Source organism: Schistocerca americana, chromosome 8 (assembly GCF_021461395.2).
Source record: "Schistocerca americana isolate TAMUIC-IGC-003095 chromosome 8, iqSchAmer2.1, whole genome shotgun sequence".
NCBI classification, from domain to species: Eukaryota; Metazoa; Arthropoda; class Insecta; order Orthoptera; family Acrididae; genus Schistocerca; species Schistocerca americana.
This window is the reverse complement of record NC_060126.1, coordinates 395,098,683-395,170,771: the sequence shown is the minus strand read 5'-3', so window position 1 is coordinate 395,170,771 and position 72,089 is coordinate 395,098,683. Positions and strand designations below refer to the sequence as shown.

Sequence of the window (72,089 nt, the reverse complement as noted above, 5' to 3'; positions counted from 1 at the left end):
TATAGATACTGTACATAAACTAAATATAGTTTTAAAAATTAATGTTAGATTCTAGTTTGTAATTTTTGATGTGTCTCCTGTACCATAATCACATGATTTGTAAGTGTATGTTATGAGACTAATAAATCACAATTCAAAAGGCTACGAGTGCAATAGTGGCTTCAGACAGCATCTTGGCAGTGGCCAACCAACATGATGGCAGTGCAGATTTTGTTCACAGTTCAGTGGCTGGTTAGCTAACTACACAACCACACAGTGGTGCATTGATACATCACTTCACCCACAAACAATGCATCAGAAGCATGGTGCACCTACCTGTACAACTAATTAGTTGAGATGTATCTAGCACTGACTTCAGAATTTAGCTTAGTGGCATATCATGCAAAGCTAACAGCCTTGCCACAGTGGTGACAATGATTCCTGTCATATCAACAAACTTAAACACTGTCAGGCTTGGATAGCACTTGGATGGATGACTGTCTGGATCTGTCAAGTGCTGTTAGCAAGTGGGGTGCACCCAGGTCTTGTGAGGCAAATTGAGCAGCTGTTTGATTGAGAGGTAGTGGCTCTGGTCTGGTAAACTGACAACATGCAGGAGTGTGGTGTGCTGACCACATGCCCCTCCATTCAGTATCCAATGATGCCTGTGGACTGAGAATAACTTGGCAGTCGGTCAGTACCATTGGACCTTCAGGTCCTGTTCAGACAATGTTAGTTAATAAGTTAGTTATTTAGTTACTTAGTATATTGTGTTAAAAAAAGTTCTTGAAACACATTTCAGTGGTTGGGGACTGTGGTGTTCAAACAGTGTAATATTATAGAAGTGCTACTAAGAGAATGTATTGTGGTCTACACTGTATGCCTGTCACCACATGTATAACAGAAGGGTTAATATCTCTCATGAAAGTTTAAGTGGAGGGACTAGAAAAAAAAATCTTAGAGACACTAAACATGAATTATCTGATAGTCTGAAAGCCAATAAAGAAGAGTTCTCATATAGTATTATGGATTTAAAAAAACACAAGGAAAAGAGGTGGCTATGACATTAATAAAATTAGCTAAGTAGTTACAGCTGGAAGTAGAAACTAATATGATTTAGTCAGGCAGGAGGTTGTAGAGCAGTTTAAAGAGGTAGATGATAAGATGGAACATATAAAGGAATTATCCACCCAGGAATTCAAAGATATTCATTATCAAATCTCTGATATGCAAGGTTGGGTAAAAACATTAGAAGAAAATAGAGATTTTGGTGAAGTAGTTAGTGCCTCAAATACTTCAACTAGTTTGGAGCTAATTGAACTAATGGAACTAACTGAACCAAAAATATAAAAGAATGTTAGAGCTACCAGAGCTGTCATCAACCAGATGACTCTGTTGTAACATGCAAGAAGCCGTTACTTACGATCGTATCCTTTTTCCAATCTTATTTGAAGTGTTTCAAACTGCGACTGTATAATATGTTGTGCTAGCACAATTAACCACTGTGAACAAAAAAAATTCATAAAATTACTGTATTAGAAAAAGATATATTTTGTTTATGTGAATATATGTTATCATAGTCTTTCTATTGTGCTGTTGAGTGAATTTCATTTTCTGTAAATTATTTTTGATTTAGTGTTCTGTGCTCTATGTTTCGATCTTAGTATGACTACATATTTACTAATGTACTTTGGAACGATGTTAACTGGGCACGAGTTGGTTGGATGTTGTCTGATGGGAAGGAAGGAAGAAAGGAGAGATGTAAAGTTTTCTGGAGTTGTGTGCAAATGGATTGTGTTTCACTGAGTGAATATTGTAATTGATGGCAGCAAGGTATCTAGGACTACTAAAAAAATGAAAATTATATACGAATCAGTTTGTTATCTATCGTATTTCAAGAAACACATCAGCCTATGGGGTTTCCAGACCTACAAGAGAACCTGGCATCCAGACAGAAGAAATTCAAGCAATGGATTGAAGGAGATCCTTAAAAAACAAGATGAGTATTTTTTCTTTAAAACTACCACTAGACCTGGTCAACAATATTTTTAACTCCATGAACATTTATTACAATTAACGGTCTTCCAGTTGTGCATAACAAAGGAGGTCATTAAAGTGGTGCCATTGCAATCAGCATACTTGTATGTTTGGATTTTTGACAGTGTTTATGTTACATGTGACCAAAGAGCATATAATTGTGTTGCATAGTGGAATGATTTTAAACCAAATATAATTTGACATAGTACATGTGGTGAGGTTTTGGAATGACGAAACACTACCATCATTCATGGTTGCAAAAGTTGAAGCATTATTACTGAAGTTGACACTACCTACTCAATCCAGGACAATAACACGCTAAGTACCAATTAAAACATTTATTTTTGTATTTTCACAGTGCAGTGTTGTGTGGACATTTTGACCAGCATTTTTTTTAGCATTGATAATTTACGAACAAATTTACGAAAAATGGATCATGATCAGAACAATGAAATAAATATGCCAAACCTATCAGCTTTAACTAGTGACTTTAAGTAGGACATAGCCGATAAAGACATGTTTCAGGATGTATTAGACAACAGTCAACCAAAACAGTTAAATGAAATCAGTGCAGACTTGGGATTTTAAGACAGTAGTGTGTTAGATTTGAGTCCAGACCATGAGAAACAAGGAGTTACATGTAAGTGAAACAATGTCGAGTGAAAAAACCAAACAGTTAAATTTACAAGACATGTTTGCTGCATTAATGTCATCAATGGAAAAAATAGGGAAAAAGTAGAAAAAAACTAACACTAATGACTGAAAAATAAAAAAAACTTGAAAAGTCAATAGTCTCAGAATGTAATCTCATTAGATCAGAGCTTAATGCACAAATTTCAAATATTCAAAAAGGCTTAGTTGGTGTGTGCTCTCAAGAGAAAACTATAGATGAATGTGTGAAACAAGTAGAGGGGATGGTAGAGACTTCAGAGTCCAAAATACAATCTTTAGAGACAAAAATAGGGGAAAAAACAGTTACAATATGGGGCTTATCTATAAACATTCTGTAATGTAAGACACCCAAGCTTTCCTACTATGTCACTAAATTGTTTCCCCAGCGAAAAGCATTTTCATCCAGTTGATTTTATATAACATTGCCACGTTAGTTTTCTCGCTGGTGTGGGTGATGAATTAAAAATTAATTCATTAAAAGATCATTAGAAGGGGAAGCCTTGTTATGGGCCAACCAACTTGACTGTAGCAATTTATCCATAGATGAATTTGAAAAGTGTTTCTTGAAAAAGTTTTGATCTGACACTGAACAGGCAAGGATAAAGAATGAGATTTTAAATGGTACGATGTACAGGGAGCAGAGAGGGGGTATGAAAGAGTTTTGCAAAGACCATATCATGAAACCTGAACACTTAGACCAACCTTTGATGAATTAACTCAAATAGATCCACTAAGAGAAGGCTACTTGAAAGAATTCAAATGGGGTTAGTTTATGGGCCAGATGATTCTGTAGACCAGTCCCTAAAATATGTAGAAAAGTTGGACAGCGCATATAACAGGTTTGGCCAACATAGTACTGATTTCAGAAGGTCAAACTGGAGTAATCACAATCATAATAGAAATACTAATAATAATGACAATTTTAACCAAAGACATAACAACACCACCATGGGGAGGAATGACAGAAATCCAAATAATTTTAGAAATTATCAGTATGGGGAAAAAAATTTTCAGTTATACCAAAAAGGTAAGGTAATGGAATTTTACAAAATGTATAAGTATATCAAGTTGAACATTCCGAGTAACCAGTAAAATGAAAGTGTAAAAGGTTGTATAATTGCAGGAGTCATGAGATTAGTGTACAGCGTATACACAATTTTTGGTAAATTGAGGAAGTATATGGTATACATAATCTATTAGTAGAAGGGTACACTTGAGATGTTTGCTGTCATGTTCTAGTTTTCAAAGTGTTTGTACAATGTAACAAGTGAAAGTACAGTTGCCTAGTGAAGTGTATTTGAAAGTAATGAAGTGATTGTAGGAGTGTTACCTTTCTGAACCTTAAGTTGAGACAATATGATTGTATACAGTAATGAGTTGTGCAAGCAATGCAATGATTACATACAGTAAAGTAATACAACATGTAAATAGTATAATGTGTTTCTATTGTTAGAGGAAAAGCCATCCCAGTTGTGAGGGCTGCTGCTATGTGATGTCATTTTTTGAGGTTCATCTATTGTGTAATATGAAGCAGGTGATTTTTCTTAGATGATTATTATTATTATGGAGTACATAGTGGAGTAATGAGGTGATATTATGAGGATTGAGGTGAAGTAATTATGTTGATGCAATGAGGAGATATTTGATGTATTTAATGAAGTACTGATATATTACTGATGTAATGAGGAGAATGAGGTTAGGTAAAATCTGGTTAGGGAACCTATTTTTTTCTTACTATGGAGAAAGTTTATGAAAGACACTCATAGTCAACAAGGTTTCTAATGCAAATTGTTTTTGGTTTGAAGTAACAGATGCATGTAAATATTCAGTTATATTTATGCAGAAAGATTGATTCTATGTGAAGTGTGACATCTTTTGTAACTAGGCAACATGTCAGTAATCTGTATGCTGAAAAGTGATTAAGCATCTTGTTAGTAATTAATGTGAAGAACATGACACTTGAAAATAGGAAGTAAACTGGAGAATGTTTTTAGTGAATTAACAACTGTACCTATACACCACTACATACTTGTACACTGTTAAAAGCTAACGAGAAGTGAAAACTGTTTATTTCTGAACTTTTAATACACTGAACCATATAAGGCAAGTCAAGATGACACATTTGAGCACTTGATGGTTGATGTATTCCATACTCAAAAGGCTTTATGAATTGAACTGCTTATTATATCAGACTATACACATGAGTTACATAAATTTTGTTGCTGTTTCCGAAAGTCTGATGAGAGGTGGGAGTTATATTGTTACTTTTCTGAAAATATGATGAGGTATATACTAAGTTTTTGAAACATTTTACCCCAGATGGGAGACTCTATATTGAATTTGTGTTGTGCTTGATGTGCACCAAGAGTTACAACCATACAGTGACTTACTGAAACATGTAATGATCAATATTTATTTGTACAGAAATTCTAGTTGTTAGGTGTACACAACCATATCCCACACAATGACTTGTAAATATCTAAGTGCTATAACAGATTTTCTTTGATGTTTTGTTGTTTATGTAACAACTATGAGTATGGGAGTCATTCTTGAAAGATATTAACTGGTACAAAGACAACTTTTCCATTGAATACTATACCCACACCTTATAAAAAACTGCATGATATTTTATCATTTCTGTAAATACCTTGAAGATGCTGTCTGATAACTAGTAATACACACACACACACACACACACACACACACACACACACACACACACACACACACACACTCACTCTCTCTCTCTCTCTCTCTCTCTCTCTCTCTCTCTCTCTCTCTCTATCTATCTATCTATTCTTTGTCCTTGAATTTACATAGATGTCTATGATACAGAACTCTGAAACAAACAAATCCTATCTTCACTGAAGTGTATAAAAAAATATCAGGAGAGTAACTGAAATCTGTGGACACTTGCTTCCCAAAATTTGATACATAATATCACCTGTGTACAGTATATAATTCTGTGTATTACCTAAGTGGACATTTTCCAATTCTATCTAGTTTTAAGTGAATTTTCAACCAGAAATAATATTTCAGACAACCCCATGATCTGGAGAGGACGTTTTCGTTTTTGTGCTTTAATTGTTAGTTACAGGACATGTTTCTATGGACATTCACCATAGTGCTTATAAATATAAGTTATTTCATTGATGTTGTGCAGTATCCTCAACCATGAGTTGAACCAAATTGATAGTGAACTTAGCTGTGTGTTTAAACATGCTACATGGTATCCCCAACTGGACTTGAACTTAAATTGTCATAAAGAACTTTTAGTTATATGATAGATTGAAGTTGTGCCATGTTAGCACACCTGACGTATATTTGAACTACCGTACACATAATCTAGTATCCTGGAACTGAGTAGTGCTTATGTAGCACACAGAATTCATCAGATGCTTTGACATTTTAGTAGTGTCTATGCTGCACACAGTACTTCATGAACTATTTGACAATGTAAAATTGTAAGCCATGGTAGTGCTGAAAAGGCACAGACGACTTGCTTCTGAGATATGGTATCGCATTTTTCGGTAGTGAAATTGGTATCGTAAACTACAATATTGCAAGTGGTATCATATTTTACAGTTATGATGAAAGTAACAGAAAAGACTGTTTTCAAAATAATATTAACTTTTCAAAAATTGAGTAACTTTAGGAAGTCAAGTGTGTAAGAGAAGAAATCATTTATCTTATTATTTCCTGCATCCAACTTAAAATTTACTGATTGTTGAGTGCTAGTTTTAGTCTTGTTACCCCTAATACATTAATATTTGCTGTACAATTTTGTCTTGGTATAAGTATTTTTTCTTTAATATTGCTAATTAGTATTTGTACAAAATTCAACAGCATAATTACATCTAACAAACTCTAAACATTTTTTTTGGTGAGAAGTAAACTTTTTCAGTTTTTTTTTTCAAGATGTGTTAGTATTTGCTTTTACCTAAGAGTTTGCAAAGTATTCTTTTCACTTGACTTCAAATCAGTTAAGAAGTCATTTTGATATTTCTGGTTTTTTTCCCCACCAAAATTCAGATTCTGAGAACCTTGTTTATCTTGCAATTTTTCTCATGAAATATTTCATGAATGTAATTAGGGAACTTTGGATTCTGAAGGTGATACGCTGCAAAATGTTGTAGGAAATATACTGGGAGCTGTGTTCACTCCTTTGAATATACATGAAGAACCACTTACCACCACCCTCCAATTCAGCGTACATTAGATGCCTCTTTTTACCAGCCTTCAACTATTCAGACCACAGACACATATGAGTTCATAAACTCTTGTTTAACTGCTTGTTCTACTTTTCAGATTTGTAAACCTTGTGCACACCTGTGAGACTTTCCCTCACAGTGGAAATGTGAGCGAAACTCTCAGGGTGTGTGTAATGTGCATTAAGCTGTTTGGGCCATGAATATTCTCAAATTTATGATCTTATCCTTTCTTCAATCTTATTTGAAATGTTTTAAACTCTGACTGCATAATATGTCGTGCTAGCACAATTAACCCCTGTGATAAAAGTTGCTTCGTCAGGAAAGAGGGAAGGAGAGGGAAAGACGAAAGGATTTGGGTTTTAAGAGAGAGGGTAAGGAGTCATTCCAATCCCGGGAGCAGAAAGACTTACCTTATGGGGGAAAAAGGACGGGTATACACTCGCACACACACACATATCCAGCCACACACGTACAGACACAAGCAGACATATTTAAAGACCAAATATTTATTTATATACACTCCTGGAAATTGAAATAAGAACACCGTGAATTCATTGTCCCAGGAAGGGGAAACTTTATTGACACATTCCTGGGGTCAGATACATCACATGATCACACTGACAGAACCACAGGCACATAGACACAGGCAACAGAGCATGCACAATGTCGTCGGCACTAGTACAGTGTATATCCACCTTTCGCAGCAATGCAGGCTGCTATTCTCCCATGGAGACGATCGTAGAGATGCTGGATGTAGTCCTGTGGAATGGCTTGCCATGCCATTTCCACCTGGCGCCTCAGTTGGACCAGCGTTCGTGCTGGACGTGCAGACCGCGTGAGACGACGCTTCATCCAGTCCCAAACATGCTCAATGGGGGACAGATCCGGAGATCTTGCTGGCCAGGGTAGTTGACTTACACCTTCTAGAGCACGTTGGGTGGCACGGGATACATGCGGACGTGCATTGTCCTGTTGGAACAGCAAGTTCCCTTGCCGGTCTAGGAATGGTAGAACGATGGGTTCGATGACGGTTTGGATGTACCGTGCACTATTCAGTGTCCCCTCGACGATCACCAGTGGTGTACGGCCAGTGTAGGAGATCGCTCCCAACACCATGATGCCGGGTGTTGGCCCTGTGTGCCTCGGTCGTATGCAGTCCTGATTGTGGCACTCACCTGCACGGTGCCAAACACGCATACGACCATCATTGGCACCAAGGCAGAAGCGACTCTCATCGCTGAAGACGACACGTCTCCATTCGTCCCTCCATTCACGCCTGTCGGGACACCACTGGAGGCGGGCTGCACGATGTTGGGGCGTGAGCGGAAGACGGCCTAACGGTGTGCAGGACCGTAGCCCAGCTTCATGGAGACGGTTGCGAATGGTCCTCGCCGATACCCCAGGAGCAACAGTGTCCCTAATTTGCTGGGAAGTGGCGGTGCAGTCCCCTACAGCACTGCGTAGGATCCTACGGTCTTGGTGTGCATCCGTGCGTCGCTGCGGTCCGGTCCCAGGTCGACGGGCACGTGCACCTTCCGCCGACCACTGGCGACAACATCGATGTACTGTGGAGACCTCACGCCCCACGGGTTGAGCAATTCGGCGGTACGTCCACCCGGCCTCCCGCATGCCCACTATACGCCCTCGCTCAAAGTCCGTCAACTGCACGTACGGTTCACGTCAACGCTGTCGCGGCATGCTACCAGTGTTAAAGACTGCGATGGAGCTCCGTATGCCACGGCAAACTGGCTGACACTGACGCCAGCGGTGCACAAATGCTGCGCAGCTAGCGCCATTCAACGGCCTACACCGCGGTTCCTGGTGTGTCCGCTGTGCCGTGCGTGTGATCATTGCTTGTACAGCCCTCTCGCAGTGTCCGGAGCAAGTATGGTGGGTCTGACACACCGGTGTCAATGTGTTCTTTTTTCCATTTCCAGGAGTGTATTTATATATCTCTGCCCAAACTCTTTGCCTCTGTATATGTATGCTTGCGTCTGTATATGTGTGGATGGATATGTGTGTGTGTGTGTGTGCGAGTGTATACCCGTCCTTTTTTCCCTCTAAGGTAAGTCTTTCCGCTCCCGGGATTGGAATGATTCCTTACCCTCTCCCTTAAAACCCAAATCCTTTTGTCTTTCCCTCTCCTTCCCTCTTTCCTGACGAAGCAACCGTTGGTTGCGAAAGCTAGAATTTTGTGTGTATGTTTGTGTGTCTATCAACGTGCCAGCACTTTCGTTTGGTAAGTCACATCATCTTTGTTTATATTACTGTACTACAAAAATATATATTTTTGTTTATGTGAATATATGCTATCATCGTTGTTCTATTGTGCTGTTGGGAGAATTTCATTTTCTGTAAATTATTTTCGATTTAATGTTCTATTTTTCAATCTTAGTATGACTATATCTTTACTGATATACTTAGGAATGATGTTAACGATGTGTGAGTTGGTTGTTTGTTGTCTGGCGGGAAGGAAGGAAGGAGAGACTTTTCCGGAGTTGCGTTCAAATGGATTATATTTCGCTGAGTGAACATTGTAATTGAAGGCAGCAAGGCGTCTATGACTACTAAAAAAACGAAAATTATATACAAATCAGTTTGTCATCTATGTTATTTGAAGAAACACACCAGTCTATATGGTTTCCAGACCTACAAGAGGACCTGGCTTCCAGACGGTATAAATTCAAGCAACGGATTGAAGGAGATAATAGTGCCACTAGACCTGGCCAACAATATTTTTAACTCAATGAACGTTTATTACAATTAACGGTCTTCCAATTGTGTGTAACAAAGGAGGTCATTAAATTGTACACTCAATGGCATTTTTGAAGAAATTTAAGAAAATGTTATCCAAGGATTGGGCAGATACCATGAAAAATCACTTTACTGTTAAAACATTTACAATTGGAAGTTGTAAATTGGAATTCCAAATGCAGAAATAAGTTTCAGACTTTGAGCAGTTTGAAGTAGCATTTAAGCAAGAGTTCACATGTCCTAGTGAGCATACTAAAGTCTATGATGTTGCCAGCTTTATTTTGAAATACATTTAAGATATAATGAGTATGATGATGACTCATATCTGTGAAAGTTGCGTATCTGGATATAGTACATATAGTGACAGTAATGTGTGTGTGTGTTTTAAGGTTTATGGCTATAAATTTGTGTGCCTTATGGATTACCTGAAGGAAGTTTTATATTATAATTATCTAGTACGTAAACTGTCATGTTATTTATTGTTAACTGAAGGAGGAAAGCTCATTATTAGTGAAATCTGTGCTGTATGAGACATTCTGCATTAAGTAGGTGTCCTGTACTTACTCGGAAGAAGTGTACTAAATAACAGAGATGTAGGTGGGAAAGATTTACAATACATTTTCTCACCTGATCCAGGCAGAAGTTATAATAGTTAATTTAGATGATGTTACTAACCAGAACAAACACAATATGCCTCATGTTAACTGTCACAGAGCTTGAAAAAGGACTTTTCTATTTTAGTTATACATTACATTAACTTTAATTACTTACCTGAGGCAAGTTAGTGATTTTATTGTTTACTGATTCATGAATAAAAACAGATTTAATTGAAAAAGTTTATGCATTTACATAACATGGGGAATGTTGTTAACTGTTCATCTACTTTTGTCTGCTGTAGCAGAAAGTCTAATTTTACATATAATCATTGGTACAGCAGCAGAGCATAAGTTCAAAGTTTGACAAATTAATCACAGGAGCTAAGGCATTTCTATTTATCAAATATGAAATTCAAGTTAGTAAAACTGGACATTACAGAAATATTATAAGTGTAAGGGGATTAAACATTATCACTGGAGCAATGGTGGTAATACCATAGTATTATGTAATCTGTAGTAGAAAAGATGCAATATGTCATGGGGTAAGTACTCTATTATACAGAACTGATATGCTAAGGAAATTCAAACCCTCAGGAAAATCTGCTACATTTGTAGATTAGACAGAATGACAACTACCAGGTTCTGAGTTAGCTGCTTCCACATTCATATTTCATTTTCCCTGGAGCAGTTTCTTCCACTCTTATTAACCTATGATCTTTAACACTTTTTGCATGGGAGATTACATACCATAAGCCAGTAGCAGCTCATGGAGATAGTGATAATACACTGACTGACTTGTAATTATGACTGCTCAGTGACTAACAAATGTGTTGTTACTCCATACATTCATGATTGCAAAAGAGGTATGTTAGTATCAACTTTTGAGGCCTTTACAGGGTAAGCCAAGACAAGTCCATTATGTAGGATACGCTGACCACAGCCTCTTGGTGAAGAACCCAACAGGAAGGGATTCTGGGGTGGAGAGTGGTATGGAATTCTGCGTTAGGGGTTCTATCTTCTTTCTTTCTTTGATCCTAGCAAGCCCAATCTTAATTTTCATTTTCATTCTTCATCAAGAAGAGTACCAATTCTATCCTCCCTCTTTCCACATTCATGTTTTTCTATTACTGAAACCCTTCTTTTCTGCAGACCACATCATGGTGATCACAACCTACTATCATACGATACCTTGAGGCAGTAACACATTCACCAATGACACAGTTATACAGGAAAGTGACACAGAAATCCTTCTTTCCTGCAGATCACATTGTGGTGATCACAACCTACTAATGTAGGATAGCATGGGGCAGTAACACGCATTCGCGGACGACACAACTGCACAGTAAATTTTCACAGATGTCTTGTCTGGTGATAATACACATTAGTCACATCATGAAAAAGTGGGAAATGGATAGCAAAGGAAACCATTCCCTAGGTGAAATCAATTATGATTTGCTAAGATGAAAGGATTTTGAAGATTTCAAGTCATTAAGTACAAGTTTCATATCTTATAACTATAGAGAAGAGCAAATACAGCTTAGGATCAATTGTAGAATTATTATCAACAGGACTTGGGAAAATGCTTTTAATTTATAGTGTGTGTATGCAACTGAAAGAAGTAAGAAAAGATTATGTTGCCTGTCATTGCAAATTACACTTTTGCATGATTTTTAGTATGAGAAGAATGTGTCCTCTGAGATAATAAAGAAAATAAATCATATAATCAAGTGATATTTATGCATAAGTAACTTATAACACTGCATGGAGAATAAGTTGAAATTATAAAGGAAGGAGCCAGGAAACATATGTTTGGAATAACAGGATAGAGTTAATAGGCTGTGGAGCAACTTTGTCATTGGAAGTTGTAAAGGTTAGGGACAGAAGTTTGGCATACAATTAAAATTTTTAAGATGGGGTGGATCTGATTTTATGTAGGTATTGGAGAGAGGAAGGATAGGCAAATCCAGAGAAGAGATGTTCTGATCCTTGTCAGGTGAATTCACAGAAGGAATGACATGAACCATTTTTGTATGGAAGGATGAAAGAAAAGGATACTCACATTACAAAGATGACAATGTATGTACACATTATCTGACCACAGAATAAGGTATAAGTGCAGCTCTTACAGAGGCATGAAGCTGAACAGTGATGGCTACTCACACTGTTGAACTGTTCTCCAAAATAATTAGATGCTAATAGACTTATCTGGGTGCTGATGATTCTTTCCATCCACATTTCCATAAGTTTGATTTACTACAAATCTGAGATTGTAGATTGTAGAGTATGTTGTAAATTAGAATGTCAGCATGTAATTCCTTGTGGTAAAGATGAACCTAATCATTTTTCTACCTCAATATAATGAGACAGATGAGATCAAAGTAAAGAAAAGGGAGTTGCATTGGAGCAAACATAATATATCCCAATTAAACAGTACAGCTGCTGCTGATACGTGTATCTACAGAAAATAATTATCAAGTGGATCTTCATAAATAATTTTATTCACCCATGGAAATTTTAAATAATGATGAAGATTTCTTTGTAGAGTAATAAATTTATAATGATTTTTATAAATTAAGATTGTTTTTGTTCTTTTTTTGATACATTGTATATCTCTCTGGCACATATCTCTGTTGATGAGTGTCTTGTACATTAAATCAATGATTTATGTATGAATGTCATGAGACAATAAAATTCAGATCCTGATTCTGGAACAGAGTATGTTCAATATTTCTCTCTACTTCATCTGAACAAACTGGATAAATTGAAGGAGATTCATCAAAACTAGAAATGGATTAAAAAAAAAAAAAAGGCTTTATGCATGTAAAATCATGATAATAGAAATAAAAACAAACCTATCATTATTTAAAGAATATTTTGTTGTTATGAGATGTTGTAATTAGTTAAACATCTTCAGTTATATGACATCTTTCATCTAAGTGGGTGGATCTATGGTGCGACGTGTAATTCTTTTGAATAACATGTTCTACCCTTATCCTCTTGGGCCAATGAAAGATGTTTGTGATAATTGAAAACATAGTTTAGTAGTTGTTAAGTGCCAGAACATTTCACTGTGGGAGGTATTAAAATATGTACAGATGGTTTGTGAAAGCTGCCTGCTCCGAACATCAGTTAGGTGTGATAGCTATTGTGCGTCTCCATCTACTGTGGAAGCTTGCTTATTCTTTGGACATTATAGCTTTGTGGTGCCTCGGAGGTTGTAAAGGGACACCCTCCTCTAGCTTTACTTTTCCTTAACAGAAGTAGTCGATAACAGAACTAATTTTCACATTTTGGACAGGTCAGTATTATCTCAACTGTTTATCTGAAAAATTTCATATACTTTTAGACACAATATGTTATATTTCAAGCTAAAACCTATGAATTGAATTACTTTATTTTTGTTGTTACAGTCAACGTGTACTAGCTCTGTACATACAGTTAATTTTTTTTTTAAGGAACATTTGAAATTATGAAATATTTAGCACACTTAAAATTTCTATTATTAATTTTGAAATATGGCACTGTTTATTATGTTTATTTGTGGATTCATTTATAAATTAATAGAAATTCATTGGTCAAGAAAATTTGTAAACTCTTTGGAATATTGTTATTACCACAGAGTGTGGAGGTAGTAGTGGGCATGCCTCTGACGTGATCAGACATGGTTTTGTATTTTTTTTGGCTTTGTTAATGTGAAAATTCAAAAGACAGTGTGATACAGTAAAATGTGAAACAAATCCAAAAAATCTCCACATGCATTCATCAAATTTATTTATGTCAATTGGAACATGAGAACCTAAAATGTGAAAATTTCAGCTTTGAGAATCAGACCCCTAGATATTAAGAACTGGAACAAACTATGAGAAAAGAAGATAAGAAAAAACATTTATTGTAAATATTACTCCTCTCATATTTTTTGAAAAGAGTTTACCATCAACAACAGTAGTGACAGCAACAACAAAGAAGGGAGGGGGAGATTACAAGGTCAAGGAGCAAAAAGACATTCACAAGAATGTAAACAGTCATAAACAACTGAGAAATCATTATAAGAACTGCCATTGACTCGATGGATAATGTCAAAGCAGCACACACATTGTTATGATCTTCATGAGCTATGAAGTAAGGTAGATCTGTTCACCCATTATTGTAACTGAGCCTCTACAAGAAAAACAATGTATGTAAAATACATAAGAGTTAACACAAAACTGTTATGTCATTTAGTAGGTTGATGGGACTGGAGCTCTCTTCCAGCACTCACTTATCGCAATAAGATGAAGATGTCCAAAGGTGCAGCTCCATGGCACTGCATATCAGAACCACAAAGGAATTAATTTTGAGAATTGCAGCCAAAAATTATTAAAGAGGTGAGGTTGACATATATGCATCTGGGTGACAGATCATACATGGAGTGTAACTCCACAACCAACCGCCAGCGGTAAAGCTCCAGTGCTAACTCACTGAAGATGTGCTTGAAGCTGTTTGAGGGTTCTGACATATTGGATAGAATTTATCGTGCATCCCTGCTCCAAAAAATCAACCATAATCACACCCTCTGCATCTCAGAATACTGTAGCCATACTTTCTCTGCCAATCACACAGTTTTGATCTTTTTCTTCTTTGGTGAGCTTCCGTGATGCCATTCCACTGACTATCTCTTTGATTCTGGTTCAAAAAGTGAACCCTTATCTCCTGTTACAGATTCCTGCAGAAATCCTACAAACAGAAGCATTGCAAGAGTTGGGAGGCAATTGCTTTTCTTGTCTCTTTGTTCTGGTTGATTAACATTCTTGGTACCCAAGTTGCACAAACCTCTGAGTATACCAGTTGTTGAATAATTGTTATCACACTGCCTTTACACAAATCATCTAGTCACCCATCAATCGCCGTGAATGATCAACTCGCTAAATTTTGTGTGGAGTCACTGCAGTCACCAGCCTGCCACTCTGTGTTCCGTCAGCCTGTGGTGTTCGTCATTCAGTTTTGTTACAGCCATGAACCCATCATCTAACAGTGCTGATATCCACTGTAGTGTCATTGTGTGCATTTTTTCAGTCTTTCATGAATGTGAATGAGGTGTTTCACCTTCTGCATTCAAGAATTATCTCACAGAACTCTGTCTAATATGAACATCAATGTCGGCCATTTTGCAGGTGACACAGAAAGTTACTACTGCAGTGGCCTGGAGAAGAGACACTGTGGAATAGTGCCAAATTCAGATTTTTGCATTTAATGATCTTTAGTTAAGGAGAAAAAATAGGAAGCTTTATTTTTTGACTGCCCTTGTAGTTTGTGTAGGATATCCCTTCAAATCTCTCTGTTATTAAACTCCCATTTCCCTTCATCTCTCTCTCTCTCTCTCTCTCTCTCTCTCTCTCTCTCTCTCTCTCTCTCCCTCCCCATCACTCCCTCTCCCTCTCTGTATCTCTTTCCCACTTCTACAACCAATCATTTTCTCTGTTTAGTCCTCATTTTATCACTGCTGCTGAGAACCATCTTTCTCCCTCCCAACTCCTCCCTAACCCAGCCTTGTCTGCATCACACATCAGTCAGCTGCACATGAGTGTTTCTTCTCCATTGTATTTGTTTACTGTTTTCATTCTAGAATACCAAGTATCATGCAGGTAGTTTTAAGGAAAAAACTAGAATGTATCATCTCAACCCACAGGGCTTGGTGGAATATTGGGTGGATATCAGAATATAAGTGCAAAGGTCCAGGGTTCAATCTGCAGATATTTTTTGTGGCACTTATCATCTCTTTCAGTGATTTGTTAATGTGAAAAATGTCAAGTCACACAGTGGTTTGTGGTCTATTTTAAATTGTAGGTATTCATGTAACTGTCTGTGTAAATCAGTTCAAAGGGTGGAGGGAGACTCAAAACAGACAACCTGTTTTCAGTTCCAATAGTAATCGACATATTCTGTATGTGATGTATGTCATTACTCTACAGCAATAACAGTACTCTATTTGATCTAAAATACCAACACATCTATGTAATGTGGAATTGACCACTAAACGTCATGAGAGTTGGACTTGCCAGTGTAAAAGCATATAGGGGTGTCAGTAGTGAAGCAGTAACAACAAAATGGGTTGGCAAGGAGAGCTCAGCGACTTTGAATGTAAGCTGAGTAACAAATCCATCTAGAACATTTAAACCTTACAAAGCTGCCCAAGCTGACTGTTGGTGATGTTACTGTGCAGTGAAGTAATAACACAGTTAAACCAAAGTCAGGCAGACCTCGTGTACTGACAGACAGTGACTTAAGTATTGCATGGAATGGTCATAAAAATTGCATAAAACCATCAAAAGGAATCACTTGTGAATTCTAAAGTGCTACCAGCAGTCCAGCTAACACAATACTGTGATTAGGGAGTTATAAAGAATAGAGTACAATGGTCATGCAGCTCCTCATAAGTCACACATTTCTACAGACAGTGCTATGTGACACTCGAGGTGATATAAAGAGTGAGGTCACTGGACAGTGGATGACTCAAAATTAGTGATTTGGATCGACAAATCACACTATACCCAACGGAAGGATTTAGGTTTGGTGAATTCCTGGAGAATGTTACCTGCCATCATGTGTAATGTCATCAGTGAAGTACAGAAGAGGTTGTGTATTGTATGGGTTGTTTTTCATGGTTAGGGTGTGATGACCTTACTGCACTTAAGAAAACATTAAATGTGGAAGGATATGAACACATTTGATAGCATTATGTTCTGTGTACAGTACAGGAACAGTTTGGAGATGATGATTGTTGGTCTCAGTATGACAATACATCCTGTCATAAAGCAGTGTGTGTGAGGCAACCATTTGTGGATAAGAACATTACTGAAATGGACTCACCTGCCCACAGTCCCAACCTGAACCTAACAGAACAGTTAAGAGGAGTTGAAACATTGACTTCACTACAGGCTCCAACATCCAACACCACTACTTTCTCTGGGTTCAGTTTTTGTGGACGAATCATCTGCCATTCCTCCACAGATATTCACACCGCGCTGAAGGTGCTCAGAGCAAAGTTCAGCCATCATATAGGGGAAGGGTGGACACACTATTTGTTAATGTCCATTAATGAGTATGTGGATACATTTGATCAGACAGCATGCGAATATTTTCGATTCATTTGTATTTTGCTGGCAGTTTTTAGCTTTATCTTTTTTGTGTTCTGTTGTTGAATCTAAAAAATTTGGTAGTAGCTGTAATAAAACCACAAAGCATTATGACAGCACAATTCAAAGAGTCCTTAAAGGTAAGTATGCATGTTTTATTGGATTAAAAAATACTATGCTAATAAATTTGATTTATTGTTTTAGATCCAGCCATCACATTAAATGGAAAACTGTAGTGGCGATTTAAAACTGGGTACAAATATGAGCCTTTGGCAAGCGTTATTGTTTTTCTCTTCTGAAGAGACAGGCTTAAATTCTTGCCTAATGTTCCAGCTTGAAGATTGCTTTTGCAATTGAGCCTTTTTTCAACTCTTCCAAGGCTTCTTTGTGCTGCTTAAGGGGGAATGTCTTTATTCCCAGTTTTTCATATTCCAGATACCTGCAACAAATTATATCTCTGGTTTCACAGTTCAGAAAATAACATTCATAAAAAACAAATTTGTCATTGATAAGATGTACAAAGCATGAAAATGAATAAATGAATGAAGACATTCTGTGCATAGGACAGAATTTCATTTTTATTCAGAAAATCTGATGGTCTTTATATTACTCTTTCAACAATTTTTGAGAATCCATACAATAATGACAGTCGTCTTTAATTTTTTATTTCATACTTGTCACATATTTTAAAATGAGGATTCACTTTTGATCTTCTTGAGATCTCTATGGGAATATTTTGGTGGAAAATGATACTAATGACACCCCTCTTCCTTCCCCTTCAACCCTTTTGCTGGAAGCTCCAATTCTTCTCTCTCCACTCCTATTCAGTGTCTCCTCATTAGTTGCATGATCAACCCCCCCCCCCCCCCCCCCCCCCCCAATCTTAAGCACTCTTCGGTACCACCACTTTCCAAAATCTTATATTCTCTTCTCGTCTAAACTGTTTATCATTCATGTTTCATTTCCATAGAAGGCTGCACTCCAGGTAAATACTTTCAGAAAAGGTTTCCTAGCACTTAAATCTATATTTGATGAAATGTCTATCTCACGAAATAAAGTCAGTAATGATGGAGATTGACATGCTGGTGGCGTAATGGTGCATATGACATATTTTCAGTGTATATTTTTACACAGATGTGAGGTATATTAAAAGAACAGAAGGAAATAAGTGCAAATGAGGAATATAAGAGTAACTTCAGCAGACTGTAGTGTTTTCATATAAAACAGTAAAAACCATAACTGTGGTGAAGAAACTTCTTGACAGATTACAGATCAAGATAGAATTATGCTACCAGTGTGCAACATGTTTATTGATTATTCTTCAGATATTTGACAGGATTTCTGGGGGAGTCTGAGATAGTATGAAACGCCTGCTACTGGATCAGTAGTGTAACTGTAACAGATGAAGGTACTGCTGTGAGGAAAGTTTGTCTCATAGTTTTCAGTATTTTAGGGAAAAAAGTGTTTCATGTGCAAAATGTGCTGCTGTTGGTGGTTTCGACATTTACTGATGTATGAAACTGCACATCTGTTAGGTGGAAATCAGACTCAAAGAAAGTGGTGAAAATTTTCAAAAATCATCAAATGAATCTTATCTATGAAAATAATATATACTACGGAATTCAGAGACTTGAAACTCATCATGAATCCAGTTAGTGAAGATATTATCAATGTGTCAAAACCAGATGAGCTGGTAAAAAGCCATTCCAAAAATCGTCAAATGAATCTTATCTATGAAAAATAAATTGATATGTTCTAGGAAATTCAGGGAGTTGAAACTCATCATGAATCCAATTAGTGAAGATACAGGGTGACAATTATTGAGCTATATGAAATAAAATCATCATAACTTTTGAACAGTTTTACAGTTGGCCATGTGGTATGATGGGAATTAGTAAGCACAAGTGCAAAGTTTGGTTTAGCGATGAAGCCCACTTTCATTTGGATAGATTCATCAATAAACAAAATTTGTGGAACCGAGAATCTGCATTTCATGATCAAGAAGTCTCTTCACTCTCAATGGGTGACTGTGTGGTGTGCAATGTCCAGTCCTCGAATAATCTGTTTTATTCTTTGATGGCATGGTGACTACCGAACAGTACATGAAGTTTTGGAAGATGATTTCATCTCCTTTATCCAAAGTGACACAGATTTCAACAACATGAGGTTCATGCAAGATGAATCTTGACCCCACCGAAGCAGGAGAGTGTTTATGTACTGGAAGAGCATATTGATGTTTGGATTCTGACTCATCAATGTTCTAACACATCAGTGGATCATGCAGAATTTTGCTATTTGTCTGTGCCACATCGTCACTAATGATGGCAGGCATATTGAACATGTTATAACCTAAATATGAATATCTGTAGTGATGTTTACATGTTGAATAAAGTGTGATGCTGTAGTTTGTAACTAATTAACATTTTTTTTCATACAGTACAATAATTGTCATTCTGTAATATCAATGTGTCAAAACCAGAGAAACTGTTGAAAGGCCATGGGCTTCAGGCTATCCTCTGAATTAGACAGAACTCCCTCATCCTTGTAAAAGGTACTTTAATCCATGTGTTATCCATCTCACTTTTATATTTTGAAGACAAAAATGAGATTCAGAATGCTGTAAGGGTACTTTGTAGGAAGATTTAATTTTTTCATCTACACTGTCTACTTCATAAACATCTCTTATCATTGGGACTGGGTTATCAGAAATATGTTATACCTCCTAAACAATTTAAACATCACAAAAATAAGGAAGGGGACAGAAAATAACTCAGATTTATAAAACATTTAGAAATAAATGTGAAAGTAAATAAACATTTTACCTTGTACCCATGGAGTCGATAAAACCCAAAGCTTTTGGAAAGCTGAATGGATTAATGTTCACTGCAATAATAGTGATTTCTTGCTTGTAGAGATGGTATGGTGATACACTGGAAGAAAAAGAGTAGTTATCAAATAATATGCTGGTGAACAGTTACACACACACACACACACACACACACACACACACACACACACACACACACACACACAAATTACACACACATTTCTGGAGCAGAAGCAGGACTAGGTGTATAGGTGTCTGTTCTGAAGGAGAATGCAAGTTTGTAGAGTGAGCTAATATGCCCAGTTGCATGCCATTACACCACTTTGCATCTTTTGTTCTTGGTGGCTCCTCTTTCTATATTTTACATCTCTATTAAAACTGTTTTGAATATATTCACTTTCTACACCTCTTCTTATATCTCACTGGTGGATTTTCCATCACTGCCATTTATAGCTTCCTGAGCTACTGATCTCAACTTTGCTGATAATTTGTTGTTACAAGTTGCTCTGCACTTGATAGACAAGTATTTTTTAGTCACTTTTGGTGTCTGTTGTCACATACACTTGTAAAAAGCTTCCTGAAAGTATTAGGTGCTTTGCCAATTTTCATGTTTATTCCATTGTCCAGAGAGAGATCTTCCGACACCTGTGAGGCAAGGTAGCAGAATTTGCCAACTACATTCAACAAGGAACCATCTAATCTTATGGCAGCCATATCCATGTATCCTTGCACCATAATCACAGTCTTCTTCACATTCACAGACATAGAGAAGAGCTTGCATGCAGTTGCAAATTTGTCTATAATCGTCTTGAGTATATGCTATGAATGCTGCATTGTCAGGTTGTTTGCAAATAAGTCCTAAAAATAGCACTTGGATATGAGTAGTGAGATGTTATGAAGTTCCCCATCAGCCCTGGTATGTGGGTGAATGCCCAGATTTGTTTGGCAAAAAAGTCTCTTTGAGAAGTATTTTGAAGAATATACCAAATAAGACAGGAGCCAGTACACAGCCTCAACAAAGCCTTCTTTACACAGAAGAGTTTATCAAGGTTGTGTACTGATGCCTACCATATTTGGTATAATCTTCTCACTGCTTCTCACAGTTGCTTTCAGTGATACAGCCTGGGCATCTGTCTGAATACTAGAACTGGTGAGAAACCTTACAACATTTTGCTGTTCATATCCAAGTGTTATTATAAGGATTTAATTGTAAGCAATGTTTCATTCACTGATGATGCAGCAAGAATTATTTACAAGACATGGTATGCACCTGATCAGATCAGGAAAAAAGCATTAGGTACACTCTTACAAACAAAAATATTGGAAGAAGTCCACAAATGTACCCCAAAGTTGGAACTAATTGCACTTAAATGGCTCCAGCCATCAAGTCAGACTCAGTTTCAAACTCAAATGTTTCAGGAAATTGTTAGTGATGAACGTACTGTGTCTGTAGCTATAGATAATTTTTTTAGGCAAAAGTTTACATCTGTCTCTAATTCCAAAGAAATGACAATTTTTCACCAAAATGTGGGAGGGCTTGGTAATAAAGTAAATGGCATTACTGTTCTGTTAGAGGAAGCACAAGGAATAAAAGCTACTGATGTATTATGTTTTAGTGAACATCATGTGAAAGATATTGAAATTTTGCAGCTAAGTGGTTTCTGTCAGGCAGTGCATTACTCTAGAACCATCATGGAAAAAGGTGGAGTGGTAATTTATGTAAAAAACAGCATATATTACAATGCATTAGATTTAAAGTGCCATTGTATAGAGCAACAAATTGAAGTATGTGGTGTTGAGATTACTGTAAATGACTTCGCAGCTATAGTGTTAGCACTGTATAGATCTCCCTCAGGGAATTTGAATGTATTTCTTAAGCACTTAGATTCTTTATTATCGAAACTGTACTCAAAGTCCAAGAACTTGATAATTACTGGAGAATTTAATATTGATTTCCTAAATGAGAGCAATAGTAAAGCTGATTTAGTACATGTAATGGGGTCTTATAATCTGATGGCAATAGTAGATTTCCCAACTAGGGTTACTGTTAACAGTAAAAGTCTGATAGATAATATATTTATAGATAAGTCTAAATGCAAGGAGATCACTGTACATCCAATCCTTGGCCTTTATGATCATGGTGGTCAATTGCTTAGGCTCAATTACATTAGTGTGTGCAACAGTTCTGAGCATTCTTGGAAATCTTTTAGGACAATAAATGAAGAGGGCCTTAAAAAAATCAATGACAGGCCAAAAGAGATAGAGTGGAGCCCAGTTTATAGGGAAACAGATGTAAACAAAAAGTAAAATTCATTTTTAAATGAATTCATGTCTGTATTTGAGTCCATCTTTCCGAAAAAAGTAGTTAGAAATAGTCATATAGGTAATGCCAATAAGTCTTGGATCACTACAGGGATAATTAGAACAAAGAGGATGTTATACAGTTCTCTCAGGACTTGTAATGATCCAAAGAAATGACAACACTACAAACTTTATTGTAGCATTCTCAAGAAGATTATAAATAAATCTAAAAGTATGTGCATAAAATCAGAAATTGAAAGCTCAGAAAATAAAATTAAAACTATACGGAATGTAATAAAGAGGGAAACTGGCAGGACAACAGTGAACATGTCTCAGGTAGAGATTAAAACAGGGGACAGTATCATAAAGAAACCGGAGTTGGTTGCAGAAATATTTAATAACCACTTTTTGAGAGCAGCAGAGATGGCAGGCTGTAATGGTTCTATGGAAGAATCACTGTCCCTCCTACAGAAAGCTATTAGCAACAGAATCCCACAATTATCTTTACCTCCAGTTACTATAAGTAAAGTCACAAGAGTAATTAGATCATAAAAAAATAAAAATTCTGCTGGTGTGGACAATATTTCTAGTAAAATACTGAAACACTGTTATAAATTTGTTGGTCCCGTCTTATGCAACATAGACAATACATCCCTACAAGAAGGGATTGTCCCTGACAGACTAAAATTGGCTGTAGCGATTCCTCTCTTTAAAAAAGGTGATAAAAGCATTGTTACAAACTATCACCCAATATCCCTATTAACTACCTTCTCAAAAATCCTTGAAAAACTCATGCACAGGAGGATTGTAGACCATCTCAACTTCCACAGTATCTTAAGCAAAAATCAGTTTGGTTTTTGTGCAGGTCTTTGTACTGAACAGGCAATATTCTCTTTCAGCAACCAAGTTTTGGAAGCCATTAACAAAAAAATGTCTCTAGTGGGTTTTTTTTGTGATCTTACGAAAGCCTTTGACTGTGTAAACCACCAAATTCTTTTGAAAAAGGCAGAATACTATGGTTTAGGTGGTACTGTTGGCTTGTGGCTACAATCATATCTAAAGGATCGGAATCAGACTGTATTGTTAAATGGCTCTTCTGGAGAACCTGCCTTGTCTGAATGGGGCACGATAACGTGTGGTGTGCCTCAAGGCTCCGTTTTGGGCCCACTGCTTTTCCTCATCTTCATTAATGATCTTCCTCTTTGTTCTGAGATAAACAGCAAATTTACCCTGTTTGCTGATGATCACAATCTTGAACAAACTACAAATACTGTTTTTAATGACATCTTAAATTGGTTCTCCTCAAATGGTCTCTCTCTCAATGCAAATAAAAGTCATTATATGAGGTTCCATACATCACAAAGTAATCTTGCTGAAATTAACATAAAATGTAGAGATCAACCATTACAGAAAGTTGAAGATACAAAATTCCTGGGTGCTTATTGTTGTTGTTGTAGTCTTCGGTCCTGAGACTGGTTTGATGCAGCTCTCCATGCTACTCTATCCTGTGCAAGCTTTTTCATCTCCCAGTACCTACTGCAACCTACATCCTTCTGAATCTGCTTAGTGTATTCATCTCTTGGTCTCCCTCTACGATTTTTACCCTCCACGCTGCCCTCCAATACTAAATTGGTGATCCCTTGATGCCTCAGAACATGTCCTACCAACCGATCCCTTCTTCTAGTCAAGTTGTGCCACAAACTTCTCTTCTCCCCAATCCTATTCAATACTTCCTCATTAGTTATGTGATCTACCCATATAATCTTCAGCATTCTTCTGTAGCACCACATTTCAAAAGCTTCTATTCTCTTCTTGTCCAAACTATTTATTGTCCATGTTTCACTTCCATACATGGCTACACTCCATACGAATACTTTCAGAAATGACTTCCTGACACTTAAATCAATACTGGATGTTAACAAATTTCTCTTCTTCAGAAACGCTTTCCTTGCCATTGCCAGCCTACATTTTATATCCTCTCTGCTTCGACCATCATCAGTTATTTTGCTCCCCAAATAGCAAAACTCCTTTACTACTTTAAGTGCCTCATTTCCTAATCTAATTCCCTCAGCATCACCCGACTTAATTCGACTACATTGCTTTATCCTCATTTTACTTTTGTTGATGTTCATCTTATATCCTCCTTTCAAGACACTGTCCATTCCCTTCAACTGCTCTTCCAAGTCCTTTGCTGTCTCTGACAGAATTACAATGTCATCGGCGAACCTCAAAGTTTTTATTTCTTCTCCATGAATTTTAATACCTACTCTGAATTTTTCTTTTGTTTCCTTTACTGCTTGCTCAATATACAGATTGAACAACATCGGGGAGAGGCTACAACCCTGTCTTACTCCCTTCCCAACCACTGCTTCCCTTTCATGTCCCTCGACTCTTATAACTGCCATCTGGTTTCTGTACAAATTGTAAATAGCCTTTCGCTCCCTGTATTTTACCCCTGCCACCTTTAGAATTTGAAAGAGAGTATTCCAGCCAACATTGTCAAAAGCTTTCTCTAAGTCTACAAATGCTAGAAACGTAGGTTTGCCTTTCCGTAATCTTTCTTCTAAGATAAGTCGTAAGGTCAGTATTGCCTCACGTGTTCCAGTGTTTCTACGGAATCCAAACTGATCTTCCCCGAGGTTGGCTTCTACTAGTTATTCCATTCGTCTGTAAAGAATTCGTGTCAGTATTTTGCAGCTGTGACTTATTAAGCTGATAGTTCAGTAATTTTCACATCTGTCAACACCTGCTTTCTTTGGGATTGGAATTATTATATTCTTCTTGAAGTCTGAGGGTATTTCACCTGTTTCATACATCTTGCTCAACAGATGGTAGAGTTTTGTCAGGACTGGCTCTCCCAAGGCCGTCAGTAGTTCCAATGGAATGTTGTCTACTCCTGGGGCCTTGTTTCGACTCAGGTCTTTCAGTGCTCTGTCAAACTCTTCACGCAGTATCATATCTCCCATTTCATCTTCATCTACATCCTCTTCCATTTCCATAATATTGTCCTCAAGTACATCACCCTTGTATAGACCCTCTATATACTCCTTCCACCTTTCTGCTTTCCCTTCTTTGCTTAGAACTGGGTTTCCATCTGAGCTCTTGATATTCATACAAGTCGTTCTCTTATCTCCAAAGGTCTCTTTAATTTTCCTGTAGGCGGTATCTATCTTACCCCTAGTGAGATAGGCCTCTACATCCTTACATTTGTCCTCTAGCCATCCCTGCTTAGCCATTTTGCACTTCCTGTCGATCTCATTTTTGAGACGTTTGTATTCCTTTTTGCCTGTTTCACTTACTGCATTTTTATATTTTCTCCTTTCATCGATTAAATTCAATATTTCTTCTGTTACCCAAGGATTTCTGTTAGCCCTCGTCTTTTTACCTATTTGATCCTCTGCTGCCTTCACTACTTCATCCCTCAAAGCTACCCATTCTTCTTATACTGTATTTATTTCCCCCATTCCTGTCAATTGCTCCCTTATGCTCTCCCTGAATCTCTGTACAACCTCTGGTTCTTTTAGTTTATCCAGGTCCCATCTCCTTAAATTCCCACCTTTTTGCAGTTTCTTCAGTTTTAATCTACAGTTCATAACCAATAGATTGTGGTCAGAGTCCACATCTGCCCCTGGAAATGTCTTACAATTTATAACCTGGTTCCTAAATCTCTGTCTTACCATTATATAATCTATCTGATACCTTTTAGTATCTCCAGGGTTCTTCCATGTATACAACCTTCTTTCATGATTCTTGAACCAAGTGTTAGCTATCATTAAGTTGTGCTCTGTGCAAAATTCTACCAGGCGGCTTCATCTTTCATTTCTTACCCCAAATCCATATTCACCTACTATGTTTCCTTCTCTCCCTTTTCCTACACTTGAATTCCAGTCACCCATGACTAATAAATTTTCGTCTCCCTGCACTATCTAAATAATTTCTTTTATTTCATCATACATTTCTTCAATTTCTTCGTCATCTGCAGAGCTAGTTGGCATATAAACTTGTACTACTGTAGTAGGTGTGGGCTTCGTATCTATCTTGGCCACAATAATGCGTTCACTATGCTGTTTGTAGTAGCTTACCCGCATTCCTATTTTCCTATTCATTATTAAACCTACTCGTGCATTACCCCTATTTGATTTTGTGTTTATAACCCTGTAGTCACCTGACCAGAAGTCTTGTTCCTCCTGCCACCGAACTTCACTAATTCCCACTATATCTAACTTCAACCTATCCATTTCCCTTTTTAAATTTTCTAACCTACCTGCCCGATTAAGGGATCTGACATTCCACGCTCTGATCCGTAGAACGCCAGTTTTCTTTCTCCTGATAACGACATCCTCTTGAGTAGTCCCCGCCCGGAGATCCGAATGGGGGACTATTTTACCTCCGGAATATTTTACCCAAGAGGACGCCATCATCATGTAATCATACAGTAAAGCTGCATGCCCTCGGGAAAAATTACGGCTGTAGTTTCCCCTTGCTTTCAGCCGTTCATAGTACCAGCACAGCAAGGCCGTTTTGGTTATTGTTACAAGGCCAGATCAGTCAATCGTCCAGACTGTTGCCCTTGCAACTACTGAAAAGGCTGCTGCCCCTCTTCAGGAACCACACGTTTGTCTGGCCTCTCAACACATACCCCTCCGTTGTGGTTGCACCTACGGTACGGCTATCTGTATCGCTGAGGCACGCAAGCCTCCCTACCAACGGCACGGTCCATGGTTCATGGGGGGGGGGGGGGGGTAGACAGCAAATGTAATTGATCAGTTCACATTCTTCACATATGTAAAAAACTTAGCTTGGCAACATTTGCATTACAGGTAATTTCTTCAGTGGCTGAAGTCAACACCACTAAGGTTGCCTACTTTGGTTACTTCCACTCATTGATGTCATATGCTATCATATTCTGGGGGAACAAACCACTGGCAAAAACAGTTTTCACCATCCAAAAAAAAAAAAAGCAATCAGAAAAATGTGTGGGGTCCATCAAAGACACTCTTGTAGGCACTTGTTTCGGAAGATAGGTATCCTAACAACTGCCTCACAGTATATTTTTTCCTTGCTGACCTTTGTGTGCAAAAATTATTCTATCTACCAAGACAACAGTAAATTCCATGGCTATAGCACCAGAAACAAAAACAATCTACATTTCGAAATGAAACGTCTCACTCTGGTACAAAAAGGAGTTTTCTACTCCAGCATTAACCTGTTCAAGGCTCTCCCACTACATATCAACATACAGAACTGCCAAAATTTAAACAAGTTCTCAAAGATCACGTGACAGAGAAATCTTTTTATACTGCGGATGAATATTTGAAAGAAAATGTATTCCATCACTAAAATTATTGTGTCTGACCAGCAGTTCTAGGTGACTTTCCCAAAATTTACCATTTGTCTTAGACCTCTCCAGTCCTTTTCCTTTGCCCTTCTTCCTTCCCCCTTAACCCTTCTGCCTGAAGAAGGAGCCACTGGCTCTGAAAGCTTGCCAATCACAACAGTCTTTTATGTGTGTGTTCTGCCGCTGCTTGGTGAGTAGATCTTTTATTTATCCAGTTAAACAATTTTATCAATAATTGACTTTTCTTTTTCAGATGCACTCCCCTCCCTCAGGGGTTGGGACTTTTAGTATGTTGTTCATGGCACTCCTTCCTACTACTGTACGAAAATTTGTGACAATTTATTTCTTGCATTTGACCTTTTCTTATCATCATTGATTGGACTATGGTGTGTTGGCTCATCAGTGTTTGTTCCCCAAGTCCAACAATGACACACAGGTGAGAAGGAGCATTTCTGTGGATGGTCATCACTGAAGTTCTTCACCATGCAGTCATCTTGAATATTTTTCTTTCTCAATTATTTTTAGTATTGAGAAGAGTGAAACCCATTGGGACACTGCACAGTAAATCATTATGAAGTGTGCCATGGATATAAATGTAATTATATATGGTATAGATTATGTGAGAAATATGGAGCAGTGATGTCATTAAACACACATATAAAATAGTTGTACCAAGAGAAAAAATGTGATTCCATACAAAATTTCAACAATTGATGTTATCAAAAAAACAAGTATCAAACATATCTGCATTTTTTAAAAGATTTAAATTAGTACAAAAGGTCCAAACCACTTTGAGCATACTGAAACACTGACTGATGAGAGGGGACTGCATTTTATTAGTTTCTATTAGTAAATTATGAAACAAAATATGTTACATTCCTTTGAGGTATCTCTATTTATTAACCTGTGACGAGACCAAGATATACCACCACACAGCAGATCATAGGTGTATCAAGAAGTCTAGAGAGGTGGTCTAGAGAGGTGTTAAGATTTTGTACATCAAATAGAAAAGTTCTGAAAACAGATTTTTTTTCTACAAAGTGCTCTTTAAGGTAGATTTCTGGTAGTAATATAGAACTAGTAATGCTACTTATTACAGTGACTCGATGGACAGGGTTCAAATAATTCAGACTTCTATAACACAGGGCTTCCTCACTTAAAATATGTTGCTCCTCCATGCCAAAGCCAATTTTCATGACATTTCACAATAGCAAAAAATATTCATCAATTGTTTTAAATTTCCACAGCTGAAGGAGGAGAAAGATAGGAAACAAAGATGGTAGTCAGCCCTTGAAGGTAGTGTGTGCATAGCTCATAAGTCTTTCAATGGAAGCAGGATTCAGAAATGCTGATCACAGTATCTTTAGAAAAATAATTATTTAATTTGTAGTAAAGAGCAAGAAATTTACATGTAGCTTTTTACCTTACTCTTGTGTCTGGAGAGGCAACACCAAAGACACACAGTTTTCCTCCACAGTTGAGCATCCAGAGAGCATCTTCCATTGCCCTGCCATTACCACTGCACTCAATAGCAACATCAAAACCAAATTCTGGATCTTTCTCTTTTTGCTTTTTCAGTTCAGCTGGGCCAACAACTTTAAATCCAGTTCCTGAAAAAGAGAGTACAACTGAAAAATTTTGATGAAATATACAGGTGATGTTTCATCAACAGATTCCCTGAGATTACCAGGTTTTACCAGCTTCCCTATCCAGATTCCCCTGAACGATATTTTAGTGTATGTGAGAACAAGTTTCACATTACTAGTTTTTTATGGCAACAACTGAAATTTTTTGAATTGTCACTTCACCTTTTAGTGATTATTTCAAGTTCACCTGGGATTTACAGTTTCATCAACAATTCTGTAAATTATAAGCTCTTGCAACCTCTGTAAATTCCACTGTTACTGTCATCTGCCACAATTCCGTGTCATGTGAGGTCATGTCACTGTGCAGTAACCTAAAGCATATGGGAAATTCTGACAGGAACATGATCTGATCTGTTCTCACTGGAATGTAATACGAATAGAGTCTGATAGCAATGACATATCTTATATCAAGCAACATGTTCTTCACACTATGATCAGTATTAAATTAATGCACAATACTGTAAGTTGGCAAAGTACTAGAGTGCACTGAAATTAGTAAAAAGGAAGTAAAGCCTGAGTATTCAGTACCAGTCTGCAAATATTATGTTTAAATATGGACACACTTTTTTTTCAGTTTAAAGTAGCATCTTTGATTTTGTGTGAACGGTGAGTTCATGGCTATATGACAATCTCATGAACACTCTTGACGATGCAATGGGAGATGGACCGGAAGCCTAAGGGCCCACAGAAAATAATGAAGATTCACACAGGCAGTGAGGATGTGACATGCAGATGTGATCTAGCAACAAACATTACGACAATTCAAAGCATTTCACTTTTTCTTACTCAGTTCCACATTGTTTCTAAAGCAGAATCTCAGAACTATTTGTAATAAGAAACTCAGAACATTTATTTCTGCCAAAAAACAGTTCAATTTCCCCTAGAGTCTCCCATAATTCTGTGAATTTATTGAATTCCCAGAGAGTTCTTGGATTTTTGACTATTTGTCACTTATTGTAAACAACTCATGAGTCAGATCTTTATGTGGCATGTCAAACAACTAGTAACTGCTCTAAATACATCTCTTGCTCTATTGCAAATGAAGATACAATGCAGGTGTAATAACATAACTGTTCTGGCAGTCAATTATAAAAACACATTTTTCTTATTGTTGTTAGGATCATCAAGTATCCTCCAACTCTTCATCACATGATGAACTCTCTCTTTCCATTTCCTCCTGGATGGTGTTTTAGTCTCAAGTTCTTCCAGCATCATTCTGATGCTTTCTTTGATGTCTTCTGTCCACCTTCTCCTTGGTTTTCTTCTGTTTCTTTGACCTTCAGTTCTTCGGAGCATTACAGCTCTTTCTAGTGAGTCTTCTGCTCTTGTGATATGCCCAATGCAATGTAATGTCATCTCCAGTACTTTGTCTCATAAGATTTTTTGGCTTTATTTTCTTTCAGAATAGTTGTTTCTGTTTTCAGCCCACAAAGTCCTCAGGATTCTTCTTCAAACCCACATCTTAAAAGAATAGATTTTCTTGGAATCCATTCTTTTTATTGTCCATGATTCACATCTGTACAAGACTACAGGAAAGATCAAAATTTCAGTGATTTAGTCATTTTTATTTTGGTTGATAGTGACAATTTCCATTCCTTTAGCAGCTTGCTGAATTTAATTGTGACAGGTTATTAAGCTGACTCTTCTTCTTATTGCTCAATGTGGAAACTACTTTTTCATGGCATATATATATATATTTTTTTGACAGCAAATTAGGGCTAAATTTAAAGGAAACAAAAATTTTGACAACAAATTCTTCAAACTTAGCCCTAGGCCAAATTTTTCACTTTCAGCATACTTTTAATGTGTCCTTTACTGCCTGCTGTACGCATCGTGTCATCTGCACATCTTAAGTTGTTGGTTCAATACACTCCCACCCTGACAATTTTTACTTAATTACCATACTAAATGAAAAGAAACTGATGTACCTTCATTCGTGATGCGCGCAATTTCAGAGATCATGCATCCATACAGTTCACAGTCTGATTTATAGAGGCCACCTGGGTCACCCCCTTGGTGCACTCTGGTGAGCTGCCAAAGAAACAGTAATATTTAAGCATTCACAAATTAGTGCTTGGCCAGTATTGCTGTTGTCCATTCAATGTGTTCAGTGCTATGTGCAACCTGTACTTAATTATATCTTACGATGACTCTATAAAATACTGTGTTCCATAAATCACATTTGTTGTTACTGTAGCAAGCTTGGCGACTAGTGAGGGTTACATTTCCATAGCATATTAGTGTCAGTGCAAAGTGACCCAACAAACATCTTGATAGAAGAAATACTCCAACATATCAATGCCCAGCAGCGAGCTTTCACAGAACAACAGCAGGCTCTCACCACCACTCTCAGTCAAGTGGCATCTGCATGTTCACAGCAGGTTACTCTTCTGTCAATGCAATCATTGCCCTTTCTGGCATGTGATGATTGGGACTCCTAGAAGACATGATTACACCAAAATTTCCAGGTCTTTTTGTATGGGCAATATAAACCTATGTAGGGCTTTCTTTCTTTCCTGATATTTCCTGTGCATGTATCACTTGTTGTGCCAACCTGCACCTTAGCATGATATGGCCAGCTTATCATTTGATGAAATGTGCAAGCTTTTCTCCATCTATTACTGTGACAGAACCCATGGAATTGCAACATGTGTGGCATTTTAATATTGTCAGAAACACCTAAGCCAATCTGACAAAGTCTATGCTGCAGAATTACATGGGTTGAGCTGTCATCGTAAATTTGTCACTAGTACCCATCACGAATCTTATACTGATCATATGGAGTGTGACATTATCTGTCTGGCCCTGAATAGGGAAGTCTGTGAAAAAGCACTTCAATGTAAGTATCCAGCACTTACAAATTTGCTCATACAGCACAGTCCTTTTAAGTGTCACGAGCCGCAGGCAATCAGATTACTGCATGGGTGGAGGTGTTGGAAGTTGTTCAATCAACACCTGTTAAGCATGCTGTAAGTGTTCAGGATGATGGGGAAGCTGCTGCAGTAGTACAACCTTTGACTCAGCCTTGGATGAGGCAGCATCAGTTATGGTCACAGCAGCAATGGGCCTTGTCACAACAGTGGCCATGTGCTCCCCTTCTGTCTTGCCCACATTGCTTCTTCCAAAATGAGCATGCTGTGTGCCTTGAGTGTTGGGCTGTTTGCAATGTCAAAAGCAAGGCCACATTAGATCAGTGTGTAGCTCCTCTTCAAATGTGATGGACACAGTAGTACCGACGAACATAAACTGTATCTCTACAATGACCATCTCCCCAAAAAAATTGTTTATTGACATGTGTGTGTTTAATAAAATGCTAAAAATGCAAGTGGACACAGTATCTGCAGTGATTTTAGTAAACCCAAAAACATACATGGACTTGTGCCCCCCTCCCCTCACACAGGTTAGCTACAATAAACAGCAGATTTTGATCCTATGTTAATTATCTATTGTTCCCCTTTCATCTTCCTTGTTGTGGATCATTCCCATACTGGAGACTTGTTTGGGTTAGATGCATTTAATGATTTTGATTTCTCCATTGCTGATGAGGTAAATTTTGTGTCAGATCGAGTTCTGTATCAACAGCTGGAATCCTTCTGCTCTGTTTTTGTCACTCTTTTACCCTTGTCTTAATTGTGGTATCAGTTTTCAGGCCTGCATTACCATGAAAGAGTCCACCCGTTCTAATGTTTTTTGGGCGTGGCAGATGCCAGTCATGTTGCGTGAGTCTATCAAGGCCGAATTAGACCATTTGACATTTTCTCAATGCCATTTAGTCTGTTTCTTCAAGTGAATGGGCTACACCAAAGGTCATTGTTAAGAAGCCGATGGGTAAGCTTTACCCCTGCAGTAACTTCAGTGTCGAGATTAATGCACAGTCCCTGACAGATACATACCATTTGCTCTGCCATGATGAATTGCTCACAAAATTGGCAGATGGCCACTACTTTTCCAAGGCTTATTTGTTAGAAGCATAACTCCAGCTCCACTTGGATGAGGCCACTGGGCACCTTATCATTGCCAGTACACCTTTCAGCCTATACCAATATCAATGGTTTCTTTTGGGTGTCGTTAGCACACCCGCAAGTTTTCAACATTTCTTAGAACAGCTGACAGCCTCTGTGCTTGGCTGCTGCAATTACCTGGACTATATTGTTGTTTCAGGTTCTTCCACTGAAGACCACCATACCAAACTCCAATCATTGTTTTCTGTTTTGCAGTCTGCAGGTGTCAAGTGCAATCTTGCAAAATCTCAATTTGCAAAATGTCAATTTAGTACCTAGGTATTGAGGTCTCTCATTCATGGGTCAAGCCGATCAGTCATCATGCTGACACAATTGCAGCTTTGCTGTGGTTCACTTCTGTTAAGGAACTGCAAGCACTTCTAGGTAAAATTTCATACTATCATAAGTTTTACTGGATGCACCCACTGTTTCTCAGCCCCTGCACACACTTTTGTGTAAGAATGAGCCTTTTTTCTGGTCCCCCTTGTGACTGAGCATTCACTTTGCTTAAATCTAAGCTCCAGCCTTTCCCCTGTCTGGTAACTTTTCAGCTGTGTCAGCATCTCGTGTTGACCTAAGCCTGGTCTTGGTGCAGTGTTGGTGCACAAATACATGGATGGGTCTGAATGACCCATTGCTTACACTTCTAAGACTTTAAATCCCACTCAGCAGTGGTATTCTCAGACTGCAAAGGAGACTTTAGCGATTGTATTCACCCTCAAGAAGTTCCACCTCTCTTTGTATGGTTCTAAGTTCCATTTAATCATGGATCACATGTCATTGGTTGCTCTTTATAACCCTTTGGCTACCGTTCTGGACACATTGTTTGTAGTGGTGGGCTCTCTTCCTCTCTTGTTATCATGATCAGATCCATTAACCAGCTAACAGTGCAACACACTAACGCCAATGACTTACCTCACCTTCTGATCCAGTCAGACCCAGCATTCAATCAGGACAAGTTACGTTTTTTCTATTTAGATACTGTGAACCAGAACATGGTTGTTGGTTTTCGCTTCACTAGTGCCACAATAGTATCGGCCGTCATTGTGGATCCTATACTTAGTTTGGTCCTATCTTTTATGCAACATGGATGGCCAGAAAAACCCTCAGTTGTGCCTTGGATCCCTTGCATAATTACTTCTCCCTTCAACATCATCTTTCTGTGTTTGACAGGGTTCTATTGCTAGCTAAGGAGGACGCTGCTCCCCAGGTTATGATTCCCATTTCCTTACACCATAAAGTACTGCAGCTTCTGCATGTCTGTCATTGGGGGATCTCTCACACCGAAGCTTTGGCCCGCCAGCATGTGTGCTGGCCAGGCATAGATGGCAACATTGCTTGTCACCACATGCACTCACTGTGTTCAGCAACAGGGGGCTCTGTGGGTATCTTTCTCCCTCTGGCCGATTCTGCAGCAGCTGTGGGTGCATCTACATGTCGAGTTTGATAGGCCCTTCCTAAATCAGTATTGGCTCATTTTAGTGGATGCCTATTCCAAGTTTCCCTATATGGCATGTTGTCCGACCATGTCCATGGCGGCCACTATTTTGGTCCTGCTTAAGATTTTTGCAAATGAGGGACTTCCATCTATCGTGGTTACTGATAACAGCCCCCAGTTTGTTTCTTAGACTTTGCATCTTTCTGTCAAGCTAGTGGTGTTTGCCAACTCACAGCTCCTCCATTTCATCTTCACTCTAATGGTGAGGTCAAACGTATGTTTTGGACATTTAAAACTCATTTGCAGTAGTATTTATTCTGGCAGGCTGTCTAAAGCTGCTTTAGACCATTTTTTGAGTTTGTACTGTTTCATACTAGTGGGGTACAAGAGCATGGCAGAGCTGGTATGTGGAGGGCAACCATAGACTCTCCTTCACCTGCTGCATATGATGCTGTATCCGCTGGCGTTGCCACGTTCTGGCTGAGTGCACCTGTCTGGGCTCGTGGGTTCGGCTGCAGGCTAAACTGGGTTCCTGCCATCATTAAGCACCTGTACATTGTCCACATTCCTGATGGGTGGACATCCCATCACTTCGAACAGATGCAGCTGCACATAGCAGGGTCTGTTCTGGTGCATTGCCTCCCCCCCCCCTCCCCCCTCCCCCCCTCCCAGCTGCTGGTGCCTGTTCCTGTGTTGCAGACAGTCCAGTTTGCATCACAGGGAGGTTGCTGCCTAGTGGAGTGCTGTCTGGGGTCTCTGCTCCACCCCCACTCCTCAACTGTCATCGTCAGTGCAGCCCCCACTGCACCTAGTGCTGCAGCTGCCTCCGCCTCCATTTCTGGTTCCTGTGTGGCCATTGTCTCTGACGCTGATGAGTGTCTTGTGCAACCTTGTCATTCCAGCTCTCCAACAGCATGGATGTGTGGATGGGATCATTTTTATGTGAGATGGTGCCCCTCTGCAAAATGCAAATCCAGTTACTGAAGCACCACTTCAGAAATGCTAGAATTATCAGCTGCCATTTCCCCACAGCCTGGCTGTCCCAATCACCTGATCTTAACCCATGTGACTTCTGGCTGTGGGGCTATCTGAAAGACGTTGTGTTCAGTGTCCTGATTGCAAATTTAGCTGCATTGAAGGCACACATTGTGCAACACACTCTGAACATGACTCTGGACGCACTTTGATCAGTTGTGGAACATGCTGTTTCTCAATTTCAACTTGTTGCAGAAAATGGTGGACACAATATTGAACATGTTTTGTGCCTGTCAGATGGAATTAATAATCCGATTTGATTTTGATTGATGCTTTTTATGTGGTTTTTGGCCTCAGGACAATTAAAAACCTATGTGATTGACGCTTTTTATGTGGTTTTTGGTCTCAGGACAATTAAAAACTGACATGAGTGATGCATTTTATGGAGTTTTTGACCTCAGGACGATTAAAAATCGAATTTTCCCATCTGATGCGATATGACCTTGCCGTGGTGGATGGGGTTACGTAACTAAAAGTATCACACCTGTACACCCATGCACACTGAGTAGTACTGTTTGTTTAATGTCAGATCTACACGTTAGGCATTGTTGTATGATTCATTAGTCATTTGCAGTCAGCCACTATTAAATTATGATGCTTACAGCACCATCTACTGCTACATTTTGTAACTATTTATTTTTCTTCTGCCATACATTTTTCCCCTTCTCTGATAATATTCGATTGCAATTTGATGTCATTCTAACCAGTGGTGTTATTTCTACAGTGGTTTGATAGTTTAACATTAATTATAATTACCCTGTACATTCCTGTCCGACGCCTTTACCTTTCCTGAAAGTTTCTTCGTATCCTTGTTGTATTTTTGCTGTTGCTTCTTACTTTTTGTACAGATTTCTGATTACCTTTATGTATGATGCTCTGGTATTCGCATAAAGCCTAGTATTTGAAACATTTTTGAAACAATTACACAGTCAAATGCTTTGTTGTTATCTTCTTGTTACACAGATAAAAATTACACTGGCATCAATTATGAGCACTGGATTAGTGAAGGAATTCTTTTTATGACATACTTACATAGATTCCATGAACACACTCCATGCTTCTGAGCATTTATGACCTAAAGAAGGGAAATATGACATGGAAAGTTTTAGACCTGTCTAAAAGTATATATTTCTATCTGATAGTCCATGCAATGTAAGATAAATATGAAAAGGCCTTAGAAATGGGGAGATCACTCAGGATGATTGTATGATCTCCTGATTTGATAAATGTTAAGAGAATGTAATATTAGAGAAAATATAAAGCTATTGGAAGAATTCTGGTTCATCCAAACTATATGAACTTCACTGCTCCAAAAGGCTCCTGGTTATAGGTTTAAGGAGATTAAACATCTAAGATCATCAGTCTTATCCTCACGCCCCGTGATCAAATCAGTGTACCCAATCTATCTACATCTAGAGGAAATTCTGTGTGCAATTTGAGAAAAATTTTCTAAATGTGTTTTGCAGCTTGTATCTGAGGTGGCACATTGGTATCAGACTGGTATTCATCTAATGAGATGTGAGAAGCTGCTTCAAAACCACATCCAGACTAGCCAGCACACTGGCCCTTTTTGTCAATATGCTGGGCAGTTTTGAACTGGTGCCAGCATGTCTCCCCCATCCTGGAAGTGGGTACTTTAACATGCATGGCTGCCGAACTGGGTTTACCACTCCATGCAGACCATTTCTATGGTCTGGTCAAAGAGGAGATGACAATGATCTCTAAAAATGTGTAATTTGAGTGATTCAGGCATGGATCTCTCTCTTGCAGGACAAACAATGCTTAATAAAGTGTTATACAAGGCCATGACAACTCAGAGGTACAGAACAACGTATTTTGACTGTTGTGCTTGCTGAGGAAAAATCAGGAAAACATTCTTGAGAATTATAATGCTCATCCAAACAGAGCATATCAAGCCAGCAAAAACTCTGAGGAGTTTTGTATTCCTGTGCACAGTGGACATATTCATTATTAAAGTTTGATTGAAATCTTTTATTGTATTATTGAGTTAATTTTATGGGAGATCAGAATTGTAGACAATGTTTCCTATGTATTTTTTTCATCACTAGATCATGCGTCTACATTTTTTTTATTAAACTGTTAGGAAATAATTTCTTTAGTGGAGTATGGCAAGCCCTATCTAGGTTTCATCATTTCTTGCAATGAATTCTAGCTCACTCATAGTCCCAAAAGTAAAGAATCATACACAGTTTAGAAACTATCCAGTTCATGAAGATAGGCTGATTGTTTTGTGGCAATACAATAGAAATATTTTCCTGCCACTAGCATTGAATAGTATATTAACATCTGGTCCACCTCACTTCACTTAAAACTGTATTAGTATCTATTACATTTCAGTTTTGTAGATCCTGCTTGAACATGTCCAACAAAAACTCCCTGCAGATGCTTAGTACTACAAAATGCACCTCTCACAGTAAGTTGGTCAAAAGCAATACTGAATGTAGGTAACACAAATCTCAAAGCTAGTCTTATTTAACTTCATTATTTTCACTCATCTGAAATCAGAGTTATATTGTTAACATGTTGGACCATCTTAGGCTGTTCTGGAGATAATTAAGATGAGTATTGAAGCAAATACCAGAAGATAAGTTCCAGAACTCTACCAGGCTTGTCCATCACATTCAGTCATATATACACAACTTTGTAAAGAGCCATGTTCATGTAGACTCTACAAAACTGTGATGGTTATAAAAAACATTTAAATTGATCTGCATGTGTAACTTACTGCTTATTACATACCCTGTGAAACAAGGTGGTGACTAAAAAATGATGGACCCTGTGGTGTATTTTTCCTTCTTTTCCTGCTGTTTATTTTGTAAGATTTGTGGTGGATCTTATACCAGTGCTAGTGGGAAGTTGTGTCCCTGGCTGATATAACAGGGCAGTATTGTGCTGACCCCAATACACCACCAGATGAAAGTAGTATTACCTTTATCCTCTCTTTTCAGAATAGTTTTTCTGTTTTGGTGGTCCGGGTCCTCCCATGCCACTTCCCTATCAACCCAACTGCGATGAAAATCCTTGGAATGCTTACACCAGTTCTCTCTATTGCACTACTAAATAAATAGCCACTCTTCTCACAAACAGGGATATATTTTGCCCAACATTTTCGTTATTACTTTTCACAACACAACTAACAATTTCTACGGTAATACCACTCTCTTGAGTACATTCAAACGTCTGTACATGCATACAGTAGGACCTGAGAGAGAAAGCAGGAAAACAACTACCACTCTGCAATTGTTCATTACATCCTTGTTGGTGCATTATTTAGTCCATGGCTCTCAGATACAGGCACTTGCTACACCATTGGACAAATGCCTCCCAGTGCTTGTAACACCATTTTTACTGGTCCCCTTCTTGCTGGCTCCACCACTGCTCCACATTCACTGGATACAAGAAAGGAAAACACACAGTTTCCCTTTCCCACAACATTTATCCTTATTCAAATTATTCATGAGCATCTCCTGTCTACAGTTTTTCAATAGCGTGTTGGAATGTTTACAAATATCCTGAAACATTACAATCCACAACTTGGATTAATAACCATTGATCAAGTACACCAGCCATCATAAGTGTTGTTTCTAGGGGTTCTCTGACATTTATCTATGCATATGCATTTTCTATCAAGTACTCTGTTAAAACAGCAGTCTCTGGCCACAAAACCGAATAAAAAAATTATGTTGAACTTTGGATACTGTGAAATAAGTTACCGGGCATTACTAACCAAGTTTTTCAGCAATTTTGCGCCTGTCCTCTAGGGGCTCACTTATTGTAACCTTTCGATGTCCTTGAACATGGAGTAGGCATGCCCATAAGTTGCCTATAATGCCAGCTCCTGTGATAAGGATACTAGAGCCCACAGGGATGGGCTGAACTCTGTCCCAGCCATGGGACAGACATGATATGGGTTCTGTTAATGCACCTGAAAAAGTAATTACCATAATTATTTATTAATACAATACTGGAAATCGTGTAGAATATGAGAAATGGAATAATAAATTAATCATTCACCATATGGTGGTGGCACAGAATGGTAGATGTGCCCATACAATAGGACACACACACACACACACACACACACACACACACACACACACAAAACAAACTGTGTTTGTTAGCTGAGCTACCATATTTACACTTATCTACAACTCAGTATCAATTCTGAGTGATTATATTTAGTCATTACATAAATTTCTGGTACTATTATGTCTAAATTAAGCTGAGTAAAACAATTATGATGGAATGTCATATACACATGTTTAAAAAATGCAAATGGAAATTTCAGTTTCAAGTTTTTCCTTCTGAGGAGTGTGATGAATAAGAGAATATAACACTCAAATAAATCTGATCCGTTTGACTGAAGGGAGTCAATTAATACCATACGTGTTATAAGAGACACGCTACACAAAAGAAACAAATCTGTGTTTCATATTCTTCTTTGTCTTTGTCTTTCCATATCTTCACAGGGTCAATGTTTATGGCAAGTTTCTCCCACCATTACTCTTCTTGGTCCTGCGTGTTGCCCTCTGTCAGTTGTTTTTCCCCCTCAAATGCAGTCTGCCCACATCATTTTAGGTTCTTCTCTTTCCATGCATCCTTCATCTGCTATCTCCATCAATCTCTTTTCAAGGTGACTTTGGTCTCTTCACATGAGATGTCCATACCACTGGAATCTTTCCTCAGTTCTGGGTGCTAGAAATTCAGTATTTACACTACTCTGCTCTCCTCCTCCCCCTTCTTCTTCTTCTTTTTCTTCTTTTAGAGGCTGCTACTGTCACTGTCATTTACTGTAGTATCATGAAATTACACCATATATTTTTCTTGTTTTGTAACAGTACATAATATGTTTTCCAATAATTATTTAATTAAATAGTGTGAAAATGTTACAGTATATTTCTACTGTAGATGTTGCTCACTGTGAATATCTGTCTAAAATTTCTACATTTTCCATTACAGTTTATCAAAGCAATTATGGCACCAATTAGAACCATTAGCAGCACATTTTTTTAGCAGATGTTTGTCCTCTCTCAGTTTTCCTTTCTTTATTATATATTTCTACATTCCAAAAGCACCTCATGGTGTGTCATGAAAAGCACTGTGTGTACCGTACTCACCCTGCCCCTCCCCCCCCCCCTTTTCCCTTCTTTCCATTACAGATATAAATGACATATGGGAAGAACAGTTGTTGATAAGTTTCTGTGTGCTTGAATCTCTCTAATTTTATCTTCATGACTTTTTTACAAGATATAGACTGAAGAGCCAGAGAAACTCGTACACCAGGCTAATATCATGTAGGGCCCCGACAAGCACACAGAAGTGCTGCAACACAACACGGCATGGACTCTACTAATGTCTGAAGTAGTGCTGGAGGCAACTTACACCACGAATCCTGCAGGGCTGTCCATAAATCCGTAAGAGTACGAGGAGGTGGAGATTTCTTCTGAAGAACACACTCCAAGGCATCCCAGATATGCTCACTAATGTTCATGTCTGGCAAGTTTGGTGGTCAGCAGAAGCATTTAAACTCAGAAGAGTGTTCCTGAAGACATTCTGTAGAAATTATTGATGTGTGAGGTGTCACACTGTCTGGCTGCAGTTGCCCAATTTTGTCAGAATACACGATGGACATGAATGGATGCAGGTGACCAGACAGGATGCTTGCATACATGTTATCTGTCAGAGTCACATCTAGACATATCAGGGGCCCCATATCACTCCAACTGCACATGCCTCACACCATTACAGAGCCTCCACTGGCTTTAAGAGTCCCCTGCTCACATTCAGATTCCATGAATTTATGAGGTTGTTTCCATACCCATACACATCCATCCACTTGATACAATTTGAAATGAGACTTGTCCGACCAGGCAACACATTTCCAGTCATCAACAGTCCAATGTCAGTTTTGACGGGCCCAGGCAAGGCATAAAGCTTTGTGTCATGCAGTCATCAAGGGTACATGAGTGGGCCTTGGGCTCCAAAAGCCCATATCGATGATGTTTCATTGAATGGTTCACACACTGACACTTGTAGATGACCCAGCATTGAAATCTGCAGCAATTTGCAGAAGGGTTTCACTTCTGTCATGTTGAACGATTCTCTTCAGTCATCATTGGTTCCATTCTTGCAGGATCTTTTTCCATCCCCAGTGAAGTCAGAGATTTGATGTTTTACCAGATTCCTGATATTCATGGTACGCTCATGAAATGGTCGTATGGGAAAATCCCCACTTAATCACTACCTCAGAGAGGCTGTGTCCAATTGCTCATGCACTGACTAAATAGCACGTTTGAACTCGCTTAAATCTTGATAATCTGCCATTGTAGCAGCCGTGACTGATCTAACAACTGCACCAGACACTTGTTGTTTTATATAGGCGTTGCTGACCTCAGTGCCATGTTCTGCCTGTTTACATAGCTTGTATTGCCTATACCAGATTTTTTTGGTGCTTCAGTGTATATAGAAGTAAGCAATATATTAGCTGAATATTCTAGCAATTTAAGCTCTCAGAATTTTAACAATAAACACTCCATGAAGAATGCTTTTCTTGCAGTGTCTGCCATTGGAATTAGATTGAAATGGGAATATGTGAACATGACTGCTTACAACTCAGCCATGTGATGATCTGGTTTTTTGCTGCACCCATGCACTTTGTTTAGTGAGGATGCAATTTTGACAGGAGCTGAAAAAGATTCGGTTTGCTAAAAATACATTTATACATCACAAATGAGTATGCAACTGACATATAAGTTCTGTATGTAAATTTCATTGCATTCATGATTATGTGCCCATGATAATTGTCATTAGCACAAATAGTTTACTCTTTTCACATGTCACAGGTCATGAGCACTGGTTCTGGAGGGTGTATACTCCCCAGTGTTGTAAGCATGTCGCCTGATTGCATGACCATAGGAAAACAATGGACTTGTGGCCTACTCAAAAACAAACTGCTACCTGCTCATTCCACATGCCATTGTGATCTTCGAGGATGTGAGAAAACAAAACAAAATGAATGGTGTCAAATAAGCTTCCTGTACACTTTTGGTGGGGAGCTCAAGGTATCTCTATGCACGTGCCCCATGGCAAGCATAATCAGATTGAGGAATCCTGCCTGCACAGTATTGATCCCAGCTTGCAATCTACTGTCTGCCTCGAGCCAATCTGCCTCACACTGTTGGCAAAATTTTTGGACAAACGTTAAGAGATTGTGCTGCAGTTGTGTTATTCACACATTTCTGTGGTAGGGCTGCTACAGGATGAGCATCTCTGTAACACTTTCATGCTTACTAAATGACCCTTTAGTGAAATATGCTGCTCTTCTTTCGATCTTCTCCATTTCCTCTATCAGTCCCATATGGTACAGATCCAAAATTGATGAGCAATGCTCAAGTATCAGTCAAATACAAGTTTCACCTCCTTGGTGAATGGACTACACTTCACAAGGATTCTTTCAATGAATCTCAGTCTGGTGTATGCCTTTTCTATGTATAGCCTTTTGTGTTTATCACAGAAAATCATGTGAAACTCCTTTTATTTTCTGTGTGAAGCAACAGGTGACAAAGCACTTAGTATTGTAATATGTTAAGTGACAGTTAATACTCCTCAGAGTGCTATAGGAGTTTCATTATTATTCTACTACACGTTTAAAGAGTTTAGCCATTCATCACCCAGAAAATGACAGTTTCTTTCTATATTATTAATGAATCACTATGCAAGATATTGGAATAAAGGGAGGTCTATTTCACAGCTGACACCTGCAGACAATGCAGACAGTACTATTTCATAAGATATATATCTCTCTCATCCCCACACCCCTGCCTTCTCATGGGTACATGCAGATGGTAGAGAAGAACATTCACAGTACTAACAAACAGTAACAGAGTGATGTACATGTTTTCAACTGTCTCTGTATAATACTGTAGTGGATAACCACCACTTGATGTAATAAATGGTTTTAAGAGACCTTGAATGTTCAAACAACTGCAAGTAAATAAGTTAGCGAAGTAAGGTGCTTCCATGAGCCGTTGATAGTTATCCCTTTTGGAAATCTACTTATTCTAGTGCTTCAATTCCGTAATGTACACTTCAGAAAACATGGCACTGTAATTGAGATCATTGTATGGTATGAAAATAAGGGTGATGCCTTCATTATGTGGAGTCATAGCAATTAAGACCTTGGATGCAAAGAAATGCATAAAAAGTTTCAAAAATGGTAACAATACATGATGATGATATGAGATAGTTTGAACACGTGATGTGTCAGTGTTCTGGATAGAGATCTGTTATGTAGACATCTCTGTTGTTGTGCCTGTATAGTGATCTCTGAAGATGGGGGAAAAAAGAAAGGAAAAAAATCATGATTAGAGCAGTGATTAAGTACTTTGTAGAGAAAGGTATGAATGCACAAAAAATTAATGCTGATTTTCAAAACACAGAGGAGGCCTGTGCTCCTTCATATTCAGTTGTTGCCAAATGGGAAAATATGTTGAAATTTGGTCGGAGTCACTTTGATAATCTGTGTAGAGGCCTGCCAAGATGTCCCATTATTTCACAAATTATTGGAACAGTGTATAAAACAGTCATGGAGGGTCGCTGACTGAAAATGTGAGAAGTTGCTAAAGCTATAGGGAAGTCCTCTAAATGGGAATGTCACACATTAAAAGTGGAATTGAATATGAGAAAATCATCTGCTAAGTGGCTGCAGTGATTATTAATACAGGATCAAAAATGCATCGGAATGGAAATGTCCAAACAATCTAACCCTTTTTCAGAGCAACAAACAAGATCTTTTTGCACTGGTATGTGAACACAGATGAAACTTTGGCCCACTACTATACCCCATAGACAAAACAACAGTCAAATGAGTGGAAACATATTGATTCACAACCACCAAAGAAACCAAAGGCAATATGGTTGGCTGGATGGGTCAAAGCGCCAGTTTTCTGGGTGTGGAAAGGATTGTGCTGATATATTATCTTCCAACTGGCCATAAAATTACTGGATGATACTATGCTAACCTCTTGGACCAGCCACAGCAAAAGATACATGAAGAAAGGCCAGGTCTGGCAAGGAAGAAAACTGTCTTTCATGAAGATAATGTGAGCAACACATATATGTTGTTGCCATTGCAAAAAATACATGAACTGTGTGTGTGTGTGTGTGTGTGTGTGTGTGTGTGTGTGTGTGTGTGTGTTGAAATTGTTGATACACCTGCCTTATTCACCTGATTTGGCTCCATCAGACTTCCATCTCTTCCCAAAACTCAAAATTTTCATCAGTGGATGGAGAATCTTTTCAAAGAAAGAACTGACAACTGAAGTTGATGGGTATTTTGCAGGCCAGAGGAATCTAATTTTTGAGCTGGGACCAAGGCATTGGAACACTGCTGCACCAAGCACATGAGAATGCATAGTGACTACACTCAAAAACAGAAAATTTTCACTGAGTTAAGTCATTTCCTTCTGTTCCATTCTGAGAAATTTTGAAACTTCAATCGTAGGTAGATAATTATTAATATCTCTCTGGATGATCTGGTCATGAGGTATGGCAATAAAAAACACCTTTTTATGGACACATTGAAAACTGATCCACACAGATTGATATCTGCTGTCTGGGTGGAGTGAACAAGTGAGAAAGAAGGGAGAAGAGGTGTGCAGTGCACAGATGGTTTTCTCACAACATACATAACAAAAAGATGCAAGGTACATTTAAAATATAATATTCAACAAATTGCCTCTTTTCTTAGAATAAATGGGTATTACACAAAGTTCATTAAACCACTGCAGAACCTTCTATTTTATAAACTAGTACGTACAACCATACCACACTAGTTGAACTTTGTGGCACATGTTCCTAGGATGATAGATAGAGTTTGTTACGTATTATGAAAGTGCAATGTGGAAACAATTTACACACAGGTTGGCACTGTTAGTGAGCAGCTCGGATGAATCAAAGACAAGTGAGATTTATTCAAATCAATATATTACACCATTTCTTGTGCAGACTGTGTACTGGTTTCTCTCAAAACAAATAAAAGATCTACTTCAAGATCATAGAGCAAATAGATTTGCAGGTTGTGAGAAATGCATTAATAGGCTGTAACTGAGTTTTAGCTGAACAGCTTCAGCCACAGAGTAAAATTTTTCAAGACACAATTTCTCACTTTGATGAGGAATTGACATTTCTTTTTAGTCAGAAAAGTAACAAAAATTACAATATCTTCATCAACAAAGATCAAAGTTGTGAGAAAAATAGACTTTAGATTAATTTTCTTATGACAATTTAATTGTAGTTTACTGGAGATAAAATCATATCATTGTAGTCTGGGAATAAAATCTGTGATCATGCCTGAACCATTATAAATAACTTAGAGCTCCAGGTTTATTGATGGTGGACAGAAACTGGCTGAAAATACTGACCAATGAGGGTTGCTTGTATGATTTTATAATGCTTTATCATAACTTAAAAAAAAAAGCAACAAGACACAATTGGTGATTGTAGTTGCAACAAGTTGTACACAACAGATGCACTATTAGAATGTCACTGCAGCAAATCCTTTTAACTTATTCACTATTTGCTTTTCACTGCTCATCCTCATCTTCAATTTGTCTAATCCACCCTTCTCCACATAATGTACAAATTCATGCTCTCACCTTGTTCTAGAGCAATGTTATCTGGCAATTTGTACACCTGTGTATCAGGAGCTGTACAGTACTGTGCCCATCCACCATTACAGTATATGCCTATTGTTGAGTTGATGCCTCCAGCGCTGCAGTAATGGTACTGTCCCCCAGAGCATGGGCCACAGGTGTTGCAACCACTGGAAAAAAAAATTGTTTCTTTAAGAACTGTAGCACAGGAAGTCCAGAAAGTGATGCATTCCATAACAAAAGCAAGAAACTTGTTTTCAAACTGCACACCACCATGCATGCACACATCACACACACCAACACACACACCAACACACATACACACACACACACCACACACCACACACCACACACCACACACACACACACACACACACACACGCAGAAACAATTAATATTACAATTTTTACAGTTACAATAATGTGACTTACTGTGTTATTAGATACTATGATTTTTAAAATTTTTAAGCTAGTTCAAAGCATAAAGACAAGCTTAAGAGATAATAAATGCATAAAAGACAAGAAATTTGATTTGAACAAAAGGAAAAATATAACTGAGTTAAGTTGTTAAAACCAAGAATAAATTTAAGAATGTGACTGTGCACAATTTAAAATCTAATATAATTCCCCAATTTGCCAAAAATTACACCAAAATTCAAAATAAGACACAGACAGGACGTATAATGGTTAAGTTATCTATAGAAAAGCAAGAGTGACAGAATGAGGAAAATATCTTAGTATAATGTCCAATGTCATGCAGGATGGCAGGCATATTTACATCAGGGAATAGACCAAAGAAATATGTACAGATGGGAGGAGGAGTACAAAGGAAAGAACAGAACAAGAAGAAGGGAGCAACATATAATTGTTAGGGACTGTTGAAAAGGTAAGATGAAGGAATAATAGAGAGAGATTGAGAAAGGTGGAGAAAAGGTTATGGGCAAAGAGAAAGAGAGGTGGAGAGAGGGTAGGTAAAGAAATAAATGGAGAAAGGGTGCAAAGAAAGTGAGTTGGTGAATGAGAAGTGGATGGGGAGAGTTTGACACACAGGAAGAAGGAGAATTAAATAATAGAGTGGAAATTCATACAGAGTTCGTGTAGCACCTGTATGGAAATTGGATTAATCAGATGTCTTTTGGCTACCATTCTGGCTAATCTGACTTCCCATCATGAATGCATTCAGCATCTTTCTTGACAGATATGATTCCATTTCTCCAAATGATGTAGCTCAATTGCAATATAATATTATACACTTTTCAAGACCTACTATTACTATCACTTCTAACACTGGTTGCTTTTATATTCTTCTTGCAAGAACTCCTCAGATATTTATTTATAACTGTAATAATAACTGATAATTGTATGACTATTTAGGAGATCAAGGTATTTACAAATTTATTGTTATCATTCCATTAACTTTCCTATAAAGAGAAAAATATCAGGCTGTTTACTTTATCTTTCCCCGGGGCACAGTACATAATCACAATAATTTGTTTCTATGCTCAATTAGTGTAGCTTTTGGATTTCACTTTTTAACTGCAAAGTGTTGCAAACATGCAAACTCAGTGACACAGATGTGTTTTAGTAAGTTTATGGAGGAAAGTTATTAATGATTGCTGAATATATGGAGGTGACTTCAGTTTTTATATTAACAGATCTTACCTGTTTGGATCAACAGCTACCTTGTCTCCCACTTTCACATTAGTTACTTTAGATCCAACTGCTGTGACTGTTCCACTAAACTCATGACCGAGTATCACTGGTTGATCAGTGCATGGGAAGGAACCCTGTGGAGAATACAATTGTTTATAATTGTTCTAAAAATATATATTTGGTATTTATCTTAACTGACACTAATTCACCTTCAAAACAACTTTGTCAATAAAAAATATGGGTTGTTCAGCAGAAAAATGCAGGAAAGTCTCTTATTGTTATTAGAAAGAGATATGTAAATGGTTATAATTGTGAAATGATTAGTACTGAAATAGGCACATCAAACTTAATGGAGTTTTCTCTAAAATCCAAAGTAACTATGCTAACGAGGCAAAATATTATTCATCACCTTAAAAGAGCATTATAGCCGCTTTGGAGAAGAGCTGCTATGAGGCAGTCATGTGACCCTCCAACTCTGGTGTAAATCATGGTTGTACCCAATCAGGCCTCTGACATGGGCTGGTGTGGAGATGTTTCAGAATGGCAGAAAGGAGGTACCATGTTTGCACATACATATGATGACACTATGAATAAAGTTACCTGATCTGTTTTATAAATATGAACTGTCTGCATCTACAATGAATATTTGCATGATGTAAGAACAGTGGCTGTTAGCATCCCAATCAGCAGGGACAGGGACAGGGGACAAGAAACATACCTTTTCAACAACAATTAGTTTCCAACCCAACAGGATTTGTTGCTGTCAGTGATTGCAGCTTCATCTCAACCAACTGTGAGTGAAGATTACAAAGAGGACCACATGCAAAGAACACTTTTAAGTCAGATTTCTTGCAAAAGGCCATTTCTCAGAAAGGCACATAAATCTACACATTTTAAATAGGTCAAAGAATACAAACCTCGAAACTATATAAGTGGAGGCAGCAGTGTGGTCCGATGGGCCACAATTTTGTCTCTTATCAACTGATCAAGGTGCCACAACAATATTATGGAAACTATAGATTGCTACACACCATGTAGAGGAGATGTTGAGTTGCAGACAGGCACAACAAAAAACCTGCTATACATTTGAGATTTTGGCCACAAGGCTTTCTTCTAAAGTAGGACACACACACATTCACACAAGCACAAATCACATACACATGACCACTATCTCTGGCTGCTGAGAGCAGACTCAGTGGCCAGAGACAGTGGTTGTGTATGTGTGAGTAAGAGTGAGTACACAGTTTGTGTTCATTAAGTCAGTAAACCAATGAGTGATAGTGTGGCAGTTCCAGGAGTGGTATGGAATGATGGTCAAATTACAGTATTTAAATGCCAAAGAATGAGATCTCCCATAAGTCACCACCGGTAACCATCATTACATGCAGTTTTCGACTAACTGTTGTAAAAAGGCAAACAAAAGTATATGGGGCTCTCTTTCTGCTATTATTTGTACCTTTCAATTTCACTGCAGAAATCACACAGGCATCTTCACTAATAAAGAGGTGCTTGATGTAAAACAAGATATAGGACTGATGTCTGGTGTTTCTGTACATGATGGTGATGATAATGAGGTTGCCCTTTCACCATATCACATTTGTTGAACAGCTTCATTGGTACAACAGGCAGGAATGAAAAAGTGAGGAAGTGAGTGAGTGACAAACAATCAGTGTTCACTAACATTTAAAATCTGTATATTTTGAGGACCATAGCTGTGTACTGTCAGAATTATGCCCCAAATTTTGATACAGGACTGATATCTGGGGCTTGAACCTTGCAAGTGTGCCTTTCTCTGCTTAAAATAAGGTGCCAAGTTGGTGAAGTTCCCTTGTAAGGTATCTCATACAACTGACTTTAAATATTAATTACTTATCTTCAACTACAAGAGCAATCAGTTGAAAGACTTCTTTTTACATAATCTGTCTTCTGACTATTTTTATGCAGTCTCCCATGAATTCCTTTCCTCTGCTCTAGAGCACTTGCCCGCGAAAGGCAAAGGTCCCGAGTTCGAGTCTCGGTCTGGCACACAGTTTTAATCTGCCAGGAAGTTTCATATCAGTGCACTCTCCACTGGAGAGAGAAAATCTCATTCTAAATCATTATTATTTGCTGGATGTACTCCAATCTCTGTCTTCGTCTGCAGTTTTTACCCTATACAACTCCCTCTTGTACCACAGAAGCTATTCCCTGATGTCTTAACAGATGTCCTATTATCCTGTCTCTACTTCTTGTCAGATGTCCTCTTATCCTGTCCCTATTTCTTGTCAGTGTTTTCTGTATATTCCTTTCCTTACCAGTTCTGCAGAGAACCTTCCCATTCATTACCTCATAAGTCCACTTAAGTTCCAACATTCTTCTGTAGCACCACACCTCAAATGTCTTGATGCTCTTCTTGCTGTGCTCCAAATGTGCATTCTCAAGAGTTTCTTCCTCAAATGATGGCCTATGTTTGATACCAGCAAGTTTCTCTGAATGAGATGAGATGAAGCTAGCATGAAGAATTTCTTAATGAGCAAGATTAAGATCTTGAGTCAGAGATGTTACAGGATTTCTTCAAATATAATGGCTGAATAGTAGAACAATTCTAGCCTTTGGGTTCAATGACATTCCTTTGACTTTTCAGAAAAAAATGAGGTTCTTATTTGCCCATAACAACACACACATTGAAGTGGTATGGGTGGAGGGGGGGGGGGGGAGGGGGGGGAGGGAGGGAATAAGAAAGAAAGAAAACCCAAAACTGTTGTCTTATAGACTGAAATAGGAAGGTTTGAAGTGTCAAAATGTGAGAGAGCTGTGTATTAGGTATTGAGACATTTTTCAGCATGTAGGCTGCACTGGCTCACTTTCCATATATGGGCAATTCCATCCTTCAATGCTTCATTTTAATACTGTTGTTGTACAGTGTGTCCCAGGAGGAACGGTAAATATTCAGGGATAGTACAGGAATGCTAATTTGAAGCAAAAGACTTGGTATGGACATATGGCCTATTCTAAAAGGTTTTTGACATAGAATATGTTTAATGTACATTTACTTTTAGGTTAGTAGCACACACACGTCTTTCCCACCACACGTCTGTGACATTTTATTCTGGCTCTACCTACCTCATTGCTTTCAACCTCTTTGCTCAGAGTGTCTTTTTTGCCATTAAACTAGACTGTTGAACCTGTAGTTGACCATGGTGTGTTGTTAGTGAAGTAGTGACAGGGACTGAGAGTGTATCCAAGAAAAGCATTAGTTAACTGTGTTTGTACATGAGTTGTCTAAAATGCCACATGTCTACACCAATGAAGAATATCCAGATATGGTAAATGTTTACAACTTATGAGATGGTAGAGCTCCTGCTGCTGTCAAAGAATTCCTGATTGTAGTATGTTTACCAGAGTTCTCACACATCACATGAAACAAGTATTCTTCCAAGTACCCATTTTTCATCCAAATGTGTAATTCAGTAACCTGTGCAGGAACAGAAACACATTTTTGAAATGATGCAATGGAGCCCTACTACTTGCACATGAAGACTTTCTGCATGTACCAATGTACAATGAATACATGTATGGTGAATATTAAATGCAGAAAACTTGTACTCATTTCACATACAGTATCTCAACAATCTTCACATTGGTGATAATGACACATGACTTGAATTTTGTTGCTGGTTGAATGACAATCATAATTTGCTTCCATTAATGCTATTCCTTGATGAAGCCACATTTACAAGGAGTGGAATAAACAACACACATAATAATCATTGATGGCCACAGGAAAATCCATGTGCTACAGTGAAAAACAATTTCCAAGTTTATTTCTTATCATGTTTGGAAAATTTGTTTGTTGATTGGCTTTGAGGGTGTTTCTTTGGCCCACAGACTGCAATGTACTTACAGCATGATGGAGCCACTCCACATTTTACCAGACATGTGAGGGAACATCTCAACCATACTTACTCTACCCACTGGATTGGTCATAGTAGTACAGTTAACCGGCCACCAATATTGCCAGACCTTACACTGCTAGATTTTTGTTTATGGAATTAGATGAAATCTGAGGTGTACAAACAGAAGGTGAATATGTGAGATGAACTGATTGGTCACATCATGGATGCTGTTGCCCTCCTTAGGGAATGTGCAGAGACTCTCAGGCAAGCAACACATGTTCCCCCAAGAGTGCATAATTACAGTGAAGTTGACAGTGGGATATTCAAATATTTATTGCAAACTGTACAAAACCTGTAATGTGATGTGTGCAATAATGCGTAGAGGTGAATGTGTTAAAAATATGTATTTTTCAACAGATACTTTGTAAAACCATGTTGTAATGTTTACTAACTGTTGTAAATGAGTAAACCTGACAATATACTGAATAATACAGAAAATAAATAACAATGAACATTAAATGTGTTCTATCCCAGAAACCATTCGCAATAGGGCATATGTCCATACAAAGTTTTTTGCTTCAAATTATCATTCCTGTCATATTCCCAAACACTGACCACTGACCATTCCTCCTGAGACACCCTGTATTGTATGCTCTCTCTCTCTCTCTCTCTCTCTCTCTCTCTCTCTCTCTCTCTCTCTCTCTCAACATTAACAAACCAAGAAATAAATTTGAAGACTTACCTCTACAATATGTAGGTCTGTTCCACAAACACCTGCATATGCAACTTTGACTAGTACTTCATTTTCTTTGACTGATGGTACTTTCTCTGTTACTAGTGAAAGTGTTTGTGTTTTGGAGTTGAACTGCAATGCTTCCATTGTCTGATTCACCATTGTACCTTGGAATTAAATAAGAAGCTTTAATTAGGTGCAGTCTGGTTACAAATAATATGAAAAGGATAAGAATGCTTACTTTAGCTTGCTAGATTAGCTCACATATGATTAATGAACATGGAAATTTTAGGGGGAAAAGGCCAGACAGTGACTCTCCTGCAAATGAGTGATGGATGGCACAAAGGAACACCAAAAGACATGAAAACTGCACTAGATTTTGAGGCAATATAATTTTCCAATCTTTTAGTGTGCCTAGGTGACTGACATAATTAATCTGTACTGTGGCTGCCTGTTTTTGTATTTTTTAGATGCAGTTCGTTATCTTAGTTTGGCTGTAGCACAGAAAGGAGAGAAGCACATACATGAATAATCATCATGTCACATGACAGATTCTGAAAAATTGTGTGTGTGTGTGTGTGTGTGTGTGTGTGTGTGTGTGTGGTGTGGTGTGGTGTATGTACTCATATGTGCATGCACATGTGTGTAGATAAACAATTTGACAGCTCATATGGCCAGCAAAAAAATGTTCAAATGTGTGTGAAATCTTATGGGACTTAACTGCTAAGGTCATCAGTTCCTAAGCTTACACACTACTTAACCTAAATTATCCTTAAGGACAAACACACACAGCCATGCCCTAGGGAGGACTCGAACCTCCGCCGGGACCAGCCTATGGCCAGCAATCTCATACTACTTGCTGTGGAATCTTTTGTGTATCGACATACTTCATCTTTGAGTGACTGTAGGTGGGTTCAGGATGAATCTGACAAAATTTCTCTGATGAAATGAATGGTAGCGTGCTTTAAATGTGGATAAATGTTAATTAATGTTGAAGGACAGAAAGAACATTCCTGCATTAATCGAATGCTGCAGTGATGTCAACCAAGTTTGTAGGTTAACTATGAAAATACTATGTGAACTTAGGTGGGAATTCTTGGTGAGGAGAAGATGTTTCCACTAAATGCTGTTGAGGAATTTTAGGGGACCAGCATTGGCAACAGACGATAGAACAATTCTACTGCCTTCAATTTCCATCCCTTACAAGGACTGTGATAGCAATATAAGCATGATCAGGGCTTATATAGAACCACACAACCAATAATTTCACTCTCACAAGGGGAAGACCTCAGACACACACATGGCCAACCAATTTGGCTCATATTTGAAAGTCGCTTGTGCACAACCTAAAATGAAATACTCTATAAGATACTTTTACTCCCTCCACTTCTGCCCCCCCCCCCTCCCCCCACCGCCTTGTTTAAGAAAATTACTGCAAAAGTTCGTGCTGTGCAGTCAATTTGGAATTGATGGGATCAATACATGACTGAAAACAGAGCATTTTTCATCAACATAGATGGGGTCCACAAGTGCAAATTTTCCTAGAAATTGAGGGAAGAAACTTTTTTGACTCCTATTTATGTACGCATAAGATAGGTGCTATTATACAAAAGTGCTGCTGGCAAGCAACCAAGGCATCTGGAAGGGAAGCAGAGAATCTGTCTTCGATTCCCAAGTGCAGTCTACATGTCTTTTTATATTTGCATTTATTTGTGCCACAAAACTGGTAGGAATAGGAAGGTTAATAAGGTAAGTACATCAGTAAGGAATAACAAACAAGTAAGAAAACTAACTACTCAAATTACTTGGATTAGCAAAGAATTAAGATTTTTAAGCCTCATTGAATGAAAACAATTAGAGATAAGATTGCTGCAAAAATAGGCAGTCAATGCCTGTCATTGCAGAAGGGAGAAAAACCCTTGTCACAGTAAGTAGTGTACACAAAATAACACATCCATAGACAGCACAATATTCCATCCTAGTATCTGGAAAATTGTTGCCATCATTTGAGAAATTTGCCTACCTTGTTGTTGTTTCCTATTGATTTACTTGCCTTATTAATTATCCTCAATCTACCAATTTCAAAACAGAAAAAATTAAAATTAAAAAAAATTTCAGACTATAACTGGGAGCCAAACACAGATTCTCTGCTCCACAGCCACATGCCTTGGTTGCCACACCAGTGGCACTATTGTTGAACAGCTCTTACCTTATGGATACATAAGTGGCAGCCAAAAAAGTATCTGCCCTTGATTTCTAGGAAAATATGCATAAGCAGGGCGCATGTATGTAGATGATAAATGCTCAGTTTTCAATTATCTATCAAGCCCATTAAGCCTGAATTGAATGTGAGTCATGAATGTTAGGGATAGTTCTCAAAAACAGGAGTTATTGAGCCAAAGCATCTTATGGTCTTTCATTTAAGGTTGTGCTCAAGCAACCTGCCAAATATGACCCAAATCACATGGTCATGTTTGAGGCCTTCCTCTTGTCATTTCATTAGTGAGTGGAGTAGAAAGTGAATAATTGACTGTGGAACAAAGTACCTTCCACAGTGCACCAAGGAATTTAACACACATTGTTATGTCTTGTGTATGGCCATTAATAGCAGTCTATGAAATCTACACACAACTTTTATTCACATAAAACTGTGTAATATAAGTCTCTGTGAGATTCAGATTAACTGTTTGCTGTGAACCAACAAAAGTCCTGCTCAAGTATCAGCTGGGTTGTGTCTGGCACAATTGAAATTGTATATTAATTTAAAAGTATGCCGGCCATTAAAATTGCTACACCACAAAGATGACGTGCTACAGACACGAAATTTAACTGACGGGAAGAAGATGCTGTGATATGCAAATGATTAGCTTTTCAGAGCATTCACACAAGGTTGGCGTCAGTGGTGACATCTACAACATGCTGACATGAGGAAAGTTTCCAATCGATTTCTCATACACAAACAGCAGTTGACTGGCGTTGCCTGGTGAAACGTTGTTGTGATGCCTCATGTAAGGAGGAGAAATGCATACCATCACGTTTCCGGCTTTGATAAAGGTCGTATTGTAGCCTATCGCGATTGCGGTTTATTGTATCGCGACAATGCTGCTGACGTTGGTCAAGACCCAATGACTACTAGCAGAATATGGAATTGGTGGGTTCAGGAGGGTAATATGGAACGCCGTGCTGGATCACAATGGCCTCGTATCACTAGCAGTCGAGATGAAAGGCATCTTATCCACATGGTTGTAACGGATTGTGCAGCCACATCTCGATCCCTGAGTCAACAGATGGTGACGTTTGCAAGACAACAACCATCTGCATGAACAGTTCAACAATGTTTGCAGCAGCAGGGACTATCAGCTCGGAGACCATGGCTGCGGTTAGCCTTGATGCTGTGTCACAGACAGGAGCGCCTGCAATGGTGTGCCCAATGACGAACCTGGGTGCCCGAATGGTAAAACGTCATTTTTTCGGATGAATCCAGGTTCTGTTTACAGCATCATCATGGTAGCATCCATGTTTGGCGACATTGCGGTGAACGTACATTGGAAGCGTGTATTCATTATCGCCATACTGGCATATCACCTGGCATGATGGTATGGGGTGCCATTGGTTACATGTCTCGGTCACCTCTTGTTCGCATTGATGGAACTTTGAACAGTGGACATTACATTTCAGATGTGTTACAACCCATGGCTCTAACCTACATTTGATCCCTGTGAAACCCTACATTTCAGCAGAATAATGCACGACCGCATGTTGCAAGTCCTGTACGGGCGTTTCCTGATAAAGAAAATGTTTGACTGCTGTCCTGGTCAGCACATTCTCCAGATCTCTCACTAACTGAAAATGTCTGGTCAATGGTGGCCGAGCATCTGGCTTGTCACAATACGCCAGTCACTACTCTTGATGAACTGTGGTATCGTGTTGAAGCTGCATGGGCAGCTGTACCTGTACATGCCATCCAAGCTCTGTTTGACTCAATGCCCAGGCATATGAAGGCTGTTATTACGGCCAGAGGTGGTTGTTCTGGGTACTGATTTCTCAGGATCTATGCACCCAAACTGCGTGAAAATCTAATCACATGTCAGTACTAGTATAATATATTCGTCCAATGAATACCCGTTTATCATCTGCATTTCTTCTTGGTGTAGAAATTTTAATGGCCATAGTGGTGTGTGTGTGTGTGTGTGTGTGTGTGTGTGTGTGTGTGTGTGTGTGTGTGTGTGTGTGTAAGTAATTTAATATATTCCTGACTCCCCCCTTCCCCCCCCCCCTCCCTCCCCCCAACTACCATGGACTTTGACGGAGGGGTATCCATTGAGAGGTCAGACAAAAATGTGGTTTTTGAACAGAGGCAACAGCCTTTCCAGTAGTTTCAAGGGCAACAGACTGGATGATTGATTGATCTGGCCTTGTAACATCAACCAAAATGGCCTTGCTGTACTGGTACTGTGGATGGCTGAAAGTAAGGGGAAACTGCAGCCATAATTTTTTCCAGGGGCATGCAGCTCTACTGCATGGATGGAACAAACATGTAGAGGGTCTATATAAGAAGATGACACAGATGAAGATGAGATGGGAGACATGGCACTGCAAAAAGAATTTGACAGAGTACTGAAAGATCTAAGTCAAAACAAAGCCCCAGGAATAGAGGACAGTACATCACAACTACTGACAGCCTTGGAAGAACCAGGCACTACAAAACTATTCCGTGTGACGAGCAAGATCTATGAGATAGGTGAAATACCCTGTCTTCAAGAAGGTAATAATTTCAGTTCCAAAGAAAGCAGTTGCTAACAGGTGTGAAAATTACTGAATTACCAATTTAATAAGTTACAGTTGCACAATAGTAACACAAATTCCTTACAGAAGAATGGAAAAACTTGTAGAAGCTGACCTCTGGGAAGATCAGTTTGGATTTTCGAGAAGTGTATGAACATGCAGGGCAATATTGCTCCTACGACTTATCTTAGAAGATAGGTTAAGGAAAGGCAAAACTATGTTCATAGCATTTGTAGATTTAGAGAGAGATTTTGACAATGTTGACTGGAATTGAAATTATGAAGGTGACAGGGATAAAATAGAGGGAGTGAAAGCCTATCTGCAACTTATGCAGAAACTAGGTGGGAATTATGAGACAAGGGGCATGAAAGGGAAGCAGGGTTCAGAATGGAGTGAGACAGGAGTGTGGTATGTCCCTGATGTTATTTAATCTATACATTGAACAAGCAGTAGAGGAAACCAATGAAAAATTGAAATAGGAATTAAAGTTCAGGGAGAAGAAATGCAAACTTTAAGGTTTGCCTTTGACATAGTAATTCTGTCAGAGACAGCAAAGGACTTGGAACAACAGTTGACTGGAATAGACAGTGTCTTGAAAGAAGGATATAAGATGAGCATGAGCAAAAGCAAAGCAAGGATAATGGAATGTAGTCAAATTAAATCAAGTACTGTTGAGGGAATGAGCATAGGAAATGAGACATTCTAAGTAGTAGATGAGTTTTCTATTTGATCAGCAAAATAACTGATGATGGCAATGGCTAGAAAAGCATTTCTGAAGAAGAGAAATTTGTTAACAATGAATATAGACTTACATATTAGGAAGTCTTTTCTGTAGGTATTTGTCTGGAGTGCAGCCATGTATGGAACTGAAACATGGATGATAATCATTTTGGCAAGAAGAGAATAAAAGCTTTTGAAATGTGGTGCTACAGAAGAACGCTGAATATTAATGTAGATCAAATAACTAGTGAGGAGGTACTGAACAGAACTGGGGAGAAAAGAAAGCTGTAGCACAGCTTGCCTAGAAGAAGAGGTCACTTGATAGGGTACACTCTGAGAAATCAAGGGATCACCAATTTAGTTTAGTATTGGAGGGAAATATGTGGGGGTGTAAAATCATAGAGGGAGACCAAGAGATTAATACAGTAAGCAGACTCAGGGTATAGGTTTCAATAGTTACTCATAGATGAAGAGGCTTGCACAGGATGCAGTATATAGAGCTGCATCAATCCAGTCTTCAGACTGAAGACCACAACATTAATATACTTGTGTCACCAGTAGACTTACAGTTCTGAACTGAATTCAAGAGAAAAATCTGTCTACTGTCCTGAACTTTATTTTAGGGACTGAGTGATACTACTTCATGTTGAATAAGCATTATTATTATTATTATTATTATTATTATTATTATTACTATTATTATACTTTTATACAGTAAAGTCATTTAAGGCTAAAACCAGGGTGAGACAGGGAGATGGACTCTCCCCTTTGCTCTGTGGTGACAGTCGACCGCCAGTAACTTCACCGGCGAAGCGCAGAGTAAAAGGTCTTTGGGGACTCGAGCTTCTTTGGTAGTCCTGTCTGCGTCTTGACTAGTGATACACGTGTCGTGAAATTGTGCATTGTTTTTCTTGTGTTTCTGTAAATATACGAACCGTAATAAAAGTGCCTTATTGTAATAAGTTGGAATTTTTGGTGCGTGGACCGTCACTATAGCCATAAAAACACACATTGGTGACCCCGAGTCGCGAAAATACGTTGCAGTCGCTCACTGTATATCACCGGTTTCGCGCCAATAGACAATGTCGCAGCCTCCAGTTTTTACGGCAGTGCACGACGCCGCGACCGCAGAATGGACATTCGACTGTGAAGCGCAACGCTTCACCCCGTGTGCCACTAATACACCGGGAATGTTCGTATCTCCCATGTTTGCCTCGCCTGGCCGGACGACTCTAACCTCCGCCGGCATACCACACCGGGCGCTGTACACATCATCGCAGACACCTACTACGGCATTCTACGCTCAACAGAATGCCCCTTCAGCACAGGACCCCGGAAACCCCAAGTTTCTACCGCACAGCATGGACCACGCGGCTGGCCAGTTTCTGGGTCCACATGCACGGCTGCCGTTTAACATGCCCCCCTTCGCGCCGGTCGAAGGGACACTTGCGCCAACCGCGCCGGACCATTTATACGCCTACCCGTCCTGCTGCCCCACGCACACCTCGGGCGATGCACCTGCCGTGGTTCCGCCCCGTCACTCGGTGCTTAATCGCGATCTCGCGCCTCTGCTCGAGATTCTGGCTGCACCGGCAGTTGACCCACCCACGCCTGCCGTGCATGCTTGTCGTGTGGCCGCACAGATTCCGTGCCTACATGGACTGGATACCACGTCTCACCTACACAGCTAACAGACGTTCAACGCAACACATCGCCTGCCACTGAGGCACATTTTGCACCAGTGAACACCGTGCAGAATCCCCGTGCATTTTGTGCCCCTCCTGCAGCCCCGCAAACACTGGTCCCAGCCGTTTTCCGAAGCTGCCACCGTTACAACCGGACAACCCAGTGACGTGGTTTACCTTGGTGGACAACATGTTGGACATACACGGTATTGCGGATGACAGCACCCGTTTCATGCGTTTAGTGAACCACCTGCACGACCACCCTGATCTCATCAGTGACTTATTGCTGAACCCTCCTAAGAGCAACAAATATGCCTCTGCTCGCGCATTACTTATCGAACGCCTCTCTCGCCCACCAGCCGATACTATTCACAACATAATTTACGACGAGACTTTAGGCGACAGAACACCCTCACAGCTGTGGCGACGCTTGCATGCACAGGTCGGTACCGAGATCCTGCCGAACTTAGCGCTCTGGGCATTGTGGTTGGTGAAGCTGCCACAAGAACTACAGTTACATTTGCTTCCACATACCGCAGCATCACTCGAGGATAAACTACGGCTGGCGGATCAGGCATACGCCATTATTCGACACAGCACAGTGTCTAACACCGCCGAGGTTGGTAACCCTGTGTGTATACTTTCACCGTCGGGCGGTAGAGGCTGGGCGCGTGTGTATCGCGGACAGCACATGGAACAGCAGCCACCTAGCAGCCAAGACCGGGAACCGCCAGCGGGTCGGCAACAGCCACTCCCCACCCCAACCGGGCGAGCGCCTGCCCGCCCCGCCTTCCCCCCGCCTGACGCTTCGGCTGGCGGGACGAGTATAGCTGATTCACGCATATGCTGGTTTCACACCACTTTCAGGGATGCCACTCGCAACTGCCGTCCGCCCTGCACATTCCCAAACACCGCACGCAGGCCGCAGTAGGTACCACGGCCCGCGGATACAGGCAGGGGCGTCCATAGACATTGCATTCTGTCAGATCCCCCACCCCACGAGGATGTCTGTACGCCTTGGATGTAGGTTCGCGCCGGTATCTTCTCGTCGATACCGGAGCAGACGTTAGTGTCATACCTCCCACATTTTCTGTAAAGGACACGACATCAACCAAACTGTCTCTTTAAGCAGCAAATAAGTCGACACTTCGTGTCGAGGGTTTGGCCAAGTTACCTATTGAACTCATACCTGGTAAACAGTTCACTTGGTCCTTCTACGTGGCTGATGTCGAAGATCCAGTATTAGGCATTGACTTCCTTTTCCACTTCGGACTGTCTCCAGATCTTCAGTCAGCCGCATTATTGCACCACGCCTCGTCCACGCACATTGCATGTTCAGTCTCCTCTTCGGCCCCCCCTCCCCCTCGGCTGCCCGACGACCTGGGCACAGCTCCCATCAAGTGCTCTTCATCGGCAGACAGCCTCACGATTTCCACCGCCCATCTCCAGCCTGAACACCCTGCAGTCGACGATCTCCGTCCTCACAACGTCGAATGGAACCGTGGCAGATCATCGGCTACGCGAGCCCTCACCGAGGCACAACGCCTCGTACAACGCCTGCCAACGCCGCCACCACCTGACACCGGAGATGCACCTCCTGGAACTTTGTCGACACCAAAGCAGACTGCTTCCCTGGCACATCAGGTTAGTGACTCTTGTGTGCTACCGATCCCCGTTCACGACGGGCCCCAAATGAGTTCGCCAGCCAAGCTGAACGCTATTACGAATGGCACGACACACAAAATTGTCACGACAGATGGGCCTCCAGTGCGCCATAAAGCGCGCCAACTGCCACCACATAAACTACGCCTTGCTACAGCCACAGCGGAGGAACTTCTAAGGACAGGCATTGTTCGCCCATCGGACAGTAACTGGTCCTCCCCCATACATTTAGTTCCCAAAAGGGATGGCACTGTGCGCCTGTGCGGCGACTATCGGTGCCTCAACGTGCGGACGGTATTAGACAATTACCCGATACCTCACATACAAGACTTTGCACAAGTACTTAGCGGAGCACGCATCTTCAGTGTCTTGGACTGCCGCAAGGCATATTTATAGATACCAATGGAACAGAGTGACATCCCAAAGACAGCAGTAATCACACCTTTTGGCCTGTACGAATTTTGCTACATGCCTTATGGTCTCAAAAACGCGGCCCAAACTTGGCAGCGTTTTATAGACTCACTTCTTTTTAACTGCACATATTGCTACGCATACCTCAATGACATACTAATTTTCTCCCCCTCTGACAGGGGGCCACGATACAGGGCTTATAGACACGTAACGGAGTCGAGATCAATAATGACAAGTCACAACTCCACTGAACCGCTGTCACTTTTCTGGGGTACACAGTCTCCTCGGATGGTATATGCCCTCCGCAGGAGTGGGTTGACTGCATTCGTGAGCTACCCCTCCCAGTGTCGTTTCGCGAATTATGCCGGTTTTTAGGAACTGTCAATTTCTACCGCTGTAACCTGCCGATGGCGGTAGAAATTCAAGCCCCTTTGACTGATGCATTGGCCGGAAAACAAACCTCAGGCAGTCGCCGAGTACCGTGGTCTGACAGCATGGTGAGAGCTTTTGAAGACCTTAAATCAGCGTTAGCATGTGGTGTCACTCTCGCCCATCCTTTGCCAGATGACTGCATCTCGATTACAGCGGATGCAAGTGATTTCGCAATCAGTGCAGTCCTACAACAGCACGTCAATGACATGACTCAACCACTCTGTTTTTTTTCCAAAAAATTATCTACAGCTCAGCGTAAATGGTCAGCATTCGACAGAGAATTGCTTGCAGTTTATGAAGCTGTAAAATATTTCTGCACAGACATTGAAGGAAGGAATATAACAATCTTCACGGACCACCACCCCCTCGCGGAGGCTATCCATAACCCCGCTACTGACCTTCCCCCATGTAGGTTCCAGCAAATGGACTTAATTTGCCAATACACAACAGACATCCGTTACATTCGAGGGTCATAAAATGTGGTGGCTGACTACTTATCACGTATCACTGCAATTTCATCCCCCATTAATTTCGATGAATTGGCCCACTTACAGGACAGTGACACCAAATTGCACAACCTCCGACAGGACCCAGATACTTCCCTTCAGATCGTTTCATGCAACCTACCGGGCTCGGCCAAGCCACTGTGGTGTGATACATCCATGGGCACCGCTCGGCCTATTGTTCCCCCTGCGCTGCGTCGCCAAGTGTTCAGTACTTTACATAACCTGGCACATCCTGGTGCTAAGGCTACTATGTGCCTGGTTACAGAACGCTTTGTGTGGCCAGGTGTGAAGAGGGATTGTCTTACTTGGGCTCGTGCTTGTTTACAGTGCCAGCGCAGCAAAGTTGGCAGGCACACACAACCCAGTCTAGGTAAATTCGACATCCCAAAAGGCCGCTTCCGTCATGTACATGTGGATCTCGTAGGACCATTACCTGTGTCGGACGGTTTCAGGTATATCCTGTCCGGCATTGATCGTGTTACACGTTGGGTGGAGGCAATCCCCCTGCAGGACATCACAGCAGATTCCATAGCACGTGCATTTGTATCCTCCTGGATAGCTCGATTTGGCTGTCCTACATCCATCACCACCGACCAGGGAAGACAGTTTGAACCCCTGCTGTTTAACAAACTCTGCGTCCTCTGTGGGGTGGATAGATTCCGCACTACGGCTTACCACCCCCAGAGCAATGGACTGGTCGAGTGGTGGCACAGAACGCTGAAAGCGGCACTCATGTGCCACGGTGGTGAGTGGTGCGATGCCCTTCCCTGGGTTATGCTAGGAATATGCACGGCTTACAAGACAGACCTCCAGGCTTCACTCGCAGAGCTCCTATATGGCGACACCCTAGTCCTCCCCGCAGAGTTCGTCAATGACGAAGCAATTGCCGACCTCCTCATGCTAGCTGAACGGGTCCGGACACACATAGCCACGATCCGCACGCCTCCTCCACGGCCACATACCCGCCCTCGCGAGTTCAGGCATGCGGCACTGGACTCTTGTGAGTTCGTTATGTTACGGGATGACATGGTCAAACCGGCATTACAACCACCCTACTCTAGCCCACATCGCGTAGTGTCTCGCAGGGACAATACTATGGACATTCTCGTCAGTGGTCGCTGGCAGACAGTTTCCCTCCAACGTGTGAAACCAGCCTGGATGATCGAAGAATCTGTAACACACCCCCCCGAGTCGAGTGTTCTTCCAGCAGATGGTGACGACCCCGATCCCACACAGACCACCCACCCTCCTGCGTCCTACCATGATCGTATGTGCACCGAGCCTACACCCGAGGGCAACTCAGCGGTTGCGTACGATGATATGCTACCCTCGTTCCAAACAGGCACTGTGTGTGACAATCCACAATCTCAGGCTCAACCTCATGTTGCGGGTGACATTACACCGTCCCAAGTGTTGGTACCCAATACCCCCACAGAGTGTTCCAATGTTTCTCCTGAACTACGTTACTTTTTGCCCCCAGCCCCCCAGCCCCCCTAGTGCACCCTACATCCACTGTCGACGAAATTTGCATCGCAATCAACGCCTCTGAGTGCCAACGCGACGAGCTTTCCTTGCAGCTCCATGAGGGATCCATCTTCGTCCTCCGCATAGGGGACATTTCACGTGGGTCCACACCCACGTCACACATCACCATCCTGCGCACAGTCCCTATCCCAAATGGGGTGGATACGGCTGCCATAACCGCAACGTTCAGCACCGGCGGGATGCTCAAGATTCGCATCCCCCTCTCCGCCGGTACTGCAACAACATCTCCTGTGCCTGTCCAGTTCACGCGCGCAGGTCGACCAGTCCGCCCCACTAACTGGATGGCGGACTATACGAGCGCTAGTCCACCCTGCACAGACAGTATGGACACTTAGCACACGCTGCTATCAACCAGCGAGCATCCCACAACCCCACTACACAGGAAGACACCCACGTCCGTTCCCCAGTGCTCCGCACTCCTGGGGGGGGGGGGGGAGGGGGGGGGGGGCTCTTTGGCGACAGTCGACTGCCAGTAACTTCACCAGCGAAGCGCAGAGTAAAAGGTCTTTGGGGACTCGAGCTTCTTTGGTAGTCCCGTCTGCGTCTTGACTAGTGATACACGTGTCGTGAAATTGTGCATTGTTTTTCTTGTGTTTCTGTAAATATACGAACCGTAATAAAAGTGCCTTATCGTAATAAGTTGGAATTTTTGGTGCGTGGACTGTCACTATAGACATAAAAACCCACAGCTCTTTAATTGTGTCCTGAATAAGGTGATCAGAGAGTGGCACAAGGATTGAAAGGACTGGGTGGAATATGACTGGGTTTTAAGAATAAAGTGGTGTGGGTATATTGTCTAGCATTCACAGATGACATTGTGATCTTGTCCGAATCACTAGAAGAGGCAGTTAAGGAAACCACAGAACTGCAGAGACAGGTAGCTAAAGAAGGCCTACAGATCTCTATCGAGAAGAGACAATATATGACAAACATCATGACAGCTCCTAGATTGATGACAAGAGAAGGAGGGAAAATTCAGAAGGTGGAGAGATTCAAATACTTTAGAGAATGGATAGACATTGGACTGACCAAAAAAGAAGCAATGGGAGCATGAATAAACAAAATGAACTTAGCATATAAACATTACCAAACAGTGATCCACCCTGAAGCACGATATGCAGCAGAAACTCTCAACTTAGCAAGAACCAGAATGATCAAGAGGCTAGAACTGATATAATGAAAGATTCTCAGGAGAATATTAAGACCTCAAAGAACAGAAGATGGTCAACTTAGAAACGGAGCCAACCAGGAACTGTATACCAAGATATAAAAAATTTCTGACGTCATCAGGAAAAGAAGAATCAAGTTCTTCAGTCACATCCACAGAATGGACCAGGGGAGGTTAACACAGCAAATCACATAATTTCTGATGAACAAGAAAACCAAAGTGTGATGGATCCAAGAGATACAAAGAGATCTGGAAGAAATGAGAATACAGGAACCAGAGATAAACAACAAGGTGATTTTTAAATAAAAAAATCAGACCTTCAAAGCTTTCAAGGACAGAACAAGACCCAGAACAAAATCATCTTGGACAGAAGGACAAAGAAGGTTGCAAAGTAGGAGAATGAAAGAATACTGGGAAAGAAGAAAGACCAGAAGAAATGAAGATGATGTGAATTAACGTGGTCCTAAGATGGCCAAAACAAAAGACGAAGATGAAGAAGAAATGCCAAGTTGATTCTATGTGACAAATTAAAACTGTTGGTTGGTCTGGAATTCAAATTCCTATGTCTGCCTTACAAGGGGAGTGTGTTACCAACTTTCCTTTCAAGTTACACAATACAGATTGACTCAGAGCTTTAGCTTCTCACAGGCTCTTCCTCACAGACTACCAATGCTACTATGAAATATGTAGTGAAAATGTGGTTTGTTGTTTTCAATACATGTTGTATTTTTGTTTTCAATGCAGCATGTACTGGAAACAAAAATTGTGTCAATTTCAATGCAATAAATGTTTTGCTCTCATTTTTACGATGGGTAAAAAGCACAAAAAAGACAATGAGCGAAAACGTGCACAGAACCGGTGCAATATTCTGCAATATTTGTTCTTTCCCTTTGCAAACTGGTTGTTGGCTGTCACGCCATCATCAGGTACCATGATAAATATGTGTGGCTGTGTAATTTTGTAGGAGCAAAAATTTTAAACTAGTGCCTCTAGAAAGTATACCAGTTTGTTTACAAAGATGACAGCTGTTAATGTTGGATTTAGAAGTAAAATGGGAGGAATTATTTCAGTGGAAATGTGATGAAAAACTATTGAACTTATATAAAAAGTATTACACATTAAATAATGAACTATAAAACAAATCACAACAACTGTTCTGGAAAGAAAATAAATTGAACAATAAACTTTGTTGTCATGTTCCAGAGGTGGCTGTATAAAATAATTTTGTTTTCATGACTTCAACATCACAAACATATGAAATTAAGCAGGTAAGTGAAGTAGTTGGGATTATAAAATGTAAAAAGTTTTTTTTAACACGGCAAGTGAAAATATACTAGCTGAAATAAAGGAAAAAATAGGGAATGTGAGTAGGACGATCTATTTAGAGCATGGTCTGATGGTCTGGGTGAGATTACGAGTAATATCTGTAATTAAAAGTGGTGAGTCTGATCACTCAGTATTAAGTTTAGGCAAATTGACATATGTTTATTAATTTCCATTGTTTCAAGATAGTTTTTTTCTTAAATAACAGCATCTCACTGCAATTTCAAAGAGAAGATAAATGAAAGTAAATTGTTATCTTGCTGTGGTTGGATGCTTCGATTCCAACTTTCCACATTTGCAAACTATATTTGGGTTTTCAAAACTAAATCCAGAATAAGAAAACTTGAAATTATGTGTTCCTATACTTTTAATATATGGCCTCTCCTCTAGTCGCACTGTATAAATGATCCACCATTCGTGTTGATGCGTTTTTCAAGAATGGAAATTTTACCAATGATGAGAGCATATCCACAAATGGACTGAACTACATGATATCAATCACAACAAAGAATAGTGGACATATAATCAGTTCATTCATAAGTAATTTCTGTGAATATAATACCAAAATTATGTGACAGCAAATAAATGACTATGAGTCCTGTATCTCAGACCTAGATAACAATGGGCACCCAGCAAGTAAAACTTGCAAGATTTTGTATGCACACATGGATAAATGAAAATGATGTAAAAACATTGTTAAGGTGCCAAGAAACCATTTCAACTTACTTTCATCACAAAAGTATGTCTCAAGGTGGGTTGGTAGGCCAAGCATACCATTCCTAGTGTTCTGTTCCTTGTTTAGGAATACTAAACATCAGGTTGTAACTAAGAAATTCATGGCCACTGCACTACAGAGTATTATGCTACCTGAAACAATCATGTGGAATTGGCTGGCAGATCCCGTCCAGGGTTGTTTGGCTGCCTGGTGCAAGTCTTTCAATTGTCACCACTTTGGTAATCTGTATGTCAATCAAGATGAGATGAAATGGTTAAGACAATGCAAACACTCAGGCCCCAAGTGAAAAACCTCTCTAACTTGACTGGAAATGGAACCCAAGACTCCATGATCTAATGGCAGTTCTACGAACCACTAGACCACAAGCTGGTGACATTCTGCTACCTGAGCATACATCAAAGAGTGGGAAAGCTTCAGCTTAACGTCAGCCTGTATGGTTGTGGGAGAGCATCTGCTGTATTCGGAAGGAGTATGAAAAAGCCTGGTGGAGCTTTCGAGTTGGTCTCTGAGGCACTCTCATATAGTAAATTGATAATGACCTGCCTATGAAAGTCAGGTATCTGGGTTCAAGCCCATATCTGGAGAAAATTTTAAAGTACCACATACAATCACTAGTATAAGAAATATAGCTTTTGCTATATAATTATAGTAGTTTTAGGTGAATTTTGAAGTATGCAATACATCATCACAAGATAAAAAATGTACGCTTGTGTGGGGTTAGGTGGGGTTCTGTACTGCCCAGTGAAGGTCTACATCCGCAAGCTGCCACAGACATAAAGCAGCTGATTGGGAATTCCCATCCAGAATCATGCCAGTTCCACAAGAAATTATTCTCTAACATAAGGCTCTCTACATATAGTAGACCATTTTCCCAGTGGGTAATACACTGATAAGTTACAAGCAGAAAAAACTGTAGATAGCGCAAAAGGAAAGCAAGAGCTTATTTTAAGATACCAGCTATTTTGTATTTTTATTATACTGCACAGATTTCATGGAGATAAGTAAGCTTTTCATTGATGTCTCTCTAGTAAGAGTGGTTTTACAGTAGCATACAATGGAAGTTCGAATTAAAATACAAGTAAAACAATGAATTCCGTGGGTTCATAGGTAAAATATGTTGATGTTTGGGTATTTCTTCCTTACAGACATGAAAGTTATCATTAAAGTGATATTCTTTCATAAGCAAAAAAAGTAAATTGTTCTGACACACTAGGCAGAGACAAACTGAGTAGTGCATACTGAAAAAACTAGTATATATTTGTTTACGGAGAAAAATCGTGCTTCAACAAGGCAAAAGGGTCTTGTCTCTCTGTGATTTTACAACTTGAAGGCGGTCCTGTCATTAAGGAGGATTTAATACGAGCTCATAAGCGGCCGGCTCTACTTGTTGTGCGATTTGATCAGTGCGTAAACTCGTCGTAATACGGAATGTTTTTTACCGTTCGAAGTTGCTCTCGTGCTCCGCCGCAGACGAACTCCCGCGCCCGACTGACGCTAGGCAACTACAGCTGGCGTCTGCCTTAGCCCTGCGGCAAGCGAGCCGTGGGTCCAGGAGTGGGGAGGGGATGCGTTGTACCAACCGAAGCGGTTGATCCGATGACGCCAAGCGGCATTCCAACGCGTTTGGAAACAGACCTAGCCTATCTCGCAGAACAGAGGGTGTTGATTTGTGGTGCAGCTTACTGCTTTCAAACGATATAAGAAGTAATATAGGTGCTAGAATCTCCGAAGTGGTTGCATGCATGATTTACGAAACGATGTGTCAGTGGCGTTAGGTTTAACATCCTTGAAGGTGTAGCCACCACGGTAGCAAACGATAATTTTTCACCCGTCATACAATACATCCTTACGCCGCAGGCGTCTGTGAGTGTGTGGAGGAGGGTACAAGATATACCAGAATAATTCCCGCCTTCGTAGATGTTACACGGGAAGAAAAATTATCGGTACTCATTTGTATATTCCGAAATTTCTTTAATTTTCCCTCGTTGTTATCAAACGAAATCTAATTTGCGGAAAGTAACTCGTTTCTTGTCTCATGTTGGAACGTTGCTTCTTAGCAGCACCGGGGCCAGCTGTTTCCACGCAAGTGTTGCATCGTTTGCGCGCCTTTCCTTCCCCAATAATTATCAGTTGGCATTCCGTCCTCCGTCCCCCCCCCCCCCCCCCCCCCCCCCCGTCATCCCATTCGTTTGATGTGTCCCCGCCACGAATTCCTCTCCTGTGCAGTGGCGGCTGCTGTGTCAGAGCACATAAACACCCTAACTTTTGACACCTGGCGGATTTATGGGTTATTTTTCTTTGAACGATGTTAAATATAACATAGATGAGGTAATCCGAAATACACGGCTCTTAAATCTACCGCACTATTGCTTCTCTAGACTCCGTGAAACTAGGCAATAGGATCACGAGCCCATATTCAGTTGTACACGTTTTAAGGAGCTTGCCCGCATGCGCAGCTGGCGTGACGTAATTGCCTTATGGGTCAAATGCATACGGATTTGATTAACAATGTGCACCGTTTGCGGAGTGTACAGCTACGCCTTACTACTCAACTACAAGTTAAGTCTGTGCCGCTAGGTGGTAGCACACTGCGGCAGATGGTGATCTTCGTTCGTTTGGCTGTTGGCATAATGTCCGTTAGATGGTAGCACACTCCCCAGATATGTGAATTCACTCATTATATTAAAAATTAGATAGGACATCATTGTTACGTCATTTTTACTATTATTAATATTATTGGCAGTGGCTGCAGTTGCAGTCTATAAATTTGTTCGCTATCATAACCATTATAAAGCAGTTGCTGTTCACTTTTTACAGTTTATATGAATAAAAAAAATTCTGAACATTCAAAATGTATACTCACGAGCCGCTTCTGCTACTGTGCCAACCTTTCTCAGAGTAGTACTATCACCCAAAGTATTTTGTTTGCTGGATCTATTCCAATCTATATTCCCCTTGCAGCTTTCCCATTATACGGCTTCCGCTAGTACAGTACCACGGAAATTATACCTTGACGTCTGAATTCAAGTCGGATTTTATTTATTTATTTATTTATTGTTCCGTAGGACCACATTTAGGAGAAGTCTCCATGGTCACGGAACGAGTCAATACATGAAATTATAACACGATTGTAGAAACAGATAAAATGAAATACAAGAAACATATTCAGGCGACAAGTCGTTAGTTTAAACAAAGAAAATCAAGGATGTAACACTGGAATTTGCTTAATTTTTTAGCTCTTCCAGGAGCTCCTCGACAGAATAGAAGGAGTGAGCCATGAGGAAACTCTTCAGTTTAGACTTAAAAGTGTTTGGGCTACTGCTAAGATTTTTGAGTTCTTGTGGTAGCTTATTGAAAATGGATGCAGCAGAATACTGCACTCCTTTCTGCACAAGAGTCAAGGAAGTGGATTCCACATGCAGATTTGATTTCTGCCTAGTATTAACTGAGTGAAAGCTGCTAACTCTTGGGAATAAGCTAATATTGTTAACAACAAACGACATTAAAGAAAATACATACTGTGAGGGCAATGTCAAAATTCCCAGACTATTGAATAGGGGTCGACAAGAGGTTTTCGAACTTACACCATACATAGCTCGAACAGCCCGTTTTTGAGCCAAAAATACCCTTTTTGAATCAGAAGAATTACCCCAAAAAATAATACCATATGACATAAGCGTATGAAAATATGCGAAGTATACTACTTTTCGTGTTGAAATGTCACTTATTTCAGATACTGTTCTAATGGTAAATAAAGCGGCATTTAGTTTCTGAACAAGATCCTGAACATGGGCTTTCCACAACAGCTTACTATCTATCCGTACGCCTAGGAACTTGAACTGTTCCGTCTCGCTTATAACATGCCCATTCTGTCTGATTAAAATGTCAGTTCTTGTTGAATTGTGGGTTAGAAACTGTAAAAACTGAGTCTTACTGTGATTTAGCATCAAATTATTTTCCACAAGCCACGAACTTATATCATGAACTACATTATTTGATAATGTTTCTATATTACACACAAGATCCTTCACTACCAAGGTGGTGTCATCAGCAAACAGAAATATTTTTGAATCACCTGTAATACTAGAAGGCATATCATTTACATAAATAAGAAACAACAGTGGCCCCAGCACCGACCCTTGGGGAACGCCCCATTTAACAGTGCCCCATTGGGACTGAACATCATTACCACTCTCAATATTGCGGAGGATTACCTTCTGCTTTCTGTTCTTAAAG

At 39.7% G+C, this 72,089-nt stretch overlaps 1 protein-coding gene across 1 annotated transcript; it reads right to left on the bottom strand.

Moving 5' to 3' along the window:
* Positions 1-17,537: 17,537 nt before the first annotated feature.
* On the bottom strand, positions 17,538-69,445 carry LOC124545985 (D-arabinitol dehydrogenase 1-like). The gene is made up of 8 exons (XM_047124951.1): positions 69,293-69,445; positions 52,890-53,047; positions 48,282-48,406; positions 46,624-46,790; positions 39,696-39,893; positions 29,251-29,437; positions 20,184-20,291; positions 17,538-17,800 (listed from the first exon to the last, which is right to left on the bottom strand). The coding sequence occupies exons 2-8, from the start codon at positions 53,040-53,042 to the stop codon at positions 17,683-17,685; spliced, it is 1,056 nt and encodes a 351-aa protein (XP_046980907.1). The 5' UTR covers positions 53,043-53,047; positions 69,293-69,445; the 3' UTR covers positions 17,538-17,682.
* Between the last annotated feature and the right edge of the window lie 2,644 nt (positions 69,446-72,089).

Bases quoted from the DNA above. Each gene is read 5' to 3' on its own strand.
- LOC124545985 (XM_047124951.1), bottom strand. From the start codon at position 53,042: ATGGTGAATCAGACAATGGAAGCATTGCAGTTCAACTCCAAAACACAA. The intron at 48,407-52,889 runs GTAAGTCTTCAA...TATTCTCCACAG, and splicing joins CAGACCTACATATTGTAGAG to GGTTCCTTCCCATGCACTGA. The intron at 29,438-39,695 runs GTTAGTAATGCC...TCTCTTTTTCAG, and splicing joins CAAAATTGCTGAAAAACTTG to GAACTGGATTTAAAGTTGTT.